Source organism: Capsicum annuum, chromosome 5 (genome assembly GCF_002878395.1).
Source record: "Capsicum annuum cultivar UCD-10X-F1 chromosome 5, UCD10Xv1.1, whole genome shotgun sequence".
NCBI classification, from domain to species: Eukaryota; Viridiplantae; Streptophyta; class Magnoliopsida; order Solanales; family Solanaceae; genus Capsicum; species Capsicum annuum.
Genome location: NC_061115.1, coordinates 97,889,131 through 97,961,219, shown reverse-complemented (window position 1 = coordinate 97,961,219; position 72,089 = coordinate 97,889,131). Strand labels below are relative to the sequence as shown.

The following is a 72,089-nucleotide window of genomic DNA, read 5'->3' as shown; positions in this document are numbered from 1 at the left end:
TATGACATATCGATCAGCTATTGCGGCAGCTAGATTATCTGTTAAATAAGTTGGCTGTGTTAACATCCATGTAACCCAACTGACTGTAAATTATTATTATATGATTTAAATGCCTCCTGTCTTTTTTTATAGGTTATGCATCCTTGGATCGTGCCTACCGTTGGTGAGTTGGGGATGACTTCTTTTCTTACTCTAGGTCTTGTTGATACAAAAGAAGATCTAACGGTGGAGTTAATAAAGAAAGAACTAGCTGGAGCAACATCCATAAGAAAAGAAGTTAGGCAAGGTCAGCCTAATGTTGAAGCTCTTCATGACCAACTTCAAACTGCAATATATCTGGGTGCTTCTTCTGGGAGTGTTGCTGGTGGAGTTGTTAATAATAGTAGCAGCCATCCTGATGCTGTTGCTGCCAGTTATGATTATGAGCATGTTGGTGCTCAGCAAAACATAAATACATTTGAAAACACCCCTTGCACAAGTCCCTATCACCCCTACACCGGTTTTTCCCACCCTTACAGTGGTCCCTCTCATCCCTTTTCACCCTCTTGTTCTCATTGCAAATGCAAAGTGTACAAGGACAAAGAGGATAAACTCCTTAAAAAGCTAGAGACTATTACTAAAGCTGCCGAGAAGTTGAAATCTAGGAGGGGTATCATACTATCCAAAAAGGTGAGGGAGTCATGCACTCCTACAGTGGCGGTTAGGAGGAAGAGAAGAAAAATTAGACAATTCTCTCCATTCTGAAAACAACAAAAATTGAAACTCCTCCCACTCAAAGAGTTGTTGAAGTTTAGGGGCAGCTGAAGAAGGTGGAAATATTCGCAGTACTTAGTAAGGAGAAGTAGAAGGAACTGGAAGAAATCATGAATGGCAAGATGAAGGTTCGAAAAGAATACACCATGCATTCATTTGCCACCAAAGACTTCACGAATATGACAAATATGTGTGAGTGGTACGTGGACAATGTAAGTTTACTTTTGCTAACCTAGTCTTCCAATCTACTCCATGAAGAAGAATCTACGCAGCAGATGTGTAATCTGTTGCAACAGCTTGGTATTCTATTGCAACATAATACATATCTATTGCATAAGTTGCGTTGGCTGGGTAATCTGTGAACTGATTCAGAAAACCCTCTGCAATATATTCTTTCCACTGTATTTTTATTCTTTATAATTTTTGACCTATTTAAAAATTATCTTCTTATACCATAGTATGTTGATGAAATTCTCTGCCTCATGAGGGGGCAGGCAATTAGCGTACCCGAATGCTTATGATGTTGTCGATAGGATAATTGACCTCAACTTCTATAATAATTTCAAGGATAGGTACGATGATCTTCATAAGCTAGTTAATTTTGGTGGCTCGAGATTTGATAAGTTAGTTTCTACGTTCCAATGCGATGAAGAAGTGATTAAATATGTCAGAGGGAAGAGGCCATATCCACACGGCAAGAGCTAGACCAAGGAAAAGAGAATCCTTACAGTCATGAATGTGGAAGTCAAATATTTTCTCGCTGTTGAGATACTACTCTACGAGGGAAAGATTATGGTTTATGACTGCAACTTACCTGTCTTCAGTGAGGACACATTTTTAGTCTACATGCAGCCACTCTTGAACTTGTTGCCCAAGTTGTTAACGCAGAGTAAGCTGATGGATCATTTGCCACCGAAAGTCTTAAGGAAGGAATTATGGATTTTGAAGGTCGAAATAAGAACATCCAGCTCCAAAGAAATAGAACCAGTGCAGCGTGTGTGCCGTACTCCCTTGCATATATCGAGTGTTTGCTGACCGGCACAGAAATGATTGGTATGTTCGACACCATTGTGGGAAAGATGCAATGGGTCTTGGCTTATGGGGTACTAACTAAATGGTTGGAGCCCGTGCATGAAAAAGAATATGTACAAAGATAGAAACGAACACGATAATAATTTTTTATTTCAAGCCACTTCACTTTACATGTAGTGGCAATAATTTTTCTGTCTGACCAAGTTGAACTTTTATAATACAACAGATTTTATATATGTTGTAACAGATATAATTCCTGTTGTGATAGATTGATTATCTATTGGAATAGGTTGGTCATCTGTTGCATTATGCAGATATTTCTCAGTCTGTCTATCGCAGCAGATATACAATTTATTGTAACATATAATCTATCTATTGCAACTGATAGGTATTCTGTTTTAACAAATCAAGAAAGTAGAAAGACCTGTTATATAATTTCTAGCAGATGACCTAACTAAATGGTTAGAGCCTGTGTATAAATAAAAATATGTACAAAGACGGAGACGAACATGATAATAATTTTTTTATTTTAAGCCACCTCACTTTACATATAGTGGCAATAATTTTTATGTCTATCGATAATTGAATTTTTACAATGCAACAGATAGTATATCTGTTGTAACAGATATAGTACCTGTTGTGATAGATTTACTATCTATTGAAATAGGTTGGTTATCTGTTGCATTAATAGATGTTTCCTAGTCTGTCTACCACAATAGATATCCAATCTTTTGCAATATATAATCTATCTGTTGCAACTGATAGGTAATCTCTTGGAAAAATTCAAGAAAGTAGGAAGACCTGTTATATAATTTCCAGCAGATGACCTACGTGCTATGTCTAAATCAATTTGATAAGATATGTCGTCTATTGCAGCAGATGTATTATCTTTTGTGATATTTGAATCTAGTATTCCATTTCAATTAACATGTTCAAAACTAAGGATTAAATTATATTCACAGATTGCATAAAATAAGTTGAAGCCTTCGAAAATTACATGAAATAACTCAACAAATAAATGAAATGTAAAAAAATTATTATGGATACAAATGATCTACTCTATAAATAAATCAACAAGTTAAACCAAGGAGGATAGGTTATTACATTGACAGACTTAAGCTATAAGGATCTACTCAATATGAACAAGTTGTTCTTGATCCGGTGCTGTGGAATTCGACTTTGGTCATCGTGGATCTTTAATGTCGCTTGCGTACGGCTTCTGAGCTCTTGCTTCCCCGTATTTTCATAATAGTAGCATATCTTTTGCGGAGTAATCTAGCATCAAGTCCATCATTTGGTACTTGTAATCCATCGCTCAAATACTCAGCGTATGCGGCAACAAAAAGACCGCAATCACTATGTTTTGAAAAAATAGATAATCCATATCTTGCAGTTCATGCAAACGGTGTGAAATTTGTAAAATAAAACTAAATCATAACACTTAAACTTACAGGATACCAATGGTTTGTTGAGCAATTTCCTCAACATATTGTAGATCAAATGGATTACCCATTTTATCGCGGTATGTTTCAATCATCGACCAACCAGTACGAACCTTTTGGTCCAAAAAGCCACTCATATTAAGATAAGTAGGCAATATTTTGGCCAGCTTTTATATCTCATACGATGGTCCAGAATGTCTTTTTCATGACATTGAGTCATAAACTCGAATGTGCCTCTATTTTAGAATGACGACAGCCAACACCCAATGGAATTCATCACCACAATTGATTGGGATGTACACTTCGTCGACCGATTGCCAAGGTAAGCCAGCTGGAATGCTAAAACCTTTGATGGTGTTGATTAAGCATTCCTTATTTCGGGAAACTTTCGGTTGTTGTTAACAATACCTATCGTAGGCATTATTGATGTAAACTTTATACAAATAATTGTCTGTCATGTATCTGTATTGTTCTTGTATTTGCAACTTGGACTTCTTTTGGAGGTAGTAAAAAATAACATCGATGTGCTGCATATATTATAAAATATTTCATCTTACATGATTAAAAGTTAATACGCAGATGCAATTAAATAAAGTATTAATTAATATTAATATGTATGGCATTTAAACCTCATTATTCTAGTAAGTTTGGGGTTGTGACATCAAATAAAACTAATTTTTTATTTTGAGATATGCAACAAAAACCAAGACTCGATTCGTTCACTTTGTAGTGTTCGTCATTTTATTTTCTACATGATGATTTATATGTGTTAATATCATGTTCTTACAACAAGAATTGTATAAACCAATATCTTTAAAAATTGATTTATGTACCTGTTAGTATTATGCTTTAACAGCCCATCAACAATCCATTCTGAATAGTCATTGATCAACTGTGTTAGTTTTTTTGGAGCCTCGTCTGAGATGTTGAACCCTTCAAACAGGTAATTCTTCCGTTCTTCTGAACTAACAGGCTCCACTTTTTATTCTTCTTTGGAAGCAGTTAATGGATTATCAATTTTGATATTATGCTCTTCAGCAGTAGCTTCTACTGTGATATCCACCTGGAAAGCCAAAAATTATCAATGCTAATTACAGATATACAACAAATTATCCATCAGGTGCAACAGATAAGTCTTATGTTGCAACAAATGGATCATCTGTTGGGATAAATTCGAACAGATAAATCAGAGTAGTACAATAATTTCAAATAGATGACCCATCTGTTGCAACATAAGACTCATCTATTGCAACAGATAATGATCTGATGTAACAAGTTAGACAACAGTTGCAATAGATGTATATATCTGTTTGATCATTTTCAACAGTGTATTATCTGTTGAAATAGATATGCACCTTTTTGTTTTTTGGAACAGGTGATGTACATTCATCTTCTTCAGCTTATGCTACTTTCCTATGGCCCTTGCATACTGAAAAATGATGCAAAATAAAGAAAGAGGTGTTGCAATTTTGTTTTTTTCGATGCTTGATGATGCCTTGGAAATATCTTTCCTTCTTCTCTTAGCCACCTTGATCTCTAGTGGAGTGTATGGATATAAAATCCTCTTTGATGGAATAACACCCCTATTAGATGTCATTTTCTTTACAGAAGTAGTTAGTGCATTAATAGAATTAATCATTCCATCGTGTTTTACCTTTCAGTCTTGACATTTGCATGAAGAACATTCGCTAGATGTGGCAAAATCTGAAGAAAAATTTGTATAACCAGTATGATCATAATCATAATGGCTTGTTGTTTAAAAAACTGTAAGAGGAGTATCATTAACCCAACAGCAGCACCACTACCACTACCATCATCAACAGCAACAAGCCCATCCTCCAAAATTATTTTTCTTCTAATGGTTGTTACTTCAAACAATTTCATTTTTATTCTATCAACAACCTTAGGATCCGATAAAGTTTTCACATATCGTAAAGTAAGAAAAATGGCATCTTCAACTCTTGGTTGGTCGGAATAAGCCACGGATGGACAATCTAAAATAAATCAGTACATATATTAGACTGATAATAAAATCATTTAAAATAATTATTAATTAAAATAAAAAATTTAATTAGAATTGGACTTACTGCTTCCTTCAGGGGATTTAAAAGATCAAGAAATTTTGTATTTTTATCAGTTTTGGCCGACAACCATCTCAGGATTCTTAGACAGAAAACTTCTTTCTGGTAGTTTACTTGTTGTCTCAAATAAGGAATGGCTTCAAATGCCCAAGCCTATAACATAACGCCAATAAATCAAAAGCATTATTGAATAAAAAATGATGAATCATATCATGATAAAAGAAATATTTACCATGAAGGCCCATGGAAAGCCATATAAGTTGGTTGTCTTTGGCATTAACAGAGTCAACAAATATTGGACAGTCATTTTGAAGCTTTTATAACCCCAAGGATAGCTGTTAAATGCCTTAAGATCCTTGGAGAGCTTTACTAAACCAACGTTTATGTTTTTGTTAACGTCTCTCGCCTAAAGAATATTATGTACAAACCAAACCAAGCACAATGATTGTTTGTGCTTCTTTGAGAGTCCTTTACCTTTCAACACTTCTATCAATTTTTTATTTTTGAAGCTTGGACCAACATCGACACCAGTTCATCACAATCACTGGACTTGCCTTTGCCTTTTTTAGGTGTGCAGGGTATTTTTTTGGGGGGTCAGAGTAGGTATAACTTGAGAAAGAGAAGGATGATAACATTTTAGTTCGGTAGCTATGGCCTTCTAAGCAAATTAAACAGGCATGCCACAGTAATTTATCCACACCTCATCCATCTTAATTTATGTTTTCATACATAAACCTACGCTTGAGAAAATCGTATATCATTTTCATCTGGAAACGAGCATTGTTGTCCTCCGACAAATCAAGATATTTTTCAAAGCAGCTTTCCCTGAAATAAGCATTCAATTTTTGTTCTCGAAGTATTTTTCTGAAGGCGTCGAAATATTTTCCCATGGTTGACTTAACCACAAAATCATCTGATAAATCTGTGGCACTATCGCACTACATTCTCACAGGATAACGATCAATGCTGAAGGTTTTGACCAACTCTTCGGCGGAAGGGCTATTAGTATTTGGATGACATTCCTCCTCCTCGTGTTTATTATCTTCTGCTCCTGATTGAGATAATGCTTGTAAAGGAAGCTCGTAGAGTGGTGGATGTAGCCGAGCTGATGCACTTGTTCTTTTACTTGGACTTGACGGTTTCTTTTCTTTTGGGAGCCATATTATCTTAAATTAACAGGAACATTAAATAGATTATAATTGATTAATGCATCATTAAAAAAGGATAACAGTAAATCTAACATTCACAACGGGAAAATAAATATTCCAACAGACCACACATCTGTTGTACTAGGTATGTTATCTATTGCAATATATAACCAACCTGTTGCAACGGATGAGTAAATTGTTGGAAATAATAAAAACAAATTTCTAATCTGTTGCACCAGGTATTTTATCTGATGCAACATATAACCAACCCAGATGTAATGAGTAAACCGTTGGAAACAATAAAAATAGATCTCTAATCTATTGCACCAAGTATTTTATCTGATGCAACATATAACCAACCCGGATGCAACGGATAAGTAAATCATTGAAAACCATAAAAACAGATCACTAATCTGTTGCACCAGGTAGTTTATCTGTTACAACATATAACTAACCTGTTGCAAGGATGAGTAATCCGTTGGAAACAGTAAAAACAGATTACTAATCTATTGCACCAGGTAGTTTATCTATTGCAACATATAACCAACCTGTTGTAACAGATGAGTAATCCATTGGAAAATATAAAAACAGATCACACATCTGTTGCACCAGGTATGTTATCTGTTGCAACATATAACCGACCTGTTGCAACGGTCAGTAAACCGTTAGAAACAATAAAAATAGATCACTAATCTATTGCACTAGGTATGTTATCTGTTGTAACATATAACCGACCTGTTGCAACGAATGAATAAACCGTTGGAAATAATAAAAATAGATCACTAATCTGTTGCACCAGGTATTTTATCTGATGCAATATATAACCAACCATTACAATAGATGAGTAAACTGTTGGAAATCATAAAAACAAATCACTAATTTGTTGCACTGGGTAGTTTATCTATTGCAATATATAACCAACATGTTGCAACAGATGAGTAACCCGTTGGAAACTATAAAAACAGATCATTAATATATTGCACCAGGTATGTTATATGTTGCAACATATAACTAACCTGTTGCAACGGATGTGTAAACCGTTGGAAACAATAAAAATAAATCACTGATCGGTTAAAACATATCACTCATCTGTTGCAAAATAATTTATCTGTTAGATCAATATTGTTTAGATTTTATCAAACAGAAGAGTCGTCTGTCGCAACAGATGGATGATCTGTTAGATTGTTTATCTGTTGCATCAGATTTTCATAGTTGCATCAGATTTTAATTTGTTGCATCAGATATTTTCATCTGTTGTATCAAATTTCTTCATCTATCGCATCAGATTTATTATGTGTTGTATCAAATATTTCATCTGTTGCAATACCATTTTTACCAAGACAAACAACAAATCAACCTAGCAACACCAACACATCACACACACACACTAAGAACATCAACTATGACCAAAATCACCAACAAATTCGAATCAACAGTACGACAACAAGAATAAGAAATGCCAAAAATTAGGGTTTTATTTAGTCCACATTTCTATACTAGAAGAGTAGTTGACTCAAGTTCCTCTGTTTCTTCATAATTTTTTACTTGTGAAAAGGGAAATGGAACAACGAAGAACTCGAAGTTGTTGTCGCTGGAGAAGTCTTCACGTTGATTGACGGTTGAAAGTTGAAAGGGAACTCGCCCGACTATTTTTCGCCGAAGGTTGAAGTCGTCGGGGATTGAAGGGAGAATTTTGCAGAACTGTTGGTTGGGAGAGAGTTCAGAGAAGCTGTCGAGAGAGAGAAAGGAGAGAAACTGGTTGATTTGGGTTGAAGAGGGGTGTGGGTTGATTTGTATTTTTAAAAAGATTAGGAAGTTTTTAAAATATTAATCAAGTCCATAATTAACTTAATCAAGTTTCCTAATGATGTTTGACCCTTTAAGTTGGTCAATGCCACCAATTCTTCATTCAATACTTAAAAGACACATTTCCTTCAATTTCTCATGTATGTATCCATCCGATAGGATAAATAATTATACCTTAGACTCATTTACTAAATGATCAAGCCATGAATTCTAATACGTTTATTCGAAGAAATAACTGTGAAATTTACCTAAATTTCTATTTTTTTTTTTATGACCTCCGTTCACTTGATTAAAGTTTATAGATATTAACAAATTTTCTCAATAATTCAGAAAAATTATAGTCAGTACATTTAAAAGTTAATAACGGATTACATGTCAGGAAATGATGGCAATTCTTTTCTAACTGTAGAAAAAAAATAAAAGAGAGAAATTTCATTATTTTTCCTAAGAACCATACGAAACTGATAGATATAAAATTATATTTCATTGAATTTAAAAGGAGTTTAAGAAAACAACTAAATTTATTTTAATTTTGATTTTATCACGAAATTGATGGAAATCGAACCTTAAAGCCTGTACTTGTAGTAATAATATTGATAAAAATTGATTAAAGAAAGGGAATCTTGTCCTCCACCGGCCAGAAAGAATAAAGTAAACAAGTTGCTCGTTGGATTCGATTCCCAATTTGGCCAATGAAATATATAAGCATAGAATATTTACAACCGTTTCCTTTGAGATCATACCTTTAATCAATATATCGTGCATGGTGCAACGCAAAATATCTATACAATCGTTGATATTGAAATTAATTAGCAGCTCAAGTCAGAAACTGAAAATTAATTAAACATATATGGCAAAACCGTCATTTTCTTCCCCTTAGCACAAAATACTAAAATAAGTGTCCCCTTATATATTTAGGAGTTGGAATAGAGAACACAAAAGTAAATGCAGGCTAAAACTATTTGTGACCTTTGGAATTTGCTTTATTTAGAGTATTCTTGTAAGCACAACAACCAATGAGATAAACCCAGATGAGAATCACTAAAGTTATGATGAGAATGAGAATAGATTTCCTCCACTCTTTTCTGACATTCCCTAGTAGGCCAGCTTTGCAAGAATCACAGCTGTAGCATAATTGACTTGGATCATTGCTCCAGATAGAGCAATCAGTATCTACTATTGCATGTGTTGGGTTAATCCACAGGGTTGGGTTCATATACTGATATTCACAAATAGTTGGAGGTTTACAACATCCTGACTGAAATATAGTTAATCGAAGAAAAAAGCAAGTGTTAGAAGACAATGGGAATATATATGACACGCAATTAATAAAAGCTGAAAAACCTTCTAGATTAACGTGTTTAGCTCAATTCGTTTTTAATTAGTTAATAGGTATTTCCTCAATTGAAATAAGGTAGGTTGATTTCTCGTAGAACCTCATGAAATATATAAAAGATGCTTACATTGTCGATTCTATATTTATCCTTCTTCTCTCTATATGTACATAATTAAATAAAAATATTTCCATTTATACAACTATACACTTAACATCCAAATAAATCTCCTTCATGTTTATTTATTTACTAGGTGGCTATGCCGTGCTACGAACGGACTAATGTTGATCCTTGAAAATTTTATTATATGTCAATTCTATCATTTAATTAAAACTTTCATTTGTTTGGCTGATAAATTTTTAGTTAGATATATATTATTATATTTAAAATAATGAAATTTGTATAAGAATATTTTAAGTTGTTAATATGACACCCATATAATTTTGAGAGACAATCAAATTTTTTTATATTTTTTAAAAAAATATTTAAAATTGTTAATTATTGTCGTTTATATTACTTTTTCACATAGTAATTATCACATATATAATAAAATATTTTAAATTAGTTAATTATTGTAATTTAGAATATCTTTTATGCAATTTTCAAATAATACATGTTACTTTTCTTGCCCAAATTTTTATGTCATTGATAGTCAATTATATTTAAAAAAGAATTTAAGTTTTTAATTATTGAGATTTATAATTCCATTTTTTCTATTTCAATTTAAGTGGCACTTATAGAATTTTGAGAGCCAACTTAATATTTTATATCTTTTAAATTTTTAAGTTGTTAATTATTATGATTAATATATTTTTATCTTTTGAAATCTATAATAGATTAATTATTTTTTAGATATTTTAAGTTATTAACTATTATAATTTATAATAGTTTTTATATAATTTTCAAATAATATATGTTACTCTCCTTGACCAAACTTTCATGGCATTAATAGTCAATTATATTTTTAAAATAATTTATTTTTTAATTATTGTGATTTATATTATAATTTTTTTGTCTTCCAATTTAAGTGACACAATGCTTAGATGGTCATAATAATTAATCAGAGGTGATATAATAAATTAATGATTGAAGCGGTGAAACAGACATATCTTAAATAACGTATAATAATTAATTAGAAGTAATATAGAAAAATTATTATAAAAGTACTTGTTAAAAATATTTAAGTGGGTCTTAATAAGACATCAAGTTAATATTGAATATTATTAATTTTTTAATATTTAGATGACTTATAATAATTAATTAGGAGTGATATAGTAAAATTATAATTGAAAGATCTGAAGCAGACATGTCATAAAAGTCTATTTTATTTTTTTATTAAATACTATTAATTTTTTAAATACATAAATAACATATAATAATTAATTAGGAGTGATATAGTAAAATTACAGAGAAATCAGCAAGCAAGCATGTCGACGGTCTCCTGCCTGCTCACTGTGACTTCTAATATTCTCTTATACAGATGTGACAGTGAGCAGGCAAGAGACCGTTGTCATGTTTGCTTGTCGTTATTTCACCTGCTTGCTCCGTGATTTTACTATATCACCCCTAATTAATTATTATATGTCATTTATGTATTAAAAAATTAATAATATTTAATTAAAAAATAAAAAAATATTTATGACATATTTGTTTTAGTTGTTTCAACTGTTTCAACCATAATTTTATTATATCCACTCCTGATTAATTATTATAAGTTATTTAAGCATTAAAAAATTAATAATATTTAATGTTAAATTAACTTGACATTTTATATGAGCCCACTTAATTTTTTTATACAAATACATTTATAGTAATTTTGCTATATAACTTCTAATTAATTATTATAAGTCATTTAAAATATGTCTTCTTTGTTGTTTCTAACCATCTAAGCATTGCGTCGCTTAAATTGGAATACATGAAAAAAAAATTATAAATCACAAAATTAAGAAAACTAAATTATTTTTAAAAATGTAATAGACTATCAATGCCACAAAAGTTTGGTCAAGGAGGGTAACTTATATTATTTGAAAATTATATAATGATTATTATAAATTATAATAGTTAACAATTTAAAATATCTATAAAAAAAATTAATAATCACAACAATTAACAACTTACAAAAATTAAAATATATAAAATATTTCGTTGACTCTCAAAATTATATCAGTGTCGCTTAAATTGAAATAGAAAAAGAAGAATTATAAATCACAATAATTAAAACTTAAATATTTTTAAAATATAATTTATTATCAGTACCTCAAAAATTTGGACCAGGATAGTGACATGTATTATTTTAAAATTACATAAAATATATTCTAAAATACAATAATGAACTAACTTAAAATATTTTATCATATATTTGATAATTACTATTTGAAAAGTATTATAAATCACAATAATTAACAACTGTAAATATTAAAAAAAAAAATTATTGTCTCTCAAAATTATATGAGTGTCATATTAACAACCTAAAATATTTTTATACATATTTCATTAATCTAAATAATATAATATATGCTTAACTAAGAATTTATCAACCAAACAAATAAAAAATTTAATTCAATGATAATATATATATATATATATATATATATATATATATATGTATGTATGTATGTATTATAACGAAGAGGACGAAGCACAAGAGGAAGCCACGTGGCAAGCTATTGTTAAGCCACGCTGCAATTCTAAGACAAAACTATTAAGTGTTGTAATAAAAATTTTGTAATAAAGAATATTAAAAATTTGAATTTGAAAATAAAAGAGGAAAAAAAAGGAGTCCTAACTAAGCTCTAAAATTGAATTTGAAATATGTTATTATTCTTTAAAAAAAATATTATCCTTCTTTTAAAAAAAAAATTATTATATTAAAAATAGAAATCATGCTTAAGGTGTTCTAAATGACTTTTACTATTTCAAACTTATCTCTTTTAAAATTTAAATTCTATAAATTATAAAAAGTATTTAAATATAATTTAATTACATATTAATAAAAGATAAAAATATTATTAAAATAATAATAATAATAATTAGTAGTATAGTAATATGAGCAGTTGGGTTAGTACGTAGTATGTAGAAGTAGGATAATAATAATAATAATAATAATAAGAATAATAATAATATTAATAATAATAATTTTTAAATTAAAGATGGACTCTAGGCCCTTTTATTTAAAAAGTCCAAAAACCCAAACCTATTACTAAATCGAGTCTAAGGTTACCAGTCCAAAAGATAAAAAGAAAATTAAACAATTAAATCAAATTGGAAAGTGGAAATAATAATAATAATAATAATAATAATAATTAAAACACTATTAAAAACACGTTAAAACACTATAGAAACACTATTAAGAATTTTTAAAGTGTCAGTTCCCTACCGCTTAGTGCGTTGACAGATGAACAAATGATTAGTCTCACGGCTGCCGGCTGTGGGGATACCTTGGGAAACCAAAAAAAAAAGAATTTTTAAAGTGTCTTTTTTTTGGTGTGTAAATCAATTAAATGAGTTTGAATTCCTAATAAAATGTTAATTATGTATTTTTCAAGTTTGAATGTAACTTCTCCAATGATTTTCTATTTTTAAAATTTTAAAATTCTAAATTTTAGATAATGATAAGTTAGAATCTTATCTTTTCTAACAAATTGATATGTGACATATTTAAATTTTGAATTTGACTGAAATTTTGGCTGACATAAATATCCATTTTTGTAACCTCCTATATATATCTCATTCAATACATATAGTATCATTTAAGCGTTCTTCCATTCTTCTTTTTTTTTTGTCAGATACAATTATTTTCATATTTAGATTGTATTTATCTCGAAAAAATTTATATGATCATTTTATTCACAAGAATATTTTCATTATTGTTATTGAAATTATCTTTGAATAACTATCAAAGTATGTTGATGTTTGATTTAGCTTTTAATTTTTTTTTATTGTTATTTATGATTAACATTATATTTAATTTTTGTCACAGATATATCTACCATAGCTAAAAAAAATTACAGGTAATGCTCATCATATTTGTTTTATTAATTATCAATGTATATTTTGAGTTATTTTATTATTATTATTATTATTATTTATGATTAATATTTTATTTTTTGAAACAAATGTACCTACCATGGATTAAAAAAAAAAAAAAGGTAATGCTCATTAGATTTCTCTGAATAGATTAGAAAGGTATGTTCTCATACTTGATTAAATTTTATAGTAACTTTACTGTTTTTGTGATTAACACTATATTTATTTTTTGCACAGATGTATCCAAGGAAGCTGAAATTTTCACAAATCTTATGCATATAAATCTGTCCAAAATGCAAAATGAATATTTGAGAAATCAGCAAGTACAATTAAGAGTTGAAATATACAAAAAAAAGTTATCAAACTATTTGTGTAAGGAATGAATGCAAATATTTTTATGTGTTCAAATATAATATATTTCTATATCAGATTTACATATCCACTCTATTTTAAGAAGGTTATAAAAAAAGATTTATATGCATTTAAATATTGCAATTGATTTATTCTTTCATCAGTTTACTTGAAAATCTATATTTATATATAAAAATATTTACTAATTTTATTTGTTGTTTATATTTTTTAAAATCACACAACTGAAATCTCGATAAACAACAAGTCACATGAGCATTATAATATAAAAATTAATTAACTTAAATTTAAATTCAATATTTTATATTTTGAAATATAAGATAAGAAGATTTAATTACTTATAAAGTGTAGCCTAAAAATAAGTGTATTAAAAAATATGCTAGAGTAGTGATAGTTTTAGTAGTAGCAGTTAGGGGTGTACATAGGTCAGGTTGTTTCGGTTTTTATTAAAAAAAAAATAAACCAATCATGTCGGTTTATTAAAACTATAAACCAAATCAAACCAACATAAAATTGGTTTTTTCGGTTTTGGTTTTAGTCGGTTTTTTCGGGATTTTCAGTTTTTTTTGGGTTTTTTTAAATAATATTTAGTTTTTACAATTATATTGTGATTAGATCAAATATGTTTTCACTCATGTGCTAATGAAAAATCATAATTATGAAAAAATGAGGAGCGGAAAACTCTCTTGAAACTAAAAAGTGAGATGAAGAATAAAAAGTTTAGGTTTTAAGTTTATATTGGGTTTTGGATCATTTAATTAGCAATTAATGGATAAATATTACAACTTAAAGGCCCAAATCTATATATATATCTACATCTACTTTCAAATTATTGGAAATTAATAAAACTAGTTGAAAAATTATTTAAAAAGTAGTTTATAATTAATATTTTATGTATAAAAAAGTTAGAATATTATATGTATACTATATTAAAAGTGTGAAGGGCCTTAAAAATGACGTTTGAACTTTTTGCCCTTCATTAGAAGCCTCTGCAATAGATAAAAATATCTTTTTACTATTTTTCTTAATTTATTATTTAATTAGATTAAAGACTCCTAAAAAATATGAAAAGGATTTAATAACTCCTAAAATATATAGAAAAAATCCTAATAAACTAAAAACTTCTAGTACTTCATGATTTAAAATTATAAAGAAGAATAAGTAGAATACTATGAATAAAATTGTAGGACAAGTCAAAGTTAAAAAAGGAAGAAATCATTGTGCACGTAAAAAAATAAAGGCGGAAAAACTTATATTTAATTATATGATTTATAAAAGGAAAACTTGATAAATAGAATAAATTTAATTTATTGTTCCTACGCATGAGTTTTAGGATTTAATAACATATATTTGTTGATTTTGATTATTTAATCTGGTAATATTTAGTACTTCTAAAAATAGAATTTTGCCTTATCTAAAAAATATTATTTATAATTCTATTTAAGTAATATTTTGGATCAAAATTTATACAAAACAAATTCTTATATTGTACTTTTGCTTTTTATTTTAGTTTTGATTCACGTGTTTTCTTACTATCATTATCATCATCCCTTTTACCTTTATTTTTTTCTTTTAAATCATACCTTTAATGATTATATATGAAGAATAATAATCAACAATTGACATTGATTCTCTTTTTTGATAATTTCTTGTGTTTCTCTTTTAGTTGAAAGTTTCTAATCGAAAAATTGGATAAGTATGTTGCCGTTGAATGAAGTTGTCAAAAATCAAAGGTTCATTGCTCTTTTTTCTTTAACTTTCTTTGCTCAATCGTGACATAATTTTGATTATCGTGACATAAAAAGGGCCCCAATCCTATTTTTTTAAAAAAAATATATCAGGGTCACGAATTAGGATAGGAGGTTAAATTCTTTTTTATTTATGAGTCATGTTTTTTATAATATCGTGATACGGGTCAAAGAGGCATCTTATCACTCGAGGACATGAAAACATGAAGGAAGACCCTAGCTTTTGGGTCTGCCTAACCAAGGAACAAGCTTTGAAGTTTAGAGAATAAGTCCCAATACTCCAAAAATGTCCAAAAAGCCAATCCCCTTTGTTTGGGCTCATTAAGGGCCTTTTGGTCATTTATGTAACAAGTGTTGCCCTATCCTATAAATAGAACAATTAGGTCATTTTATCATTTTGACTTTGATGATATGTTTTGAGAGCACCATAGAGTGTCTTGCAAGGTGGAATCCTTGTGGCAAGGTGAAATCCTTATGGGAAGGTGGAATCCTTGTGTTGGTATTGCTTAAAAACGTTAGTTGCTTGGGGATTCCAGTTCCCTTGAGGTCACGTAAGATATAGATTTATGTTGTGTGTGGTATTAAAGGTCCAAGAGTGAAATAAGTTCTTGGGTTGTTAATATTACATCTCCACTTGTCTATCTTTCTATCTTACTTTGTTCTAATCGTTAGTGTTCTTGTTCTAGTATTGTAACCCGTGATTTGTTGTCATTGTTATATCCTTGTTGTTGTTTATCTGGTTTTCATATTATTGTTGTTAATCTTACTTTGGGTTGGCTGTTTTGGTGTTAAAACACACCATTTATCTCGTCATTGTTGTTGTTATTATTAAATTCGAGTGTGGTCTATAAACGGTCCTTGAATCTTTGGATTTGTGGACTATTTTGAGTGTGTTTTCTTGTCTTCTTGATAATTTCGGTATCATTTGGTATCAAAGCCATCTTTGGTTTTGTTCCTACAACACCAATCTTGGCCCCCTTGGTTGAAAATTAAAAAAAAAGGTTGAAAATTGAAATTTCCAGAAAATTACAAAACTATCCATTTGGTGTTCTTGGCCGAAAATTGTGTTCTTGTTGTGTATTGGCCATGAATTTTTGTTTGTTTAGTTGTTTCTAAGTGTTGGCTTTCTTGTTCACTAACACTTTGAGTCTAAAATCTAAACTTGACTTGAACTTGTTAGAGTTGTTGTTGTGAACTTGAAGAGTGGACGAATGTTGTTGTTCATTGTGGTTTTAATCGTGACTTGTTGGCATTGTTGTTGTTATAGGTGGACTTTTGGATTGTTGAGTTCTTGGTGGTTGATGAAGATGTTCTTGATATTCTTACAACCTTCATAACTTGATGAATAAAGTGACTACTAGATCTTAAAAAGGTGAGGGAAAAAAGGTGAAAACTTGTTAGTCTTGTAAGACTTGCAATCATCTATCAACTAGTCAATCACTTCTCAACAACTTTTCTTGTTTTAAGGACCTTGTTTTAGAGAACTAGTGCAAAAAGTCAGGTCTTCTATTCTTTTGAATTTGAAGAGGATTTCAAGACTTGTTTCCCTCCAAAACAATTCCCACAATTTCCAAATCACCAATTGTTCAAGACTTCCAATTTTGGAAAATAAAAAATTGCAAGGCCACAACCAATATGTGACCGCCACATCACTGTTACTGTTCACACAACAAGTTTTGGCTCAAATTTGAATTTTCTTAGTTTCTTATTGTTGGTTCCTAGTTTCGTTTGTTGACTCTAATAACTAATCGACAAGCTAGTACTCCTCTACTAGATTGTAAATTAGTTTTTGAATATGCTTCTTCGTGTTAACGTTGTTTGTTTTGTGCTTTTCTCGTTTTTGAGTCGTAGTATCTTTTGGTTCAAGTTTGTACATTACTTGTTTGAGTCGTTTCAAACAAGAATCTACTCTAACCTCGAGCCACAATTGGGACCAAGTAACCTCATTGGAGTATAAACGAGTTATCAACGCTTGTGAGACCAATAGAGTGAAAATGTCAAAGTGTGAAAGTGAGGAATTGTGGACTGTTTTAAGTCGACTTTTGGACTGAATTTTGCTAACATTAACATGTTATTATTTTTATTATGTTTTAGTGTTCTTAATAGGTACTATTACATCGGGAAATGTGACTATGAGCGATTTAATGGCTGCCATAATGGGTATGAAACATGACCTTAGTAGTCGAATGGAGAGAATGGAACGAATAATGGACCGAGTGGAAGGAAAAATGAAAGGGATGGAAATCTCTCTTTGCAAGGAGTTAGATAACTTGATAGAGCAACCAAGCTTTCCTAATCAAGTTCCCGTGAGTGGACATGCTCCACATAAGCTACAAGGTAATTAAACTAACTCTTGTACTCTAGTGAATGAGGCTAGTATCCAACTAAGTGTGGATGATAGTTTGCCTTTAGGTGAGCTGAATGTGTCTCCATTTGGTGATGATAATGTACAACTTGATATTGTGGAAACACTAGTTGATCCATCTAGTGTTGAAGCCATTGTGGCAAGTGATAGTACATTGTCTTATGGAAGTCATGAAGACCAACTTGTGTGTGAAAATGGTGATCTTGAACATGTTGGCTGATTGACTAAAGATGAACCTCTAGTTGTTTTTGTTGTAGATCATGTTAGTATAGAGGGTGTCAATAAGTGTAATGGTGGTAGTCTTGGGGAAAGAAAGTATGTCCTCCACCCGTGTCCATGGACACTCTACCCCTTTAATCCCGGTGACCATTTGAAATATTATATTGATTCTTTTCAAACCATATTCGGGAATGACGTGTATGCATTGTGTGGGCATGGTTATGTTGATGCTAAGCATGTCTTGTATGTATTTCAGGTTTCCTGTGATTGGTGTGTCATTTTTGAGAACCCGAGGGATGTTTGGTTATATGTGAAATTTGAGCCACCTTGGCATGATGCTATGATTGATTACACTAATCCTAACCCTCACACCTTGAGGAACTTGTGTTTGCTTGTCCTTCCTATTATTTTGCAAGGTTCGAATTTGAGGACGAATCCTTTCTAAGGAAGGGAGGATGCTACGAGTCAACAAGGTATCTTAGCACTCGAAGACATGAAGACGTGAGGGAAGACCCGAGCTTGTGGGGCTGCCTAACCAAACAACAAGCTTTGAAGTTTAAAGAACAAGTCCCAACACTCCAAAGCTGTCCAAGAAGTCAATCCCCTTTGTTTGGGCTCATTAAGGGCCTTTTGGTCATTTATGTAACAAGTGTTGCCCTAGCCTATAAATAGAACAATTAGGTCATTTTGTCATTTAGATTTTGATGATATATTTTGAGAGCACCATATAGTGTCTTGCAAGGTGGAATCCTTGTGTTGGTAGCTTGCTTAGAAACGTTGGTTGCTTGGGGATTTCGGTTCCCTTGAGGTCACATAAGAGATAGGCTTATGTTGTGTGTGGTATTAAAGGTCCAAGAGTGGAATAAGCTCTTGGATTATTAATATTATATCTCCATTTATCTATCTTTTTATCTTTACTTTGTTCTAATTGTTGGTGTTCTTGTTCTAGTATTGTAACCCGTGACTTGTTGTCATTGTTATATCCTTATTGTTGTTTATCTGGTTTTCATATTGTTGTTGTTAATCTTACTTTGGGTTGGCTGTTTCGGTGTTAAAACACACCCTTTATCTCGTCATTGTTGTTGTTATTTTTGAATCCGAGTGTGGTCTCTAAACGGTCCTTGAATCTTCTGATTTGTGGACTGTTTTGAGTGTGTTTTTTTGTCTTCTTGATAATTTCGGTATCATATCATAACTTTTATGTACAATTCAACCACTATAGAAATCCATATTATTTGTAAGTGAGACATATTAATTGTTATTTATGTTAAAGAAAATCGTACTACTAATTTATGAGAATAACATAAAAAAGGCGGTTATGAAATTTCAAAGAACAAAACAAAATCGAAGAAAAAAAGTTGTTTGTAGTCTAGTCATTTTTACCAATATCACATTATGCATTGTACCTTTCTCTATCAAAGGTTGGATTTGATTGAGTTGGTTTTAGTTTATATGTGAATGTCTTGGTTGCTTGTAACCACATGTGGATATTTGATCTTCATAATCTAAATTTAAAGATTTGATGATATGCAACCACATACAAATGTAGATGTAGGAATTCAACTAAATCTAATTCAAATATTTACTTAAAAAATCTGACTATATAGATTTAAGATATGAACACGAAAATTCGACTGATATTTATGTAAGGAGGAGGATCTGAATGCTTATATATCAAAGGTTGTTATTCAACATTCTTCATCACAAATTTTTAAGGTATTATTCTCTCAATTATTTTTTCCTTCGACAACATTGCATTATTTTCTCTAGGAATATTTCTTTTATCATCTTTTGTGCATGCAATTGATAAGGTTTTAATTTTACTGTTGTGTCCAATTTTAGTCTTTTTTTGGCATAAGATTTGTAAGCAAGCAATGTTATTATAATTAGATATCTTTGTAAAAATTTATAATCCACTCTATTTGAGTATATTACTATTTAAATTTTTATAATAAAGTTATATATAAATATCTATATAAGCTTTCGCAATAGACAAAATTATCTAATTTTAAATAATCAAAGGTTACACGTGCAAGACACGTGCGGTATATATATATATTTTGTCAGTTTGATTCAGGTTCGGTTTGATTTTTTTTTTTGTCAACACCAAACCAAACCAAGAATGGTTGATTTTTTTTTCTAACGCCAAACCAATCAAACCAAACCATAGGTCATTTTTTTCTCGGTTTGGTTTGATTCGTCAGTTCAGTTTGACTTGACGGTTTAGTCTGTACATCCCTAGTAGCAGTGGTAGTAATATGAGTAGAAAAACAACAACAACTACTACTATTTTATTATTATTATTATCACTTATCTTAAATATTTATCTCAATACAATTATATAACTTATAATATAAATATACATATTTTAAAGAAAAATAGAATAAAGAGAATAAGAAAGTAATCTTCTTTTAATAATTTTGTGATAGCTTTTGAATTTAAAAGATTAGAAATATTTGAATTTAAATTTAAAAAATTTAAAAGAGAATAGAAAATACATGATTTTGATTTTTTCTTTTGGGTGGGTTTTCAACCAGGTTGGGTGGGTTTGGGGGGGGGGGGGGTGAATATGAGGAGAGGGGCGTAAATAGTTTTTGATTTTGTTTCATTATCAAATATGTAAATAAAATTTTGTATTATTAGTACTATTGTCAAAATTACTTATACAAAAAAATCATTCGAATTAAAATATTATTGTGATCACTTATTTTATCTTTCTAACATTTAATATATTTGAAAAATTCTATAAGTATATGTAAGTCCATAATATATATCAAAAGAGAAGAACATTATATAATATTAAAAATAATCAAAAAAAATATTGATAAGTAGAAAAATGTATTTAAAATATTCAATTGAGATGAGTAGGGGAGAAGAGAAAGTTGAGTATTCAAGTTAAAGAAAGTTATTTGGTTTAAAACAAGATTAAAGGTAAATTAAAAATATATGAAATTACATATTAATACTATTTCCAAAATTACTTATACAAAAAAATCATTCGAATTAAAATATTATTGTGATAACTTATTTTATCTTCCTAACATTTAATATGTTTGAAAAATTCTATAAGTATATATGTAAGTCCATAATATATATTAAAAGAGAAGAGCATTATATAATGTTAAAAATAATCAAAAAAATATATTGATAAGTAGAAAAAGGTATTCAAAATATTCAATTGAGATGAGTAGGGGAGGAAAAGAAGTCGAATATGCAAGTTAAAAAAGTTATTTGGTTTAAAACAAGATTAAAGGTAGATAAAAAATATATGAAATTACATATTAAAAGTAGTTAGCTATCATACTAAAGAGTTCTAATTGGATTCTTAATGTTATCTATTCGTTTTTTAAATTTGAATTGGAGATACAATATCTTCTCAAAGATAAACTTATATATTTTTTTTAAATTATAGATACATTTAATTATTAGCTGTATTAAAAAGTATATCTAAATGTAATTTATTAAAATATTAAATAAAATATAAGAATATACTGCTACTACTAATCATAAATTGTAGCAGTAGTTTTATTACATAGTATATATGTATATTAGAAGTAGTACTTGGTATCTGTAGTAGTAGTATAATACAATTCATATATTAAATGAGAAAGTATTTTTTAAATTATAACAAGTAAAATTTTAAATTTTGTATGTCATGTAAAGCATCAATAAACAAAGAATTAAATGAACATTAGAATATAAGAATTTAAGTTACCTAGATTTAAATTTAATATCTTATAATTTGAAATGTAAGAGAAAAAAGTTCAGCTACCTAATATGTAACAAAAAATAATAATTCAATGTATTCTGGAGAAAATAATTAAAATATAGTATTTTTCTTACAAATATTGAAGGTTGGGGTGAGGGATAAGAATTTTGAATTAACTTTGAGAATATAATGACTAAATTAAATAAAAGAATTTCAGTAAAGAAATTCATTGAAATTCACAAATTACTATCCGTACATTTTATATTAAAAAAAAAATATAAAGTACATGATTAAACAAAATAAATTTATAATTTTATACTAAAAATTACTTGATAATTACATTAAGCAATTTGATAATTTAATAAAAGTCAATATTAACAATCGAATAATATTTGATAGTGAACAATGTAATAAAGAAAACTGCTGATCATTTTTATTTTTGATAATTATATGATTCATTACTTTTTTTCTTTTGATATGATTTGATTATGAGATTGTTTGGAGGAGAGATTGAGAGGGTTGAAGACGAAGGGTGTGGCGCAACGGAGTGATGGCGGCGAAGGGAGAATACATAATTCAACTAAATTAATTGAACTATGTAATTTTATGAATTATTTATTATAAAATGTATTCAATATATTAATTTAAAATATATTAATGTGATAATAAAAAATAATTTATCATTTCAAACTAATAAGATAACATTTCTAATGATTTATTTTTTAAAAAATATTCCGCACATCACGCGAATATCTATACTATTTATGCATAATACTCCCTCCGTTTAAAAAAGAATGACCTACTTTTCTTTTTAGTCCGTTTAAAAAATATTGACCCCTTTTTCTCTTTTGGCAATTCTTTAATTTCAACTATCCACGTGACATGTTTAGGATCACAAAATTAAAGGACATTTTGGTACATTTGATACAATTTTAATTTAAAGCCACAAGATTCGAAAGTTTTTTTTTTATTTTTTTAAACTCTATGTCAAGTCAAAGTAGATAATTCTTTTTTAAACGAAAAAAATATAAAATTTTTAAGAATCAACATTGAGCCGTGCGTGGGACGGCGTAGCCAACTAACAGGAGAATAAGTGATGGTGCTGAGCGGGGGAAAGGATAAAGTTATAAGACATCTGTCTGCGTAACACTAGACACTAGTCAAAGGGTCAAACAAGCATCTTGGAATTAAAAAAAAGAAGAAAACAAATGTCGCCAGAGGCAAAAGCTACTTTGTTACTTTTGTTTTTGCCTGTAACTTAATGTACAATGTAACTATTCCAGCCTGGTTAAGTGCTAAAGTCTCGGCAACATTCTATTCAGAAATAAGCTGCTTACGTGAACTATCCAACATTTACGTCCTAAAATATACTCTTTTTATGTGGACATTGTAAAAGAATAATTACATCAGATTACCTAAAATATTATTCTGAATAAATTTTCATAATAAATGAAGCAAGAAATATGATAGACAACAAGGTTCTAATTCAACACCTGAGATCAAGACGCAAATTAATTGTTAGTAAAAATAAATGTCATCCTCGCTAATAGTTGCTAATTCATAGCCATATATTTTGTCTATTTCAAATTAAAAGTTCTTTTCCTTTTTTGACAACTCTATAATTTCAATTTTCTGTGTGACATGTTTAAAATCATAAGCTTAACTAACATTTTTAGTACATTTTGCATATATTTAGTTTAAGGTCATAAAATTCAAGAGTGTATTCTTTTCAAATCAAAACCAAACAAATAAATTGAAATTGGGGAGTATCTAAAACATTCCACAAACACCAGATCCACCTAGTTCATTCTCTTCTTTGTGTATCTTGTTTGAAACATGGAACATCAAAGTAAATGAAGAGTACAAAGAATAGGTATGAATTTAATTACCTGAAGAGGTGAGAGATCAGCAGCAAAGAATTGTTCTGCGGTTACATACTGATAGTTAAGCTTAAGGCAAATAGCAGAATCAGCTAAACACGCCCTAATATTCCCCCAATTATCAGGGCCAGTAATATGATCCCTCAACCAGTGAGAAAACCCTTCAAGCCTGTACTCACGGTAAGCCCTTCCAGGCACCATATAAGCGCCAGTTGTGCCTGTGACAACAAAGGCAAGTACGAGGAGGACAAGGAGAAGGACGATAAGAAGGGCCATGCACACCAAGTAGACACCTAGAAGGCCTTCCTTTTTCCAGTAAGCTCCAATAAAGCCAGTCAAGGAAACCAACATTATGGCAATTCCAATGAAAACGACAGGCCATCGGAGCAAGTGGATGCATTCGTTGTCCGGCTTTGAAGCCAGCCAGGTGCCTGATGCGATTATAGGGATGGAGCACATGAATGCCAAGAAGTTCATGAAAGCTGTTAAGTTATTGCTCAAAGGCATGCTGCCTGTGTATGCCTTGTCTTTCCAATTCACACAAGAGGGGTACACCTTTTCATTTGGAAACTTGGTGGTGTGGAGGATGCGTCTATTCTGGCGAAGGGTTATATTGTTGGAGAGAGTAGCTCTGTTTATTTATAGTTTTGACTGCAAATAGTACGAAACTGTTCGTCAGAATAAAGATACCCAACAACAAAAGAGAAAAAAAATACACAAAAGAATAGCCACATCGAACCTATGTAGTCATGTTTTAGAGTTTTTATCGCATAACCCGTTATTTTTTTTACAACAGGGTTTAAAAAAGCCAATATACTATATTATATACCCTTTTTATTAAAGCAATATTGTGGGTTTTATTGATGAATAGCAAACAGTACAAAACAATGGTCCCAACGCCATTATTTGGTCACATACAAAACAAAACAAGATAAAATTTTCTGGTTGCCCAACTCGGTGACCCGAGTCCAATACCCCTCTACACATACCCTTTGTAGGGTTTCCAAAACCATAGTCCACTTTCCTACACAAAACCCTCCCATTTGAAGACTACGTTGCCGCCGCATATCAACACCAAGTTCATCGCCATTATCTTTTGGAATATCAATCTTTCTGGCTGATTTCCTCCATTTCTTGCTTTATCAGCTTGCACGGGTAATTTTTCTTCCTCTTTTGCCTTCTCTTTACTTTCTTATTGATTTGACTAACTCCTCTTCTTTCCAAGCTGAGCTATCCGGTGGATGGTGTATTTTCGCTGGAACACAATATTGGATCTGGTCTCCTGTTAGCTTACTCATTCATCTGGTACGTTGTGATACTGTACCCGACTACTCTATGTTCCATACCCGTCCTCTTCAATGTGCAGGTGGAGCTGGAATTAAGTGCATGGGTAGCTTCAATCCATCACTCCAAATGTTGGAAGTTCGAGCTCCAGGTTCTCAAAGCTTGATCTGACCTAAGATCCTCTCATTTTGCTGGGTCCTTTTTGTTGGTTGAAGTATATAGGCTAGATAGCATTTCACTCTTTTTTATGCATGTGAGGCTTTTGTAATTATAATTTGCAAAGAACACTATGCTTAGCCTTCCCAGCCTCACAATCCCTTGCTTGGTGATACTTTTAAGTAAGGGCATTGTATCTAGTCACTATTAATAAGCCTTCTTTTCAAGACTGTTGAATGTTGAACAACTATAGTTCCCATTATCTATTGCTCTATTAGCTGAGAAATTCACTTGTTTATTTCCTTCTCTTAATATATGTTGAAATTTATATGCTTTCCTACTATCAGAGACTCTATTTCCTCAACCTTGTCTGCAATACTCCATGGATGTGTCCATTCTTTTTGCATGACTTTGTATATCAAAGTGAGTCCATTTGGATGATTGCTTGATTATAATTTGCTTTGTTGAAGTATTTGTTTGCTTGTAGCATAACTGTTATTTCTGTCTGTACGCTAGTCGTATCCTTAATCTGACTCTATTCTGCATATAAAAAATTACCTTTCTCATCCCTTAATCAAAAGGTAGAAGAATTAGGTCCAGGATTACCCTTCGAAGCTCCATCAGTGTTAAATTTGATCCAATTACTTGGGAAACTCCCATAGAATCTTTACCACCTTTAGAGAAGGTGTATATATCTCCAACTCCCTCAGAATCCCTTGCCAACTGTTTGGAAAATCCTCTTTGTCTTTCTCACTTTTAGTACCATTAGCATGTTCCTGGTAACATTTATACTGAGTTTTAATCCATTATGACTTAATTTCACCTATTATATAATCCTTTTCGTTAATCCTCACTCTTTATGGTAGTTTAGCAACTAAATCACCCTCCACCTTAACCTTAGCAAAACTTGGCTATGTTTGATTCCTAGTTGCTAAATCAACTATTGTGGTTTCCCTACTATAAATACAATAGAGAAAATTGCTTCCTTTGCAAAGATGTTTGGAGGAAGGCCCGGTAATGAAATCCATGCAACACCTATTGTAGTCTCTACATCTGGTTCAAACCATGGATCCCATTTAAGGGTTGTTATCTGCCAATACATCTCTCTTTCTGTCATATAATAAGTTGAAGCTGACAATAGTTGTACATATCTTCAAGACTAGTCAGCCTAATCAATTTTGAATTTCCTTATATCGGGCTTTCCATATATGAGAACTTTTTAACTATTGCATATTGTAGGTTTTCTTTTACTATCAATGCCTTAGCCTTAGAAGATTTCCACATAATATTTGGTTCTTCACGCAACATAATAACTATTTTTTGGGGTGTTGTTGGTGTGCTAAGGGTAGGTGTAGGTTTAAGTATATTTGAAAAATCCGGTATGCTTAGGGTTGGTGGTCTGGGTGATACAATGTTGGGGATGATCTTGGATGGTAATGCTGGGAATTCCCCCATTGGGATAGTCCCACCGGCGGTGGAAGTAGTCATTTGCCAATAGGGTTAGGGTTTTTCAGTTTTGCCCATGTTGCCCCCATTATATAACATACTAAAACATTCCAATTTCCTACAAATAATGTACAATATTATACACTCAGTATAAAATATTATGCAAACTATACGAGGTGGTTATACACTCCTCTGTACAATAAAGTTTTATTAAAGGTAAATCCCTATGAGATTTCAACTATGTTATGTTCAAATTATATTAATCCAATAAAGTATGTTGATTAATATATCTGGATTACTTGTTTAAGTTAAATAAATATATGAATTTAATAAAGTGCAATTTTTGTTGGTCTAGTCTATTGATTTGAGCTATAAATGGCCCCACTTTGCTAATCCCTACTTGTCATCTTATTTTAGAGGCCCAATTTGGTGTCACGTATCAAAAAATGTGACACTCCAAATCAAGCGGAGAATCCAATAGGATCATGCCAATATCAAAATTACATATCATGCCTAGAGAGATGAAAGACCAATAAAAATGTGTCACGTGTATGAGTGACATATTTTAACTAATCAAATATCACCTTGTCATTTAGATTTGATTGGCTAAGAGAAGTTTGTCCTCTTCACACTCCTCAATTCTACTATTCTAAATAAGGGTACCCATGATTCAGAAGATTCACCAATGTTCTAACAAGAAGCCAGAGAGAATTCATATATCAAACAATGTAGATCTCTCTACAAGCTACAAGTTCAAGTATTCAAATACCTGGTTCCACCAACTATACATACAAGTGTACATGGTCGTGCAAGTAATAAAGTAGTTCTTGCGAGATGAATATTGGTCCCTCATGGACTTGAAATTTAGCAAACAATCCAATTCAAGTGTTACTATTAAAGTTGAACGAGTGTGATTTGTAACCAACAAGAGTTTGAGTTATATAATTCTCAAAGTAACACTGAACATTAACAATGTTTAAAAGAATTGTAAATAATAATTGAGAAAGTTCTAGGGTTAAGGCATCTTGATATTCATACAAAACTATACAATTGCATTAGTTAAGTTAATGTTGAAACCCTCAGGGTTGCACCATACAGTAAGGGACAAGGTCCCTCAAAATTAATCACAAGCAAAAAAACACTAATCGTGCAGAAAAACTAAATGCAATGCAGTAAGAGTAAAAACACACAGATTTTTACGTGGAAACCTAGGAATGAAAAATCCATGGCTTTCCCTAACAAGTAACTCAACTTACACCATAATCAAACTCTTGATTACAACTTTCAATGAACCTAGCTCTAGGTTTCTTTCGCTTATAGAAACTTTACTACAAGCTCATCTTGGTAACTCTACCAAGGACCCTCTCTACTGATTAGCTGTAATCAGTCTTACAACCTTAGGTAACTCTACCTAAGTACCCACAAAAGAAAAAACTACTCTTATAGCATGAGTAGTTCGATTACAAATCAACACTCAATAAAACTCATAAACACTTACTCACTTTTTAAGCATATTACAAAGATAAGAACATAAGCAATGTTGAAATAGAGTTTTTGCTACATTACTTCACTCTTTAGATTTGTGCAAAAACTGATTTTATGAAGAGACGTCACTTCCTTTTTATAGCTGAATGATGATTAGGACTGAAAGATCATTGGATCAGCTATCCGAGTCAGTACATAATAACACCTGTAAGTTTGTCACACAAGAGGACAAAACTATGTAGATGATGCATGCCAGCTGTAGTGTACCTTGCACATCCTGGGACCTGGTCCCTTATAGTTCAGTTGCTCATTATCAAAACTACATATAGCAATTTTCCCCATTTTTGATGAAGATTAACCAAACCATACAATTCGAGCATTATTACATATTTATCACATTTAATCAGTATGATTACCACATGAAGATGAATGTTCCCCCAATCATCATGCTTTCTCCTTCACCATGTAACACAGGGACCTAGTCCCCTGTTATTATTTACAGCCAAAACACTTCTTCCCCATGTCAAGATGCACCTTCATTTAGTGTATTTGCATACTTTCCCCTGTCAACATAACTTTCTTCATTCATCTATTCAGCACTCAGCACCCCACTTTGCCCGACCAGTATGTAATTCAAATCTGCAACTCCATTCATCATAGGTATCTGTATCAGTTGCACCTAGTACCTGGTTCGTACTATATGAACTCAGTATTTACACCTTTTGGCATCATTGAAAAGGATTAGAAGTCAATTAAGAGTAAAAATAAGTACAAATTAGTTAACTCATGGTCACTAGGGCAACACTAAAAGGTAAAATAGTTTTTAAAAGAGGGAACAAGTCAAACACACAAATCAAAATTCATTCAATTTGAGAAATTAAGTACCAATACCATATACCAAAAAAATAATAACTAACTATCTTTTAAAGGCCACAAGAGAATCAAAGACCAGAAACTAAAGCTGTCGATTGACATAATCGGACTCAGGTAGAAGGGTGCTTAGATAATAGTGATTTTAGCAACATGTCTATTCTAGAAACCTCAGCAGCATGAGCTTTTAGCAATTATTTGGTGAGAGTTTTAACTTTAGCATTTAACCCTTGAACCTCTGCAGATATTCTACAACTTTTCTCTTTAGATTTTATCTTTGCATTTTCTACTGCCATTTTCTCAGTGGCACCGGGTCCTTCTGAGAACAACTTTTGATTTTGTAGTTTTAGATGCACTATTTCAATGTATTTTGCTGCCAACACAATCCTAAACTCATCTATTTCTTTGGTTAAGCTTTCTTGAGCATCCAATAGTTCAGACACTACTTGGCTCTTTTTTTTTAATTAGATTTTCTCTTTTTGGGACTAGGTCCCCCAGAGACTTTCTTTCTTTTCACATCTATGTGCTTCTTCTTTCTTACACCAGGACTGTCAGATTTTAAATCGTAGGACCTGGTTATTTTATCATCATGAACTTCTAGTTTTTTTTTCTTAGATGTGATAGCAATATCAGAATTATTTTCCTCATTTAAAGGTAATTAAAACTCCTTATTACTTTTCAACTCACCCCTTTCTCTTGCTATTTGCTCTTCCGTACTTCCAAAACTTTCCTTGGAATCATGTCCAAGTAAAAATAAATTTTCAGCTACCCAATTTATGTTACTGAATGGATCAAGCTTCTTTACAAGAATTTCTTCATCAACCAGTTGGGCAACTATAGGGTTTGACTATGATGGAATAAGAGAACTAAGTTCTTGTAAATTCTCAGAAATTTTAGTACCTTTAAATTTCTTAGAAGGAGCATCGATTTGAGGAGCATTAGAGGATTTTATTTTACATAGGAAGGGGGAATTTTCTGATTGAGAAGTTTCTTGTTCAATTTGTGTGTCAGATTCTTTATTTAAGCCACCATCCAAAGCTAAGTCAGCAAGAATTTTACTGGAGTCTAGAGGTTCAACTGGAATGGTTTCATTATGAATCTCAAGAATTTCACAAGAAAGACTAATGAGTAAGGTATTTTGTGCCTCTTTTCATTTAGCATGGATTGATAACTTCTGTTTTGATAGGAAAAAAATGTGAACTTTTTAAAAGAAATTTTATGAATTTTAGAGGCACATTATTTTGGTACTAACCTGAGAGATTGGATCAGGTTTCTCTCTTTCTTGAGTGAATTCTCAACTTGTGATTACTTTAATTATTTTCCCCTAAAGTTGTCCCCATGGGTGTAGACTTGCAAAGGCATGATACTACATTGTACAAAAATGCACCTACCTTATCATGGATATTTTTCTCCTAAGCATATCTAATTTTGAGTGGAAACACTGAATCATAAGATAAACCCGATTGATTAGATCAACTTGTTTTTGCCTTTTTCATGTGCACACCCTTCTTGTTGGTCTTCTGCTTAAGCTGAGATTAATGATTGGTAATTTGAATCATCATCATTCTTATCTCAATTCTTCAGCCTTTTGCCTCTTATCTCCAGCAACACCACCAATCTTTCTTCAATCGACAGGATTTTCTTTTTGTCATGGAGATTTTTAGCTATATTCTACTATGGATTAGGTGCTTTGAAGTTGAATAATTTACCTGAGATGCTTCCATCTTGAAATATATTGAGAGAGAGATTAAAGTTAGACCTTTCAATGTTGAGCCTTTTTATCATTCACTTTTAATTATCATTCCTGGATGCAATTCTCTTCTTCATTCTTGAGACCATGATCACTTGTCAAATTTGGAACCCACTTGAGTCTGAGTTACCAGTAGAAGGACAATGGAGTGATCAAATACATCTTTGTACATATAGGTAGAGAGTTCCTTTTCATAATTTTCTAAGGCTAGAAGCCCATAAAATGTGCATATCCTTGCAGAATATATCTAGAGCCATTCTTTCTAGCTCTAATCCAAATTTGAGAATTTTCTTTTGTGTGCCCATCTCTTCCACAATGAGTACATAGAGGCTTGTGAACCTTGTTCTTAGCATCATGATCAACTTTTCCTTGTGACCCACAAAGTTGTTTTCCTTCTTGATAACTAAGATCCTGCCTATTATTAGCACGTTGATTGGTTAAGTTAAAAAGGATCTGAGACTATATAGTCCATTGTAGGGATTTGTAAAGTTCTTCCTTCAGATGGACTAGGTCCCATATCCAACTCCACATTCTTATGGAGTGTAGACATAAGATGCTTTTAGGAATCCTCTAATTTTTCTTCAAGCTCAACCTAAAACTTTAATGCTTCTTTCTTCTCTTTAATCTAAGAAACATGTTCTTTCTCCAGTTGACTCACCCATATTAAATTCCAATTTGAGCTTAGAAATTTGTTGCTCAGTTTTAGATACCTGGAGAGTCAAAAGTATCAATTCCAGCTCCTAATTTTCTCTATTTCCTTCTAGAGAATTATTTTTCTCTTTATCACAGACACTATTTGCTTTCTCCAGTTGTTTACTAAGCTTAAATTTTCAGATTTCAGCTTTGTAACTAGTTCCTCAATTTCAGATACCTCATTTTCTTCTTCATCTCCAATGTTTGCCATAAAAACAAATAGGGAATCAAAGGTCACTTTCTCATCCTCTACTTCCAACATGGAAACATCTTCCTGCTTCTCATATTCCTCAGATTGACTAGAGGAGTCTCTCCATATTGCTAGAGCCTGCCTTACTGCGTAATCAGATGCTGTCTTTATGCTCAATTTTAGAGGGACTTGGTCTCTATTCTTTTCTTTGTCACTGATGATAGGCGAAATTACGCGCCTATATCAATATATTTTGCCCATATTTTAGCCTAGTTTCGAGAACTAATTATCTATTTCGTACACTTTTAGTCCTTTTTCCTGTAAATGAGCTAACAAATGTGATTAGGAAAGTTTCAGGTATAAATGATGCAAAATACAGCAATTTATGGCTTACTTGACGCAAAAGAAAGCTCACAAACGAGATGGAAAGGAGCTGGACGCATAAAGGACTAAATCTGCTGCATGGAAAATCTGTCCCGGGCTAAAACAGCATTTCTGAAGACTTTGGGACTTACAGACACAAAGCTGGATTTTTGCCATAATACATTAACCTAGTGCAATTAGGTTATGTGTTTCATCATTCTATTTGGATTATAATTTTGTAACCTTACCCTAGTACAATTGGGTCAAGGATTTCATTAGTATATTAGGATTTGGTTATTTATTTTATTAGTTTAGTAGGAGTAGGATAGGAGTATTATAAATACCCTATCATGTTAGAGATTTTAAAGAAAGGAGAAAAGGGGGGGAGACATTCTGACAATTCATTCATCTCCTTACAATTAAGACATCTTCCTACAACCCATTCTCAATTCTTCATTCTTCTACTCTTAAATTCCACAACAAGAGAATCGTTACTTGCTACGGAATCACTAAAACCACACGCCAAACACCTACTATTCACGCCATCCACCATGCAAAGCGTGATATCCTTCGCATTCATGGGTAACTAAATCTCTTAGTTGGGGTTATGGAAGCCGAATGAGTTACTATCTATAGCTATGAGTTTGTGAGTTCAAGACAAGTATATTGCTTATATCATTATTCTCTTCATCTTAAATCTACATTCTTTGCGGTTCAAACACAAGAACACGCCATTCTAACATCTAACCTGTTCGAGAGAAAGGTTATTTGTCTAGAAAAGAAGACGCATAGACCAACGCCAGTCTAACATCTGACTTGTTCGAGAGAAAAGTTATTTGTCTGGAAAAGAGATAATGTCAAGGTAGTAGGACACCCTTTCCTATTAAAAAGCTAGTGCCGTACCTGGACTAACTTCTTGGAGAATTCGTACCGTTAGTCACGCTTTAAGCTCGAGAGAGTTAAAGTGAAATAGTCCTTGTTTAGGTCGAGAGACGCTTGGATTTACCATCGACTACAATTCTCTATAAGCAATTACATGTCAAGACTCTACACACTCATAGCCAATAGAGACGTATACCTCAGAAGGTGGACATAACCCCAACGCCTCAATTCTCATTGTTTACAACACACGTGACAATCTCTCTTTATTTTGCTATTTTCAGTTCTTACATTCTTGTTTTGGTTACATACTACAATCCCCCCTCTCCTACGAGACTTGCACTAAAAGTCTAGTAATTTCTCTTGCTTGTTGGCCAAGCTATTCTCTGTGGGATCGATACCCAACCCAGGTTGGGTTCTATATTTGCTAACGACCGCTTTACACTCCCACGAGAGCTGTAGATTGAGCGTTATCAGTCACCACCAGTCTTGAGATATTCCTGATAGTCTAATTTGTGCATTGGAAAATCTTTAATGACGTGCTCAGGACTTCCACATTTGTGACAAACCTCCACAGTTCCTCTCTTTTTGTTGTCACTTCCATTGCTTTGAAACTAGCTATTTTTCTTCATATCTCTCACAATATTTTTTTCCAAATAGGCAACATAAGCGTCTTCTTCATAAGTGTATGATTTTAGTGCCCTCAGTTCTAGAGATTCTTCCCTCTTTCTTTCCTTCCTTCTTCTCTTGTTCTTACTACTTCTTGAGTTCCTGACTCTTTAAATTTCCAATAAGCTTATCCATAGAGAGAGTTTTCAGGTACCTTGACTCAAGAATAGCATCTACTTTGCTTTCCCAAGATTTTGGCAGGACACTAAGAATCTTTCTCACTTTCTTGTACAATGGAATCACCCCTCCTAAGCAGTGAAGCTCATTTATGATGGAGGTGAATCTCATGTGCATTTCTTATATTGTCTCTCCTTATTTTATTGTGAAGGTTTCATAATGGGTAGTCATCATGTCAACTTTGGATTCCTTCACATTAGTTGTTCCTTCATGAGCTGTCTATAAGCAGTCCTAGATTTCATTAGCTGTTTTATAAGTAAAAATCCTCTTGTATTCATATGGTCCTATGCCACAGACAAGTAGTTTCTTTGCTTTGTAGTTTTTCTCAATTATTTTTCTGTCTTCATCATTGAACTCCTTTCTACTTTTGATAACCATTTTTGTAATATCTCCTTCTATGACTTCTTTAATAGGAACATGAGAACCACCAAGAATTATGTCCATCAGCTCACTATCTTCAACCATAATAAAGTCAAACATCGTTGTTTTCCACCACCCATAGTACTGCCCATTGAATCTAGGTGGTCTAGTGGTAGGTTGCCCTTCTTCTAGATTAGGTGGAGCAACTATGCTAGCTAATACACTCAAGGTGTGAACCTTTTAGAGTGACCTCACTATGATACCAACTATTGAAACCCTTGGGGTTGCACCACATAGTGAGGGACCAGGTTCCTTGGAATCAATCACAGGCAAACAAATACTAATCGTGCAAGAAATCAAAAGATAGTGCAGGAAGAGTAAAAATTAGGCAACACAACATAAAAAAACCCATAAAAGTACACTAGAACAAGCATAGTGTAAGATAGTCTAACTAGTTTTCTCGTCTAAACTCTCTTTGATTCTTTTGACTCTTGAGTTATTTATAATACACCTTAAATGCTATAAACACATAAATTAGGACCCAAATACACACTTTATACTTCATTAATCATACAAAGACACAAACACACGCTTTATACTTCATTAAGCACACCAAGTTAGTCTCAAAACTTAGCTAAAAACGCATAAATAATGACATTTAACTGAATAAATATGCCTAAGATCAGCATTCAACATCAAATAATATTCATGATCAAAAGGAAGATTTAACGATATGATCAAAAGCCATTGAATTCACATAGAAGTCAAGATCAAGTTCATCAAGATTAAAAATCAAGCTCAAAAACCCTTAAATTTATATTCAAGAAGAAGAATTAAAGGATTTATAGAGTACCTAAAAATAATATATCAAAATTAAATGCTAAGATTGATGTGATATACTATCTTGATTATTACTTTATGTTATGTTATGTTTCTTTTACAATTATGGTATGCGTGGTGGGATAATTTCTACCTCTTATTTCATTATTTCAATCATAAAATTTGAAGACATTGAAATGAATTTCATTAAGACCAATTTCAAATCAACTTTTACTGAGTATGTTGAGTCTGATATCTCTTTTGAAGAGGAAAGCAAAGTTGAGGATGTTGAGTCTAATATCTCTTTTGAAGTGGAAAGCATCCCTAGTGTTACCTTTAGATGTGTTGGCCCAGTTACAAGAAGTACGACGAGCAGTCTCAGAAAAAAATACTCTAAGTGCAGTCCACATCATCTTTTATTTTCGAATCCCAAAAAGAAGAAAGGATATTTAAAAATTCTTAAGAGTAAGAAAGCAATGTGCCTGAAGAATTAAGATGAATTTTGCTCTACGTTAGGTATCTGGGTCCAACAACTCTACCACGAAGGAAGATGATTATTCAATAAATGGATCCTTTCCACTATTATGGCCTTAAAAGAACAAAGGGAGGGGGTGAATTATATGTCTATTAAAGTTTATCTAATCGACTGCTGTCTAGACACAGTTAACTGATAAAGATACAACTTGCTAATAAATATTAGTACTTTAAATAAACATTAAAGATGAATAATATAATACGAGAGAATAAAATAAATGACACCAGGATTCTTTTATTGCTTTTGAACCAATTTGGTATCTTACTCCAATTATCTTTGATTGCAAGGAAATTCTCTTTAAGCTTTTTATAAGTTGAGTTGAGTACCGTCTTAGTGAATTTTTGATTTTACCACCAACTTTTACAAGGTTTGTTTTTATTCGCTCACCAACAGCGAACAAGGGTAGATTTTACTCGCTTACCAACAATGACTCTTTTGTTTTTACTCACTCAACAAAGAAATAATAAGGACACAACCTTTCAATACAATGCCTCATCAAACAATATATTTTCTCTCTTCACTCTTTTGACTACAAGTAAATCGATAATGAATTAAAATAATTATGAAGAGTAGAACAAAGGAACATGAGAGTGGTTGAGATGAAAGTAAGTGTGGTTGTGTATTTCTTTGCTAATAAATTCTTGTATTCATAGTACTTGTAATGCTACCTTCAATCTTTAAATAATCTGTGCATATTTTCTTCTTGATCTTGTACAATAAAAAAGATTTTGCTTCATAATAAATATTGATTGATTCTTTTTCTCTTTTTTATAATGCAAATTGTGAAATTTTCACCTCTTATTCTTGATTTTTTTTACTTTATGATTTTTACAAATTTGATAATTTTCCTTAAAGTTATTATAATAAATGATCTCTTGGTACTTTGAACAACATCAAACATGGTCTTCCCTTGTATAAGACCCATACGATTGATCTTCTTTCCATAGCTCCTCATTATATCTTTTATGAAATATTTTATTAAATAATCTTAGACAATCTTTCTTTATTGTCTTAATAATTTTAGCCATTTATGTGAGATCCCTCATATCATATAATAAATATTTTCATTCTTGGACTAATGAAATTTTATTTGAAAAAATTCATTTTATCTCTTTTCAAAAAGTATTCAATAATATTTTTGAATATTTTCTTTATATTTGTGCACCCAAAAAATATCTTTCAGCATCTCAATCTTCATTACTTTGTAGTGCAAATCTTACAGCATCCTTTTATAGGTAAAAATATCAAATTTAAGTATCTCTATAGAAGATTTTCTTTTCAATGAAATAAATATTCTTCCTAATAATTTCTTTATAATCTTTTTTTGGCTAGTACAAATATGAGTTCTTATTTTGCAACCCATGATAATTTCAAGATGCTCTTCATTTCATGTTCCATTCTAATTTAAATGTAAACACATTCATCTTCTTGATTTTCAATAGTGATCACTATGAATGTTGACATTTTTGCAAACTTGATTATTGGACCTTCTTTAAGTAACAAATTGGTCTTGACTTTTTTCTTAAGTGGAATAAGTCCTTCCATGAAATTGTAGTAAATATTCTTTTCAAAATTCTTGTATATTGATTCGAGCAAGTCATTTTATTCCATATCTTCTTGTCAATATTGTTTTTCATATTTGCTGTAATCTTTGACAAATTGTTTTCATCAAATAAACCTTGATCTGGACAAATCTTTTTCTTCCATATATTCTCTCATAATCTATAATGGCGCTTCAGGTTATTTTTCATGTTTTCACTTATTCCTACCGTTAGAGATTTTCCATAAATGTCCCAAGTCATTTATGACTTATTTGAAAAGACAATTCAGTTAGTTCGCTTGGTTTTTACAGCCAATTTCTTGTTTTGAAGTCTTTGTTAGTTCTAATTGGCTATGGGGAAAAAACTTCAATTAAATGATCTCTTATGCGACTTATGATTGTTCCAATAGATCTAAAATATAAGTTTTAGTCTAGGAGGACTTTGGTTCGAGTCCTGAGGCACCCGTGCTTATTATGACATATTGGTAAAAAAAAAAAAGAAAATGAAGTATTATTATGGGACCCACTTTTTATTGAAATGACCTCAGGTGAAAATTTTGACTACGCTATTGAGTCAAGAATGTCAAATTTTATATGGTTGCATATACAAGATTCTCGATGAATTTTGAGGGGTTTCCGGAGAGTTGGAAAATTCCAAGTTTCAGTTGTATCTGGTGCACTCGTTAATAGCGATCCAGAAGTAGCGATTGTGATACCCTTGATAGGCCAACATATGTTGCTATTGCGGGTACATGTCATGAACTGACTCACGTGATAGTCCCCACAAATGGCGATCGTGATTTGCCAGAACATGATAGCGTACACAAACACCTAGGAAAGGTATAAAAAAACCCCCTTTAGCCAGTTTTTTTCCATGCTTCTCCATTCCAACAGATGTAAAACCCTAAAAAGTGTGATAGCTTGGGGTTTAATCTTATGGGTTATTTGGGGTGCTTGATTAATGCTTATATCTTGATTCTACTTCGATTTGAGGTAAGATTCCCTAATTTCATGGTTAATTATCCCTTTTCTTGACCAAAATCCCTAAATTTTAGGGGCTTGATTTTAGCCCTAATGAAGCTAAGATTTCACCCATTTTGAGGCTAGTTATTTATTGAGCATGAGAAATGTTGGGTTGACCTCAAAAATGCAATTTCTATAAATAGGACCCGCATGGGGTTTTAGTATTATTTTTGGATCTGAAGTACAATGGTGCAATATGGGTATCACTATTCTTGTAATGATGAGTAGAATGTGATATTGATAGCGTAGTATTATATGAAAGCTTATCGGAAGGGAAAAATAGGTGATTTAGTGGATCTTTTGAGCTTTCTTCGACGTCCAGGTAGTCTAGGCTAACCCTCCTTATAGACTGAGCTAGTACATAGTATATTTATTATATTGTGTTGGATTTGGGATTTTTTTTTATTTTGGTGTGATGAATCGCAAGACCTTGGTTAGTTGGGATGTTTGGGCTACCTTAAAACCATAGACTTGCAGTTCTTAGCTTATTTACTTGTGCCTTAGGCGAATTGGGCTTTATGGCTCATTTTTAGAGTGAGCTTACCCTATTTACTAAATAGTCATTCATATCTAGGGAGAAATTGGCCTTAGATTACTAAGATAAGAAAGATTTCCCTAGTTACAAGTATGTTAGTGGGAATTGACTTAGTTGTTCGTGTTTGGGAAGGATTACTATCTAAGGGCTAATAATGTCTTATAGAACATCTATAAATGGATTATATACCTTAGCCTAGTCTGTGATAAAATTTGTCTTAGATTGTATTTCGGGGATTAAAAGTGGGCTCTTTGACACACCTTAGGCTAGGACATGTGTTAATTCTCAAAAACCTTTATACACTTACTATACACCTTAGAAATGCTTATTGAGGAATATTGAGAAAAATTGGCACTTGTGACCCGACCTGACCCTGGGCCTTGTCATAATGGGCATTCCAAGTCTAAGCAGGACCGGGGACCGCCCCCTATTACCCAACCCAACCACCTACATCCAACTTTAGATGGGCTGAATTTTGAACATATAACAAGATAACATAAATGTTCTTATTAAGACTCTGGGATAGGGTCACAACCGTGACCGACCCAACTAAGTATAACCGTATCACACCAATCGCCCGACCATACCAAACCAAACCATAGGCCATAAACCAGGGCATAAATAAAGAAAATGCCAAAACATAATATGATTAATCCCAAAATGTAATAGGAAGAAACAAAAAATAATATCTTCCAAAGGTGTAAGCCCCAACACCAATACCGATGCCAAGGCAGACACCAATACCAATCCCACTCATACCAACCCCTAGAAGTATCACAAAGCCTCTATCCAAAAGAGTGAAAAAACCAATATCCAAAATAAAAGAAAAATGTCTAAAGAAATCCATAACATAAAATGATACCTTCCCAAAGGATGGAAGCTCACCACTTCAGTCAAAATGCTGATACCAAATCTGCGTGCTAAACAAGAGGAGTAGAATGGCTGGTTCCTGTATAGCGTGGGTATATATCCATCAGTAGATGGGGTTAGCGAGTGACCGCTAGCATCAATCTTAGGACAAGGATAAAATAATACCATTTATAAAACCAAGTAAAACCATCCATAATGCATATAACCATACTTATATATAAGTGCCGCGAAAAGGAATCGGGTTAAGCATGCATTGAAAACCTTTACCTGGGCTGTGTAGCTTGGCCGTCCTAAACCACCCATAGGCGATACGAGTTTAGCTCCCTGTGCTGAAAGGCCCCAGTGCGTGTAGCCGCATGACTTGGGAATTATCCCATGGGATGACTAGTACATTCCCCAATAGTGTGACATCATGCACACGGTCCACTAAGACCAATCCATATATTGACAAATATGAGTTTCTAGTTTTGGTCCCCACGGGATCTCTATCTTCCACTGCTTCTCTACACACCCCTCCATTAATGCCCAATTAAAACCATTTCCAAATAACCAACCAACCCATTTACCATTTTATTAATCAAGTCCAATAGTAGTGGTATCGTCGTACCACCCCTTACTTGCAAGCAATATCCATAGCCAAACTATATAGGTTTAAGCGGCTTTCAAGTGCCCTTTCCTATACCATATTAAACTACTTAGGAGACTTTTATGTTCTCCACAAGCATAACCATTTATCCTTTAGCCTTTTTAAAATAATTTAAACCATGTATAATTCCTTTACTAAGTTTAAAACATGCAAGAGTTCCATTAAAAGAAGTTAATACAATGAACATATCTTTATAAGCATTTTATCAAACACCTTGGGAGCATAATATAACAAAAACCAATTCCAAAGACCATTAAACCATTACCATACAATTCATTTGTCCAAAACCACTATCAATGTATATAAAAGCATAATTAAAACCATAGGAAACCATAACCATGCATTTAATATCAAAACCCCCCAAATAATAGTCGAAAGCCATAATCATGAAATAGTTAAACCATGATATCAATCATATAAACCATGCCCTTAGTTGAAATTACAGTGATGGAAGAGAATCTTGACTTATACCGAAGAATTAATAGAAAGAAATTGCCAAGACAAGCCCCAAAGCAATCCTCATGATGAAACCCTAGCCTTCTTGCTCCAAAAGCTCTTGAGAGAATTATAGAGTGTTTTGAAATAGTTTCTAAGTTTTAATGAATATAATAATAGGGTAAATAACCTCCTAAGTGGATTAAAATTCGTAGGTCCTAATTAGGGTAAGTAGGGAAAAGTCCAGAATACCTCCACGTAAGTCCCTTAAAAATCCTATCACTGGGATACGACTGACCCATACGAATCATACCCTCCTATATATTTGGTACCCACCACTTATATCCAACCCTAAATAATTGGATCAAACATTATCCAATATACAACTCATCCAACCAGGTCGTAACAGCATATGATCCGTACACATGACCCGTATCCATTGTAGAATAAATACTAGGAGGATTAAACACTGCCCACCATATGAGTTCTTGATTCGACTCGTACCAAGACCTATGACTCATACCCCTAAGTCATACCCATTTCAGTTATAAAAACCATCCCACTAACTAAAGCTGGTCAGCATACGACCGGGCAATACCACTCGTACCCCAACATACGGCTCGTACCCTTGAGTTGTATTGGGTCCGGAGAATAGAATTCCAGGAAATTTTCTTAGGGTCAAAACCCAAGATGTTTTAGTATCACCCACTAGGAACATTTGTCCCCAAATGACGAACAAGGTAGGGGTAACCACACATAAAGTCATTTGCATTATCAAATATCCTTTTAGCAAAGTTGAAAATAAAGAGGCAAAAATGTTAATATTTCCTTTAACAAACTCAGAAAATAATGATGTATTGAAGACATATACCTTCCATACGAATCCCATGAGCAGAAAACAAATGTGGATACTTGGACTTCATGTCCTTTTTTGCTTCCCAAGTATCTTCTTCCACCTTATGGTTCTGCCATAGAGCCTTAATCAAAGCCACATCCTTGGTCCACAACCGATGAACTTACCTATCTAATATCTCAATCGGGACCTCTTCATATGGTAGAGAATCTGAAATATCCAATCCTTCCAAAGGAACAACCGAAGAAGGGTCACCAAGACACTTTCTCAACATAGAAACATGAAAGACCAGATAAACCAAACTCAAGCTCGATGGCAACTTTAACTCATAAGCAACATTGCCAACTCTTTGCAAAATCATATAAGGACCAATAAACCAAGGATTAAGTTTCCCCATTTTTTCAAACCGAAACACTCCCTTCAGGGGATTTACCTTGAGGAATACCCTATCCCTAATCTCAAACTCCAAGTCTCTATGCCTAACATCGGTATAGGACTTTTGGCGACTTTGGGCATCCTTAAGCCTATCTCAAATCACCTTGACATTCGTTATCACTTGATAAGCCAAATCCAGGACAAACATGTCTGCCTCACCATGATCAAACTAACCAATAGGTCATCTACACCTCCTATCATACAATGCCTCAAAAGGGTCCATACGAATACTAAAATGGTAGCTATTATTGTAAGCAAATTCCACCAAAGATAGATGCTCAACCCAATTACCACCATAGTCAATCACACAATATCAAAGCATATCCTTCAATGTCTGAATAGTTCTCTTCACTTGCCTATTCGATTGTGTATGCAAAATAATACTCAGACTAACCTCAGTCCCCAACCCTTTCTGAAAAGACTGCCAAAAATGAGAAATAAACTATGTACCATGATCAAGAATAATCAAAACAGGCACCTCATGTAGCATCACAATCTCCTGAAGATACAACTTCGCATAATCCTCCACTAAAAAGGTAGTCCCCACTAGTAAGAAATGTACAAACTTAGTCATCCTATCCATGATGACCCAAATTAAATCAAGTTGGTTTTGAGATTGAGGAAGACCAGTAACAAAATCTATATTGATCATTTGCCACTTTAATTCGGCCAACTCTATTTCTTGATACATCCCACAAGGCCTTGTGTGCTCAACCTTAACCTATTGTCACACTATGCACTTAGCTATGAAATCAACCATATTCCTCTTTATACCATTCCAATAATAGATCTTCTTGAGATCATGATACATCTTCATCGAGCCGGGATGAACAATATAGTACGAATCATACGCCTCATCCGAAACCAGTTGTCTTAAATCATTGACATCAGGAACACACAACCTCCCTTGGTACCATAAATTACCATCACCACTGGTCTCAAACACCACTACCTTTTGCCCACCCACAACACTCTTGATTTTTATCAAAACAAGATCCAACACTTGTTTCTCTTTAATCTCTACATCGAGAGACAATTAAACCACTTCTTGCACCATCACACTACCATCCTTGGAGTCTAAGTGATGAACTCCAAAATTAATCAAGCGGAGAATCTCCATACCAATTCCCACTCCCCTTTCTCCACATAAGCCAAACTACCCATGGATACCCTGCTAAGAGCATCAGTAACCACATTAGCCTTACTTGGGTAATAGTGAAGACTCATACCATAATCTATGAGAAGCTCAAGCCATCTTCTTTGCTTGAGATTACGCTCTTTTTGAGTCAAAACGTACTGAAGACTCTTGTGATCAGATAAAATATCCATATGAACACCATACAAATAATTCCACTATATATTCAAAGCAAACACAACTGCTAATAACTTCAAATCATGAGTAGGATAATTCCTCTCATGTACCTTCAACTGCCTGGAAGCATAGGCAATAACCTTCCTATGCTGCATCAACACATAACTAAGACCTACCCAAGATACATCGCAATAAACCACGAATCCATCATTGCCTTCCGACAAAGTCAGGATTGGAGCCAAAGTCAACTTACCCTTCAACTTCTCAAAACTCCCTTCACAAGAATTTGACGAAGAAAACTTAACCTTTTTCTGAGTCAACTTATCTAAAGGAGCAACTATCAAAGAAAATCTTTTCATAAACCGCCTATAATACCCAGCTAAACCAAAGAAACTCCTAATATTGGATGGAGTCGTGGTCCTAGGCCATCCTTTCACTAGAAATTATATGACCCAAGAAAGTCACATCATTCAACCAAAACACACACTTAAAGATCTTGGTATACAATTGCTGTTCTTTAAAGGTCTGCAACACCACATGAAAGTAATTAGCATAATTCTCCACGCTCTTTGGATACACCAGAATGTCATTAATAAACACAATGCTGAATAGATACAAATACTGCCTGAATACTCTGTTCATCAAGTCCATAAATGCTGTCAGAGTATTAGTCAACACAAATGACATCACTAAGAACTCAAAATGCCTATATCGAGTACGAAAAGCCATCTTAGGGATATCCACCTCTCTAATCTTAAGATGATGGTACCTAGATTGAAGATCTATCTTAGAGAATAACTTGGAACCTTGCAACTGGTCAAACAAGTTATCTATCAGAGAAAGAGGATACTTGTTCTTGACTGTCACCTTATTCAGCTGCCGTTAGTCAATGCACATCCAAAGGGAACTATCCTTCTTGCACACAAACAACATCGGTTCACCCCATGGAGAAACATTAGGATGAATAAACCCCTTGTCTAGAAGATCCTTAAGTTGCTCCTTGAGTTCTCTCAACTCAGCCGGAGCCATTCTATGCGAAGGAATAAAAATTAAATGAGTGTCTGGAAGAAAATCAATACCAAACTCTATTTCCTTATTCGCAGGAACATCGAGAATATCACTTGGAAAGACCTCTGAAAACTCATTAACCATAGGGACTGAAGAAAAAGGACCTTATGAGTTAGAATCTTTAACCCAGGCCAAGTGATAAAGACAACCCTTAGAGATTAACCTTCGAGATTTAATATAAGAAATAAACCTCCCCCTAGGAGCTAAGGAACTACCTTCCCATTCATTAACCGGTTTACCAGGGAACTTAAAGATTACATTACGGATTTGGCAATCCAAAGATGTGTAACAAGAATGCAACCAATCTATACCAAGAATTACATCAAAATCTACCATATCCAACTCAAACAGATCCTCTTAGCAAGGTCTGCTTGCTACCAAAAGATACCACACACCCTTATAGACTCTCTTAGCAATAATTGAGTCACTTGCTATGGTAAAATTAGAAAATAATCTTAAATGACTTTTGGATTAAAACCAAAAGATACAGCCACATATGGAGTCACATACGAAAGAGTAGACCCCAGATCAAACAAATAATAAAATCAAGTAATGCCTTAGATTCCTATAAGGATGCCAAATCATACAACCTGTTTCGACCAATACTAGAACTAGGAGCAGTAACAGAAGCAAATGCCATACCACTAGGTGTAGGAGTAAAATATGAAGCCACAGGAATCTTATTCACCCCCATAGAAATTTTGTTAATCGAACAATCCCTAAATCGATGGACTACCTGGACACACATAAGTATTTATCCCTTCCTTTATCGCAATAACCTCGATAAGGATGACTACTAAATCGATAAGTAGGACACAAAAAAATTAACTAACCTCTGCTCGCCTGAGATTGGGTAACCTATGCCCGAGAGTTGTCACCACCTTGATGATGCCTATCTCCCTACTAATAAAGAGCACTAGTAGAAAAGGAATCAGAACTCCCCCACTTTTTTTTTTGCCACTTTCCACCATCTCTACCACCCTGAGACTAAGTACCTCCCTAATTGGAAAACCTGTTCCTTTTTCTATGTCTATCCCCAAACTCTGCCTTCCTTTATTTCTTTTTCTTAATATGCTGCATATGAACAGTCAACCTTAAGATGACCATATCTTTAATCAGCAAAGCAGTCTTTCTCTCCAAAATCAAATCTTTATTCAACCTAGAACTAAACTTCCTTATTCTAGACCTCATATCATCCACCAAGTCAGGAGAATACTTTGATAGCTGATAGAACTTCAAAGAATATTTCTTTACTAACATCCTCCCTTGCCTAAGGTTCACAAACTCCTCCATCTTAGCTTCCTTTAACTCTTAAGAAAATAATCGATCTAAGAAGGTATTATAAATAGCTTCCTACAACCCTTCCTCTTCTATATCACCTCTATCCCTACCTCACTCCTCATACCACTGATAAATAATATGCTTGAGCTGATAAGCTGCAAGGTTAACCCCCTCTACATTAGTAGCCTGCATCACCTAAAAGATTTTTTCTATATCATCCAAGAAATCTTACGGATCCTCCCCCACCTTTACTCCAGTAAAAGTCAGAGGACCCATCTTCATATATTGACCAACCCTTGTAGACTCAGTAGAAAAACCATTAGTCATACCCTGCTTAGCCTGGGTAACAACCAATTGGACAATAACATGAATAAACTGATGAAATTCTATATTTGTCACGTGCCCTGAGGGACCTGAAGAGAACTAGTTGGGATAGGAGGAACTCCAGCACCATTAGAAATAAGACTATGAGATAGAAGATGTACTACAGGCGTAGGACATACCACTTTGGCATATCCCCAGATGAGATAGAAAATTTCCTTATGTTCTAGATCTAGAAGGCATGATCTATAAGACAAACGAACAAGCATTAGAGAAGTTTCATATATTGGGAACTCAAGCTTGAAAATAAAATACCAAGAAAGAGAAACATTCCTAAATGCCTTGTAGTCTCTCTCTTATGAGTGTGGTACACTTCAGATCCCTAAAAGAGACTCTATTTGACATGACTTTGTGGACTCCCAAGTGACCATGAAACTAGGCTCTGATACAAACTTGACATGACCCAATTATGATATTTTTCATAATGAGCAACCCATGTCCAACCAGGACTGAGGATTTCCTTTTGTTACCCAACCCAACCATCTATATCCAGCCATAAATATGCTAAAGTTTACAAGATAACATAAATATTCTCATTAAGACTCTAGGATAGGGTCACAGTCGTGATCAACCCAACTAAGTCTAACCGTATCACACCAACCGCCCGACCATACCAAACCAAACCATATGCCATAACCAAAGAGAATACCAAAACATAATATGATTAATCCCAAAATATAATAGGGTGGAACAACTAACAAGATCGTCCAAGGGTGTAAGCCCCAACACTAATACAGATGCCAAGAAAGAAATCGATATCGATCCCATCCATACTAACACTAATAAGTACTATAAAGCCTCTATCCAAAAGAGTAAACAAATTTGGTTAGGACATGCCCCCAACCATGACCAAAACCAATATCTAAATTAAAAGAAAAATATCTAAAGAAATCCATAACATGAAATAATGACTTCCAAAAGGATGAAAGATCACCACTCCAGTCCAAATGCTGATATCAAATTCGTATGCTAAACTGGATGAGTAGAATGGCTGGTTCCTGCATAGCATGGGTATACAACCACTATTAGATGGGATTAGTGAGTGACTTCTAGCATGAATCTCAGGATAAGGATAAAATAATGCCATTTATAAAACCAAGTAAAAATATCTATAATGCATACAACCATACATATATATACGTGTTGAGAAAGAAAAACTAGTTTAGCATGCATTGAAAATCTTTACCTAGGCTGTGCAGCTTGACCGTCCTAAACCAATCATAGGCAATATGGGCTTAACTCCCCCTGCTGAAAGGGCCCTAGTTTATATAGCAACACGATCAGGAAATTATCCTATGGGATGACTAGTACATCCCTCAATAGTGTGATATTATGCACACGTTCTACTAAGACCAATCCTTATATCAACAAATATGAGTTTCTAATTTGGTCCCCTTGGGACCTTCACCTTCTATGGCTTTGCTATACACCCCGCCATTAATGCCTAATTAAAACCATTTCAAATAACCAACCAATCCATTTATCATTTTATTAACCAAGGCCAATAGTAGTGGTATTGTCATACCGCCTCTTACTTATAAGTAATATCCATAGCCAAACTATTTAGGTTAAGGGGACTTTCAAGTGCCTTTCCCTATACCATATTAAACCACTTAGGAGAATTCTACGTTCTCCATAAGAATAACCATTTATCCTTTAGCCTTTTTAAACCATTTAAACCATTTATAATTCCTTTACCAAGTTTAAAACATGCAAGAGTTCCATCAAAAGAAATCAATGCAATAAACATATCTTAAGTATTTTATTAAACACCTTAGGAACATAATATAACCAAAACCAATTCTAAAGACCATTAAACTATTACCATGCAATCCAATTATCCAAAATCACCATTAATGTATATAAAAGCATAATAAAACCATATAAAACCATACAAAACCATAACCAATCATTTAATATCAAAACCTCCAAAATAATAGTTGAAAGCTATAATCATAACATAATAAAACCATGAAATCAATCATGTAAACCATGCCTTTAGTTGAAATTATAATGAGGGAAAAGAATCATGCCTTATACTGGAGAATTAATGGAAAGAAATCACAAAGACAAGCCCTAAACCAATCCTCAAGATGAAATCCTAGCCTTCTTGCCCCAAAAGCTCTTGAGAGAATTATAGTGTTTTGAAATAGTTTCTAAGTGTTAATGAATAGAATAATAGGGTAAACAACCTCCTAAGTATATTAGAAGTTTTGGAGTCCTAATAAGGGTAAGTAGCAAAATATCCAGAATACCCCTACTTAAGTCTCTTAAAAATCCCATCACAGAGATACGACTTACCCATACGAGTCGTACCCTCCTATATGATTGGTACCCACAAATATTCAAGACTTAACCTTAGGATAAAATACTATCCAGTATTCAAATTTTCCTACCAAGTCGTAACCACAACATATGATTCATACCTATGACCCGTATCACTGGCAGAATGCAAACCAGGAGGATCAAACACTGCCCACCATACTAGTCCCAAATACAAGTCGTACCAAGCCCTACGACTCATACCCCTTAGTCATACCTATTCCAGTGACCAAAAATATCCCACCAACTAATGCTGATCAGCAAATAATCAGGCCATACCACTCGTACCCCAATATACGGCTCATACCCATGAATTATATTGGGTCTAGAGAATGAAATTCTAGGAAATTTTCTAAGGGTTAAAACCCAGGATATTTCAACTTGATAGTGACGATGGTTGATATTAAGAGTTCATTCCTTATGATTATACTAATCATCATGCTTATTTATCATGCTACTGATCATACTAGTGATTATGCAATTGATCATGCTAGTGATTTTTCTATTGATTATGTTAGTGATTATGCTATTATTTATCCTAAAAATTATGATTAGTGATTGTGTGTATTGATTATGATAGTTGCTATGCTATTAGTTATTCTCTAGTGATCATATCTATTACCTATGCTAGTGATCATACTTATTTATTATGCTAAGTAATTCATGCTATCAATTATGCTAGTAATTACACTCTTGATAAAGCTATGAACTTTATAATTATCGATTTAAGTATAGATATTGATGATCAGTTTTATGATACATATATATACCCAATTTATGTTCAAAGGGTGATTATGATGATGAATATGTATACCTAGCTCAAGATGGGAGGATGGTTATTAGGTTGATTTTATATATATTTATATATTTATCGGTTCATGTCTGGTTATTCCCTATGAAATAATTATATATATGATTACTGGATCAACTCTGAATATTTAGGTGTGATTTTGATAATAGGGACACCGGTTTAAGCTCGAAAGTGGAAAATAATTATAGTGTGGCATGACATGGATATATTCTAGTGGTACCATGATAGTGGTAAATGATGTTTAGTGATAAGAGATAACTAGTTGATAAATGATGGTTAAATGATAAATAGTGATTAGTGGATAAATGATGGCAGCTTGATGAATAATGGTAAATGGTGATGATGGTTAGTTGGTAATCAAAGGATGGTTGGGTTATTCTATCTTTGCTTGTACTCTCCTGGTTTATGGGGGCCTGCATTGAGTTATTTACCTTTCCGCACTAATTGTCTTATGCAGGCTAAATTTTTAGTTACGATTGCATGTGTTGATTCTTTATGTTATGTTATTACTCCAATGTATTTACTTATTTATGTACAACGACATTAGAGTTATCTCAGGCTCATTTTTGTACCTTGACATAGTTATGCTATCTTGAATTATATCATATTTATATCATGATTTGGCTTAGTCGGTCAATGCTGCCTACTAAGTACCCATGGTTTTAGTACTCATACTAGACTTCTATACCTTTTTGGTACAGATTCAAGTACTAGTTATCATCGTTCATCCAACATTTGTGCTGTGTGAATTTTCAAAGATAGGGTGATCTGTGAGAGTTAGAGTCACCTATTTTCTTCTATATTTTATGGCCAGTCATTAGTTTAAAGATAGGATTATGTTGACTATTTTAAGAATTGAGTTGTATTTATTGTCGCTTTTATAGTGGCTCTACCAGTTTTTGGGATGAATTTCTAGATTGTTGGATTACTCTATATTTAATTCCTTGCCTTGCTTATTTACAAGTTACATATGTTAATTTCTGCCTTATGTTGCACATTTTACCAAGTTATTCTATTGTATTTACCTCTGGGTTATGGATTGGCTTACCTACTGGAAAGGTTTAGTTGGTGCCATTATGACTCGTAAATTAGGTTGGCAAATTGGTTTTAGAGCCTAGCCCACACCGATTGAATTACCTTAAACTTTGGACTTTGAAAAATTTCTTAAGTTTTGGATATTTCAGACAAGGTACGATTTATGGGTACTTGTCGTATACTAAGATATGATTTAGTACTCCTCAATCGTATGTTTGACAATGTTTACGGGTTGGTTCCTGCCTTAGGTATGACAAGGAATTATACCAATCGTATGATAGTGTACCAGAGGTATGTTTCCAAGTCATATGATGGCTTAAGTATGGTCTTGATGATTCTGACCAAGGTACGACTCAAAGGGTACCATTCATATGCTATGATATGACTTGGCCTTGTATGGTCATATATTAACCAGTATACTAGTCCAAGGGGAGGTTTTGGGTATGATTAAGGGTACTGCTCGTACCTTAGTGTACAATTTAAGAGGGTTGAGTCATACCCTCCTACGTGTGTTTTTCAACTTTTAAGCTGAGGGTAGTCTAGAGATTTACCACCCCAAAATCCCTATGTCCCCACATTATACATCATGTTGTGTCCTTTTATAGCTCTCATTGGAAGATAAAAAAACATTCCAAATACTCCCTCTAAACACTCTTGAAGATTGAAGGCTAGGGTTTTAAAAAGGTGTCACTACTAGAAATTAGGCCTATGGCAATGAACTTTTTGGCGTCGGTTGAAAATGCGTTGCTATAGACTAGCTATGGAAATGATTCCAACCGTTGCAAAAAATAATTATTCTATTAGCACTATAACTGTTGCTATTGAGAATAAACCATTGCAATAGGTATATGTATAGCAACGCTTTTTAAAACCGTTGCCATAGAATATCTATGTCAACGCTTAATTAGGAAAAATTATCTATGGCAACACTTCTTAATTTCCCTCCATAATATTTTACTTAGCCAAAAATATATTTATCAATAGAAATAATAAAAAAACCCTCTTTCTTTCTCATAAAAAACGTAAACCTACTTCTTTCTCATAAATAAAAATTGATTGAAAATCCATTTCTCATTGAGTAAAGGAGACGGAAGATACAGTAGTGTGATTTTCTAGAAAACCCATTTCTCAATCAATCAAAAATCCATTATTCCTCAACTGAAAATTCAGATAAATTAAATTTCGAGGTGATTTTGTAGCTCCAATTCCTCGGGGAGTTGCTATTTCCTGGAAATGGAGTAAAGAATATGGATCAAAAACCCATTTCTCAAGTCTCCAATTAGTATTAGTATTAGTATTCTCTTCTTCACTTTTTTTGTATTTCCTGTTGTTTTTGTTACCTTTTGCTAAGGTTGTCATGTTAGTATTTGTTATGCTTCTTTGTGGCTATGTTCCTTTTTATGGCTTTTTCATATGTTTTTTTTATTATATTCGGCTCGAATGGATACCTGCGATAGATTTGGTTATATTCAGTGTTTAGGTAAATGTTTAAAGATAAGAGCCTTTAATGAGATGGTAATTTGGGTTTCACATGGATGGTTATATTCAGTGTTTAGTGTTTGTGCTACTAGGATTTTCTTTATAAATAGGACTATCTTAGTCAGTTACATAGTCTTGATGGATGCAATCGAGAAAATGCATTACCATGATGTTTCTGCCTTCTCCACTTGCAACCTGAAGACAAAGATACTTTAGTGTTCGAGCGTTATTTTCGTATATTCCTTTGTGTCTTGCATTTGTTCCATTGGCTATTTTGAAATCTTTTCTTTATGGTTTCTTCTTTCCAACCAAATTGGACTTGTGATGCCCTAAGTAAATTGTAACATCCTGCTAACACTACATATGTGATGGTCTTATATTTTTTGTTAGTTGTGTTAGGCGTGGAGCTATACGTGTGACCATGTATAACTTTGGATCTCTAAGAGTTGGAAACAAAAAGTTTGCTGAAGTTTATAATGAGGTATAATTTATTCTCTATAGATGTGAAGTGCTTATGTTAAGGCTTGACATTATTCTATATTGCCATTATGGTCTTCCATTCGTTTATGAAAATCTCTTGCAGTTATAAATTAAATGGTTCTAACTTTTGGGTACAATTGCGAGGTCAGAAACTAAGGAATTCATGGAAGCTCTCACAGCTGGTGCTGATGTTAGCATGATTGGGCAATTTGGTATTGGTTTCTACTCTACTTACTTGGTAGCTTAAAAAGGTTAAAGAAGTTTCCAATGAGTGGTCGCTAGTGAACAAGAAGAAGCCCATTTGGATGAGGAAGCCTGAAGAGATCACAAAGGAAGAGTATGCTACTTTCTACAAGAGTTTGACTAATGACTGGGAGGAGCATTTATCTATGAAGCACTTCTCTGTTGAGGGCCAGTTGGAGTTCAAGGCTATCTTTTTTGTTCCAAAAAGCACTCCTTTTTACCTCTTTGATACAAGGAAGAGGCCCAACAATATCAAGCTCTATGTTTTTCGTGTGTTTATTATGGACAACTGTGAGGAGTTGATGCCTGAATATTTGAGCTTTGTGAAGCGAATTATGGATTCTGAGGACCTTCCTCTTAGTATCTTTAGAGAGATGTTGCAGAAGAACAAGATCCTGAAGGTTATTCACAAGAACTTGGTGAAGAAGTGTGTTGAGCTGTTCTTTGAAATTGGTAAGAACAAAAAGGATTATAATAAGTTTTATGAGGCCTTCTTTAAGAACCTCAAGCTTGGAATTCATGAGGATTCTCAGAACAGGTCTAAGTTTGCTAAACTGCTGCGGTACCACTCCACCAAGAGTGGTGATGAGATGACCATCTTGAAGGACTATGTAACCAGAATGAAGGAGGCCCAACATGATATTTACTACATTACTGGTGAGAGCAAGAAGGCTGTTGAGAACTCCCCCTTCCTTGAGAAACTGAAAAAGAAGGGGTATGAAGTGATTTACATGGTTGATGCCATTGATGAGTATTCAATTGGTCATTTGAAGGAATTTGAGGGCAAAAATCTTGTTACTGCTACCATTTAATTATCAATGCAACTCATTCTGACTCATGCAAATTCAGCTCAATCTGCTTATTTTGTAGCGAAAATGTTTAGCATAAGTAGCAAAATATTTATGTTTTCATAATTAATACAATTCCTCATAGTAATGGATTTGATGCTTATTATGTGGTTGAACAACATGAGATGGTACTAGCTGAAATTGAGAATTTACAGAAAAGGGGAATTGCTTAAAACTTGTTACTATCTATGTTGCTCGGACTCTTCAAAAGTGTTGCCGCACCTGTGTGGGATTCTCCAACATTGCATTATTTTTGGAGTATCCGACACAGACCTTATTAGACATTTTTGAAGAGTTTAAGTAACATAAGTTATACCGTATACCCCTATTCTAATTGTTTTGGTCTGGAACAGATATCACTATGAATGTTTGACATTATAAAAATCTTCAACCTACTGTTCAGTCTGAAAGCCTTTAGGACTACTTATTTTTAGTGAAAGTGATAGTGTAAGTCGAAAGGGAATTGGAGAAGTTGTGATTATGGAGGTTGCGGTGAAGATGAAAAGAGAACGGAAGGTTTTAGAGTTGGTTAAGACGAGGAAGAGGAAGAAGAGCGATACTGATTTGGAGATGTTACCAACTACTGTAGCTCGTGTTAGAAGTCATAGTTCTGGAGTCTTAGTTGCACCGACGAGTTTAGAATTATTCACTTCCCAGGGAAATACTATTGCTTCGTGTAAACTGGGTGTGAATTCTAACTTTGCAGATAATGAATCAAACGATGTGACAAAAAAGCCCAAAATTTATAGATCTTGATGTATATGAATTAAAATTTTTGAATTTTACTTGTTTTTACGGTTTTATTTTCTTCTTCCTTTAATATGTATGGTACTATGCTCCGGTATGATAAATGGAGTGAATTGTCTTTTCATTCAATAATTTCAGTTGAATTCATATTTTTTTCATTTTTGTGAAATTGTATTGATGGCGGACTGATATTTGAATTTTAAATTTTCCAGGAGGATGATAGTGTGGAAATTACAACTAGTAATTCAATGTTGAGAGAAAGGTAAATATGCATTCCATGTCTTTCATGGCATTTCAATTATCTCTCAGATCCGCCACTTCAGTGCCACCATTTTTTTTCTTCACTGTTTTTTATTGAAAACAAAGCCCCATTTTTCTGTAGCGATGCAATACTATCCAATGATTTCAAATTTGAGCTTCACAAACTAGAGCTAACACCAAAACCACAACTTGCTAAATGTCGTTGCCGTCGATCTAATGCAGAAGCAAAGATGCCCTCAGAGGTTGAGCTTGATGAGTTCTTTGTTGTAGCCGAGAAAGATCTCCATAAATAATTTTTAGAAAAGTACAATTCTCTGCATTTATCTTCTTTTTCTATTGTTTATTTAGCTCCATAAAGAGTATTCATGATTTATGAATGTGTGTGTTGTAAAAGATACAACTTTGACTTTGCAAACGATAAGCCATTAGAAGGTCGTTACAAGTGGGTTCGATAGTAAGACAATGAATATAAATCCACCAGACCAACACAATATTCTGAGGCTAAGTCCATAACATTAGCAGCAGATGCTTCTTAATCTAATTTTTTTGGTAGTCCAAGGATTCTAGCACTAGTAGTATTTTCAAGTATATTTTGCTGTTATGGCTTATTAAGTAGTTCTCTCTTTTTCATTTTCTTAAGGCTTTATAATTTTGGTTTCCTTAGGGGGGCGAGCGTGGAGTTAGGATATGTACAGCCCAGGAAGACGAGGTATCTCCGTGTTAATTTAAATTAGTTGCATATATAAGTTATTCACTAAGAATGCTTTGGAGAAACCAATTGTCTTCATAAGAGCTCATCTTCTTCTTCGAGTTTGATATCCACTTCATCTCTACATCTTTCATCTATAATGATGTATATGTACGTAATGAATTAGACCGGTATTATTTTGAATTTGTGTTTGTGCAATGTAGTTGTACTCTTCTGGGTATTTAATTTCCATTTTTGTCCGAGTTATATTAGTATGGGCTGGAGGCAGAAATTAAAAGTGGAAATGCGTAGGCCGTTGCTACAGTGCTTTTGTAAGTAAGACAATGAAATTTTAGTGTATGATTTGGTGATTATATTCGAATGTGTCATGTGGAAATGTACAGCTTCTTCTAGTAAGATTGGGACTAGACCGGTGATGTCTGAAGAGGAGTAGTACTAGAATATTTTCCGAAAGCATTGCAGGACTGAGTCGACTATCTATGTTGCTCGGACTCTTTGAAAGTATTGCCGCACCTATGTGGGATTCTCCAAAATTGCACTATTTTTGGAGTATCCGTGTCACGACCCAAACCAGGGCCTAGCTGTGATGAGCATTTTGAACCATGAAGGCCCGAAACACCCCTATCTGTTTGGTAATCATGCACTTAATTCATATGATCAAAGTAATGCAGAAGAAATGCAATAATTCAGAAACATGGTCATAAATATGAAAAAAAACAATAACGTGGAAATAAGGTTCCCCCAACATCAATCAACCTCTAAACAACTGTCTGCGAAAATCTCTAACAAATGACTGAGTCAAGTAACTATATATAAACTGGGACAAGGCCCCCAGTAGACCCCAAAACTGAATATAAGATAAAAGGACTGCAGGACATAAGACCTACCGAAACATAGAAGGCTCACTACTTGTCTCTGCAACTCTGTCTGAATGATCTACTGATTCTCTTGACCCCTAGACTGGGCCTCTAAACCTGAGAGGTTGGAGAGGGAAGGGGGTCAGCACAAAAGTACTAGCACACAGAGATATCAAAATAAAACATAATATTTTTACAAAATATAGTTGAGAGCCATTATAAAGCAATTTCATATTAAATCATTTGAAAACACATGAGCGCAATGCAATAGTTTCTCAACAACAATGAAATGCAACTTAGCTAGGTGGAATACCCTACATAATTTACACCAACATTCTAACCTCGGTTGCCGCCGAGATTAAAGTATAAGTGTGGGAGAGACACACAAGACCACGAAGCATGGTGTCTCAACCTGCTGGTAGTGCCCAAGATCACTTAGCCCGGGCTCCTACCTATAGTCCCAATTTGGGAATGACATAAAGTCAAGTACACAAGATCACTTAGCCTGGTACCAAAATTCCGTGTCGGTAAACACGTTTTCTAGCGATGAGCCCTTACACTCAAACGCCTTCTTCGAGCATCCACCTTTCTCATGTAAAATCAATGCATTCAAATTTCCTCTGATTCAATCACATATCATGTTCTGTACGGTATCGTCATACCCGACTTGCAAATCATCAATATCACTTCCACATATGCATTATCATGTAAAACCCAAGGTGCTCCATCATTTACAAGTGGTGAACAATATTTATTTCAAATTCATGCTCTCCTTTGTTGGTCACAATATGATATGGGGTATCAAGACATTATCATGGGAATTTGAAAGCAATTTATCATTCATATTTATCAACTTCCATGGTAAATCTCAAATCACATATGCATGGTTTCAACCATTGAAGTATATAGGCAAACAATTCCCATGACATAAAGTAAATGACTTAGAAATCATATTGAAAGCAAGATATTAGCATTTGATTGAAAACCTCCATTTAAAAGCATGCATATTCATAAAAACTACACCCATGAGATTTTTGGATAACCCCACGCACCTCTATTTCCAAAGATATTAGATGTTTCTTGAAGCTTGCGGATTGGTGATTCCAAATATGTAATTATCTTCAAAAACCTACGGTCGAATCTTGAACTATTTGGGTTTTTATTTTGAAACCCTAAGGAGAATCTTTGAGCACTTTTGATGAATGATGGTGTATTTTGGGGTCCTTGGAACTGAATTTCGTGTTTTAGGGCTAAGGGTGGAAAAGGACCATTTTGTCCCCAAAACAGAGTGTTTAAGTCACTTGAATTCTTTACATAGGCGCCGCCCATCCCATTACCTATGTTTAAATAGGTGCCACCTAGGCTATCACCTATGTTTACATAGGCACCGCCTAGGGTATTGCCTATGCTTTCCAGTGGCCATGGGCGATTGGTAAGGCGACATATATCACTTTGAAAGGCCATAACTTCTTGCTCGGGTGTCAGATTTTAGCAAAATTGGTATCGTTGGAAAGCTAACTCGAATACCTATCATTTGACACATAGCATGATCCCTAATTCAACATATACAGTAAGTTATGGTCTATGGAATCTAACACACTTTAAAACGTCCACTAAAACTTAGTCGATCGAAATAGTTTCAACTCGTCCTTGAGTTAAAGGACCTCTATGGTCTAAATTCAAGCTTGAATGGATTCAAATGCTACACAAATAATTAACATGCAGTTCTGGCATAGGATTTTATGGCTTTGGGGTTTGTCAACACATCAGAATCATGGTCTATATTGTAGCCCAAAATGCGGGGCGTTACCATATCCCCTCCTTAGGATCATTTGTCCCTGAATGATGATGTAGGACACAGACAGACACGATTTCAAGAATAATAAAGGACTAGGAAAGATAAAAAGGAATAGAACTTTCTGTCTTATCCTCCATCGAAGCAAACAAATTGGGATAGCTAATTCTCATGTCATCTTCTGACTCCCAAGTTGCTTCTTCGACTTTCTGATTCCTCTACAGTACCTTTACTGAGGCTATCTCTTTGCTCCTCAACTTTTGAAATTGGCGATCTAAAATTTCAACGGGCTCTTCTTCGTACGACAAGGAGTTTTTCACTTTGATACCCTCTACTGGAAATACCAGAGAATGATCTCCAATGCATTTCTTCAACATGGATACATGGAATACCGGATGAATGGAACCCAAACTTGTAGGAAATTTTAGCTCATAAGCAACTGTACCAATCTTTCTCAGAATCTGATATAGCCCTACATAGCGAGGACTCAATTTACCCTTTTGTCCAAATCGCATAACTTTGAATGGTACGCTCAGCTTACCCATCCGTCTGAGGGTGGAAAACTGTGCTCAAATTCACTTGGACACAAAATCAGCTACATCACGTTTCATGTTATTCCACCAATAGAAGGTTTTCAGATCATGGTACATCTTAGTCGAGCCTGGGTGCACGACATACCTCGAAGTGTGCGCCTCATTAAGGATTCTTTGCCATAGTCCATCAACATTCGAAATGCACAACCTACCCTGAAATCTTAGAATACCATCACCACCAATTTCAAATGGCATAACCTTTTATTGACCCACATCTTTATTGATTTGCATCAAGATGGGATCTTCAACCTTCTTCTACTTAACTTCAGCACAAAGGGATGACTTAGCTAACTCATGAACAATCACCACTCTATTTTTGGAATCTAAGAGTTGCACTCCCAGATTTGCAAGGCGGTGAATATCCTTCACCATCTCTTTCTTTCCTTATTCTACATGAGAAAGGCTGCCCATAGACAACTTGCTGAGGGCATCGACTACAATATATGCCTTGCCTGGATGGTAATACAGAATCATATCATAGTCTTTCAGAAGCTCCATCCAGCGCCTCTGCCTGAGGTTCAATTCTTTCTGTGAGAAAACATACTGCAAACTCTTATGGTCAGTATAAATATCAACATGCACTCCATGGAGATAGTGCCTCCAGATTCTAAGTGCAAACACCACGGCTGCTAACTCCAAGTCATGAGTGGGGTAATTGCGCTCATGCACCTTTAACTTCCTAGATGCATAAGCTATCACCTTACCATGCTGCATCAATACACAACCAATTCCCACATAGGACGCATCACAATAAACCATAAAATTATCTACACCCTTGGGAAGGGTCAAAATAGGAGCAGTAGTCAGCTTGTCCTTCAACTTCTCAAAACTGTTTTCACACAAGTCAGACCACACAAACTTCATTTTTTTCTGAGTCAGTTTAGTAAGCGGAGCAGCTATGGAAGAAAAACTCTCTATCAACTTTTTGTAATACCCTACCAAACCCAAGAAGCTCCAAATATCGGTTGGAGTCGTGGGTCTGGGCCATTTTCTCACTGCTTCAACTTTCTGGGGATCCACTCTTATCTCGTCACTGGACACAATATGCCTCAGGAAGGAAATAGCGTCTAACCAAAATTCACACTTAGAAAATTTAGCATACAGCTAATGATCCTTAAGGGTCTGAAGATTAATTCGGAGGTGATTGGCATGATCCTCTTTACTCTTAGAATAGATCAGAATATCATCAATAAATACAATGATGAACAAGTCAAGAAACTGATGGAACACTCTATTCATAAAATCCATGAAGGCTGCAGGGGCGTTAATCAACCCAAAGGACATAACTAAAAATTCGTAATGACCATATCGAGTTCGGAAGGCTATCTTTGGTATGTCTGACTCCCTAACTTTCAACTGATGATAACTCGAAGGAAGGTCTATTTTTGAAAAATACTTAGCACCCTGAAGCTGGTAAAAAAGGTCGTCAATCCTAGGAAGAGGATATTTATTTTTAATCATAACCTTATTCAACCGGCGGTATTCTATGCATATACAAAGGGACCCATCCTTCTTTCACACGAAGAGCATAGGTGCACCTCATGGGGAAACACTAGGATGAATAAAACCTTTGTCTAGGAGGTCTGCAAGCTATTCTTTTAACTCCTTTAGTTCTGTGGGAGCCATTCTATATGGCGGAATAGAAATAGGACGAGTGTCTAGCAACACATCAATGCCAAAATCTATCTCTCTATCAGGGGGTATCCTTGGAAGATCTTCGAGAAAGACTTTTAGGAATTCATTCACTACAGGGATTGATTGCAGAGGAAGATTTTTAACTTTTGAATTTTTTACTCGAATTAGATAGTACATACAACCTTTGGAGATAAGCTTTTGGGACCTAATATAAGAGATAAAGTGACCTCTAGGTTCCATGGAACTCCCTGCCCATACAATTGGTGTCTTATTCGGAAAAGAAAAAGTGACCTTTCGGGTTCTGCAATCAAGGGTGGTATAACACGAATGGAGCCAGTCCATCCCAAGGATGTCATCAAAATCTATCATATCAAGTTCTATAAGGTCTTCCACAGTTTCCCTACTATGAATAGACACAACACAATTTCTATACACCCTTCTGGCAACAACAGAATCACCTACAAGAGTAGAAACAGAGAAGGGTTCTACAATAACATAGGTCTCAAACCCGAAACCAACAGCCACATAAGGGGTCACATAAGATAAAGTAGACCCGGGATCAAGAAATACATAAACATCACGAGAGAAGATTCGTAACATATCGGTGAGAACATCTAGTGAAGATTTCACCTCCTGGCAGTTACTTAAAGAATATAACCGGTTGCTACCGCTCCCGGCAGCTGAAGGGAAACCCTTAGGAAGGGGAGCTGTGGAGGTGGCTTGGGACTTAGCTTCCCCCCGCATTTCCTTCAGCAGAAGGACAATCTCTCTGAAGGTGACCCATTTTTCCACAAGTATAGCAGTTTTTCCCCTCAAACTAACACTTTCCTAGATGATTCCTTTCGTAAACCTCACACCGTAGATATGTACGATGCTACTGGGCCACACTGCCCTAAGACTGTGTACCTAGAGCTTTGGATCCATGAAAAGTCTAAAAACTCTGAGTTTGTCTGTCTGTCAGTGGTCTGGGTGCTGGGACGCTGGCTGCTGACTTTGCATTATTCCAAAACTTCTTCTTCTTCAACCACGCTGACTGTACATTATTCCAAAACTTCTTCTTTTTCAACCACTTATTACCCCAATTACCACTTTGCAGCTGACTCTGGTGCTGGTCCGCAGATCTAGCTCTCTTAGCCTGTCTGTATTCTCTCTAGATTCAGCAATCTTTTTCTTCTTATCTTCTACCTGCTGCATATGAACGGTCAGTTGAGCAAAGTCTAACTCCTTATTTAATATAGCCCCCTGGCACTTAAGTACCAGGTTATCAGCAAGGCCAGCTGCAAATTTCCTTATTCGGGCTCTCATATTACTAGTCAACTCTGGTGCATAGTGGGCTAGTTTATTAAACTTCAAAGTGTAATCCTTGACATTCATACTGACCTGCTTCAAATTCATAAACTCTTCCACTTTGGTCTCCCTTAACTCCAGGGGAAATAATCAATCAAGGAAAGCTTCCACAAATTTGCCCCAAATTGTGGGCTCAGCACTCTCACCTTTTATATCTTCCCAGTCGGCATACCACTGATTCACAACATCCTTGAGCTGATAGGTTGCTAGTTCCACCCCTTTAACCTTATCCACATGTATCACCTTAAAGATCTTTTCTATCTTATCCACGAACACCTGTGGATCTTCCTCCACCTTAGTGCTAGTGAACTTAGGTGGGTTCATCTTTATAAAATGTCCGACTCTAGTAGCCTCAGACGTAACAGATGCAGACCCAACATCTTTCGATCATTGAGCCTAGTTAGCTACCAATTGTGTCAGCATTTGAATTGACCATCTGAATTCTATATTTTAAATATCTCCCTGAGCAGTTGGGGGACGGTTGACATTAGTCCACAGAGCCCGAGGTAGACTGGTCGGGACTCCTGGAGTAGGGATAAATTCTAGACTGTGAGCTCTGTTATGGGTCCACATCCCATTTTCCTGAGCAATCTGATTGATGATACAACATGGAGGCTTAACTGTGTTTCTGAAACACAAGTGATCATTGATTAGGGGACAATTCAGACTCTGAAGCACGAACTAAATCATAAAGAAGGGAAATATTTCCTAAACGCCTAGCAACCTCCTGCTTATAAGTGTGGCACGCTACACATCCATAAATAAGACTCTACTTGACTCAATTTAGCAGACACCCTGGGACCATGAAACGTGCTTTGATACCAAGTTTGTCAAACCCAAACTAGGGCCAAGCCATGATGAGCATTTCAAACCATGAAGGCCCGAAATACCCCTATCTGTCTGGTAATCATGCACCTAATTCATATGATCAAAGTAATACAGAAGAAATGCAATAATTTGGAAACATGGTCATAAATGTGAAAAGAAACAATTACGGGGAAATAAGGTTCCCCCAATATTAATCAACCTCTAAACAACTATCTGCAAAAATCTCTAACAAATGACTGAGTCAAGTAACTGTATATAAACTGGGATAAGGCGCCCAATAGACCCCAAAACTGAATATAAGATAAAAGGACTGCAGGACATAAGACCTTCCGAAACATAGAAGGCTCACCACTAGTCTCTGTAACTTTGTCTAAATGATCTATTGATTCTCTTGACCCCTAGACTGGGCCTCTGAATCTGAGAGGTTGGTGAGGGGATAGGGTCAGTACAAAAGTACTGGCACGCAGAGATATCAAAACAAAACATAATATTTTTACAAAATATAGTTGAGAGCCATTATAAAGCAATTTCATATCAAATCATTTGAAAACATATGGGCATAATGTAATAGTTTCTCAACAACAATGAAATGCAACTGAGCTAGGTGGAATACCCTATATAATTTACACTGACTATCTAACCTCAGTTGCCACCGCGATTAGAGTATAAGTGAGGGAGAGACACACAAGACCACGAAGCATGGTGTCTCGACCCACTGGTAGTGCCCAAAATCACTTAGCCCGGGCTCCTACCTATAGTCCCAATTTGGGAATGACATAAAGTCAAGTACACAAGATCACTTAGCCTGGTACCAAAATTCCATATTGGTAAGCACGTTTTCCAGCGATGAGCCCTTCACTCAAACGCCTTCTTCGGGCATCCACCTTTCTCATATAAAATCAATATATTCAAATTTCCTCTGATTCAATCACATATCATGTTCTATAGGGTATCGTCATACCCGACTTGCAAGTCATTAATATCACTTCCACATATGCATTATCATATAAAACTAAGGTGCTTCATCATTTACAAGTGGTGAATAATATTTATTTTAAATTCATGCTCTCTTTTGTTGGTCACAATATGATATGGGGTATCAAGACATTATCATGGGAATTTGAAAGAAATTTATCATTCATATTTATCAACTTCCATGGAAAATCTCAAATCACATATGCATGGTTTCAACCATTGAAGTATATAGGCAAACAATTCCCATGACATAAAGTAAATGACTTAGAAATCATATTGAAAGCAAGATATTAGCATTTGATTGAAAACCCCCATTTAAAAGCATGCATGTTCATAAAAAGTACATCCATGAGATTTTTGGATAACCCCACATACCTCTATTTCCAAAGATAATAGATGTTTTTTGAAGCTTGGGGATTGGTGATTCCAAATAAGTAATTATCTTTGAAAACCTACGGTCGAATCTTGAACTATTTAGGTTTTTATTTTGAAACCCTAAGGAGAATATTTGAGTACTTTTGATGAATAAAGGTGTATTTTGGGGTCCTTGGAACTGAATTTCATGTTTTAGGGCTAAGTAAGGGTGGAAAAGTACCATTTTGTCCCCAAAACAGAGTGTTTAAGTCACTTGAATTCTTTACATAGGCGCCGCCATCCTATTGCTTATGTTTACATAGGATCCGCCTAGGCTGTCGCCTATGTTTACATAGGCTCTGCCTAGGCTATCGCCTATGTTTACATAGGCGCCGCCTAGGCTATTGCCTATGCTTTCCAGTGGCCACGGGCGATTGTTTAGGCGATGCATATCACTTTGAAAGGCCATAACTTCTTGCTCGGGTGTCAGATTTTAGAAAAATTGGTATCGTTGGAAAGCTAACTCGAATACCTATCATTTGAAACATATTAGGCTACCTAATTCAACATATGCAGAGTGTTATGGTTGATGGAAGCTGACACACTTTAAAACATCCACTAAAACTTAGTCGATCGAAATAGTTTCAACTTGTCCTTGAGTTGAAGGACCTCTATGGTCTAAATTCAAGCTTGAATGGATTCACATGCTACATAAATAATTATCATTCTGTATTGGCATAGGAATTTATGAATTCGGGGTTTATCAACACATCAGAATCATGGTTTATATTGTAGCCCAAAATGCGGGGCGTTACAATCAGACCCAGACTTTATTAGATATTTTTGAAGAGTTTGAGCAACATAGGTTATACCACATACCCCTATTATAATTTTTTTGGTTTGGAACAGATATCACTATGACTATTTGACATTATAAACATCTTCAACCTACTCTTTAATTTTATAATTAGAAAATTCAACTGGAGCAGGAAAATACATTTCTAAGATCAAAGGTACTTTTTAATTAACTTCTATAGCTTTAATTTGTCCCTTTAACATCTGTTAAACTAGCTGGGGAAACATAAATATAGGGTAAGGCTATGGACAATAAACTCCAATGGTTCTGCCCTTCCCCTTTAATGCACCGGATTGATTTTTAGCATGTGTTAAGCAACCCAAGCTATTTATTTATGTCACTTTAAATTAACATGAATTTGTTTTAGATAGCAGAAAATAAGAGGCTTTAGGAACTAAGCATAATGCTAGTAGGAGAGGGGCAAGAGTACAGTGCAATACGACATTATTTAGCGGGAAACATGGTTCAACTTAACATGATGGGAGGCCAATCTGGTGTCTGTATTTCCTATGATCCATTGTTCCTCATCATCATGACAAGAAGTCCCTTCACCTTCACTAGGGTATGTAATATTCAAACTCCAACTTCTATATCTATTTATTACTATTTATATTTTTCCCAAAAATAACTAAACTCACTTGTATATGTTTGAAATTATGATAGATCTTGAATAATCAATCCGTCACAAAAGTATGTGTTGGTCACAATATAGCTAGCTTTTGTACCGATCATTGTCCATCAGAAATTTATGTTTGAAGCATGGCGTCTATCAGTCTTTTATTAATAATATATTTAACATCTCAACTTTTGAAAGGATTTGATGGTTACAAGTGATGAATTTATCTTGGAGTGTGCAAGTTTCTTTGCAATCTTTGTCTTCAGTGTCCTTAATTATACAATCTCTAGCAGATTTCATTCTTATATGTTAGGAGTAGTTTAGTACTTCCCCAACTAAAAATTTTTAGGACCTAGATTTTATTGAGAATGTTACTAAATCAATTTTTAGTAGTATTAGAAAAATAATTCGTATTTTTATAACACAATACTTATTAGATACCAACTTTAATTTTGGGGTGGAAATGATAGTACAAACCCCAACTGTAATATCACACCGAATATGCTACTGTTGTCATATCATAACTTGTCAATGAGATTGTATTGGATAACTAGACTACACTAAGCAATGACAGCATCCTACGTGAAATGACTAAAAGTGAAGAAAAAAATTGCCTCTTAATTTCTACACTGATGATTAATTCAAGTTTATTCGACGTAGGCAAATCAAATAAAGCACTTAGAGGAGAGGACATATGTTCTCGGAAGGTCCAAAATTATCTCTAATCGATGCTTACGCTTAAGTTAGTATCTCATCAAATTTGATACCTTTAATTAAGTTTGTCTCGCTGCTCAGAAGAGTGTTAATGTCATCACAAATATTTTAAGTGAGTGCGCTTCAATCGAATGCTTTATTTTTTCTCCTATCTTATTCATGTAAACCAAGAATTATAGTTTTTAAGATGCTAATTTACTTGTGATTGATTCTGACTCTTTTCTTCTGCAAAACCTTGAAATATGACTCCTTCTTTGAACATCGACACTGCTGAAAGAGATGCTATTGAATTGGAAACCAAAAGAAAATCTTTCGCAAGGTATTGCTACTATGACTGCTTGCTGCCTTCTTGGATATTAATTTATTATATAAGTACCATAATGCTACCTAACAAATTTCTATTACTTTTCATCAATAATTAAACTAATAAGCTTTTCCATATTATTCACGTTAATAAAGTTGTAGGTTTAATGTTTATTTTTGAATCCGTGCTTCTTTGCTAGAATAAAGTATGACTTTTAGCTGATGATGTTGTGTTTTTACTGTTAAAGAGAGCTAAAAATGCCAATGGTGAACAAAATAGAGGTTCAACAACATTTTCAAAAGATTATAAAGATGACTAAGTCGTGGATCTTCAAAGGACTTGTAGAGTAATAGTCTGGAAAAGCTCCTTTGAAGCATCAGTTGTTTTAGGTTGACCACATCTGTTGTTCAGATTGTGTTAAAGCAGTAGGTATGAAGTTTACTTCATTGCGCTTATGAGTAGTGCTCTTTGTTGTCCATAAGGAGTGTTTGGACCCCAAACATTATTTTGTACACATATAGTATTATATTTATGTATACTTTCTAATGTGTACATATTGTGTTATAATTTATTATGCATATTAATAAAAATTTACATTAATACGAGTGACTATTTATATAATTGTTGCAATAGATCAATAAACCATTGCAATAGGTAGTCAAAAACCGTTGCAACAGAATAACAAAAGCATCGCAATAGATGCTATTACAACAGTTTAATGTCGTTGCAATAGAATTTATTATGATGGTTAGTAACCATTGCAATAGATGAAAAGAGGCATTGCAACAGAATAACAAAAACGTCTCAATAGATGTTGTTGCAATGGTTTAATATTGTTGTAATAACTTCTATTGCAATGGTTAGCTACCATTTGAATAGATGAAAATAAGCGTCTCAATAAGTCAAAAATAACTGTCGCCATAGGTCAAGCTATGGAAATGGTTGTTTGAAACCGTCGCTATAGCTGGACCTATGGTAATGGTTCAGACAGCCTTCGCATAAACCGTTTCCATAGACCTATCACAACACCCACCTATGGGACACTTGCTGAACTGTTGTGGTAGAGCTATGGCAACGGGTTTTCTGTCTATTACAACAGTTTTGCAATTGTCACCATAGGGGTAATTTCTAGTAGTGATGTTCATCTAGAGGCTTAAAGTGTCAAGTTCGTTTTATGAATCATCTTGTATAAGGCATGTACTCCTCCCTCATTGTTAGTTCTCACTGAAGGCATGTTTTAATATGTTTTAAACATTGATTATGAACCATAAATGCTTGTTTTTAAAACCATTGTTGAGGTTTTTGGATCATATTGTTTAGTATTATTTACACTTGGTTTAAATTATGTTTTTATATGGTTTTGGTGGTGGTTTGCATATGTGGGTAATTGTTGGTTGCCATTTAACAAATGGGTCATGGGTAACCCTAACTTGATGGTTTATGCTTTGGTTTGGTCTTAGTAAAGGTATGCCCTTAACGTGTTTGATAAAATGCCTATGAGAATGTTTTTGTTACATTATTGGAATTTTATTGAAGCTTTGCATAGTTTACTATGGTAATGGAACCTAAGTTGGTTTGCATTAGTTTAAATAGTTTTAATGGTTTGAAATGGTTTTGAATGGTATGAATGGTTTAAATAGTTTGAAATGGTTAAATGGTATGGCCATGGTGGAAATGAAATTGTTTTGAATGAAAACCTTGTGGGGTACATAGGAATCCCCCAAGTGAATGAAATAATGATATTAGAATTAATGATGAAGTCTTGTGGGGTACATGGTAATCCCCCAAGCATAACTTGATAATGAAAACCTTGTGGGGTACAAGGGAATCCCCCAAGTAAGCCTAATAATACTGTAGATTTTGGGGAATATGGGAATCCCCCAAGTAAACTAAATAATGTAACCTATGAGGTATATGGGAATCCCCTAAGGTTGGCTAAAGGCATTACTTGAAAGCTATAGTTGGTATGACGATACCACTAATGATAGACTTGGTTAATAATAAATGGAATTGGTAGTTTGGTTATGTGGTAATAGTTTTAATTGGTCAATAATGGTGGTGTGTGATAGCTAATCGTGAGGGTGTGAGTCCAATGAAAGGACATTGGAAAAACATATTTGCCAACATGAGGATTGGTATTGGCGATCATATGGCTAAGGGGTACACAGGAATCCCATAACACTTGTATATATGTATCGTGGAAAGCAAAGGGTACACGGGAGTCCCCTACTCCTATGGTATCTCTAGTTCGTGTGGCTACACGTATCGGGGTCCATCCAGGGGGTAAAACTGGACCCATATAGTCCATGTGTGGATAATGACGGTTAAGCTACACATACCTAGGTTAATGATTTTAAAGACATTCCAAATCTGATCCTCTTTTCTGGCATGGATTATAAATGTTTTGCTATGTATGCATATGGTTATTTACATGGTTTTAAAGGTTGTCATTATTTTACTCGTACTCAGATTCAAGTTATTTTAGTAAGTCTCAGATAAAGTGAATGAAAAAATCAAACCAAATGACCTATATCCAACCATATGACCCATAATGGACTTGGTTATTCTATCCATAATGGCCCAAATAAAATCACATTGATTCCGAGACCGGGGAAGACTGGTGATGAAATTCATATTAATCACTTCCTACTTCCATTCGAGAAACTCTATCTCTTGGAACTACCCACCAGGTCTCAAGTCTCAACTTTCACTTGTTGACATACAATACATTTAGCCAAATAGCTAGCGATATCCCACTTTATATTATTCCACCAATAAAACTACCTAAGATCATGATACATCTTCATAGAAACGGGATGAATAGCATACCGAGATCTATGACCCTCAGCCATAATTCTTTCGCTCAATCCATCAATATCAGGAACATATAACCTACCTTGGTACTTCAAGATACCATCATCACTAATCTCAATATTGATAACCTTTTGTTGACCCACATTACTCTTAATCTTCATCAAATTAGGATCCAACATTTACTTTTCCTTTATCTCAACAACAATAGATGACTGCGATACCAGATGCACAAATACACCATCATCCTCAGAGTCCATGAGAAAAACTCCAAGATTAGCAAAACAATGGATGTCTTACACCAATTACCGCTTACCCTCATCCATATGAGCTAAATTCCCCATGGATAACCTACTAAGAGCATCAACTGCAATGTTAGATTTACCTGGATGGTAATGGAGACTCATATCATAATCCTTTAGCAGCTCAAGCCATCTCCTTCGCTTGAGACTTGACTCCTGAGTAAACACATACTGTAGGCTCTTATGATCTAAAAATATGTAAACATAAATCCCCACTGAGATAATGACGCCAAATCTTCAATGCAAATACCACGACCAATAAATCAAAATCATAGTAGGATAGTTCTTCTCATGAACTTTCAATTGCCTAAAATTATAGGCTACCACCCTACCATGCTGTATCAATACACAACCAAGCCCAACACGAGAAGTATCACAATATTCTACAAAACCATTATTGCCCTGTAGAGAAGGACCTTCCGAGGTAAAATCTTTAACATGGACCAAATGATGCAAACACCCGTAGAGATCAACTTTTGGGACCTAATATATAGATGAACCTCCCCTTAGGAACTAAAGAACCCCCTTCCCATATAATGACTGGCTTATTAGGGAATTTAAGTATGACCTTCTGAGTATGACAATATGAGGAAGAATAGCATGAATGCAACCAATCCATCCCTATAAAACATCAAAATTAACCATGTCTAACTCTATTAAGTCTACCAGAGTTTCTTTACTACCAAAAGATACCATACACACCCTATAGACTCTTTTAACAACCACAGAGTCTCCTACCGAGGAAGAAATAGATAGACACTCAGGACTAAAAGTAAAATGCATAGCCACAAATGGGGTGATATGAGAGAGTGTAGACCCCAGATAAATCAAAAAATACACGTCATGGGAGAAAAGTTTAAACATACTCGTCACAACATTCGGAGGTGCCTCAGAATCTTGGTGAGTAACAAATGCATATAAGCAATTTTGACCAGTGCTAGACCAGAAACAAAAGTAGAAGTAAAAGAAGAACCCTTTGATACAGGAGTAGATAAAGTAAAAATAGGGGTGCTGTTGGCCCAAGAAGCCACTAGAGAGGGGCACTCTTGCTGCATGTGCCCAATCCTAAGATATCTAAAACATCTGTTCCTCTCTTTCTCATATTGGCCACAATGATGCTGACTAAAGAATCTACAAAGAGGGTAGGATTGAGATGACTGAGCCCTACTAGCCAGAGATGAGGCACCTTGTACCCAAAACCCACCACCAAACTAAGACTGATTATCACCCAATGACCTTGGGTAAGTAGCACTAGTCGTAGAATAGGAATTGGGATTCACCCAATTCTTTCACTTGGACCTCTTACCACTAAACTATTGATCTCCAATTTGGTCAGAGAATCGATACCTCTTGCTATGCCACTCATAAATCTCAACTTATTTTTTTCTCCTCTTCCACTTTTTGCATATATACAACCAATCTAGAAATATCTGTATCATTGATCAACAAGTCCACCTAGCTCTCAAGGACCAGCTCATGATACAATATCGAGGCAAACTACCTTATCTGAGCCCTTATAGCTGACACATCTTCAGAGAATACATAGACAACTGGTGAATCTTCATGGCATACTACTTCACAGATATTTTTCCTTATTTTAGATTAACAAACTTCTTTTCCTTTGCTTCCCTGAACTCTAGAGAAAAGAAATGATCCATAAAAGCATTAGTGAAGTCCTCCCACAAAGATGACTCATCAATATCACCCTTTGTCCATTCCCACTCCTCGTACCATTGGTATAAGGTATCCTTCGACTGATAGGATGCAAACTCCACCCCTTCCATACTAGTGGCATTCATAATTACGAAAATCATTTCCACCTCATCCAGAAAACCTTGGGGATCTTTCTTTTCCTTAACACTAGTATAGAGAAATTAACCTCGTAAACTTTCCAACACTTATGGCCTAAGAAGATGGAGTAAAATATGCACCATGCTAAACCTGAGAAGATACAAACTGAGCAGTCATATGAATCGACTAACAAAACTTAACATTTAATAAATCAGCCTAAGGAACTGGAGGAGGGCTAGAGAGAACTAGTGGAACCCCAAACCATCAAGTACTGGACCCCTATACTGAGTATGGACTTCATAAGTAGAGTGAGTCCCATCAACATCATCGCAAGTTTGGATAAAAAGGTTTACAAAAACTTCAGATCTTCTTAGAGGCATGATCTAAAAGGTAAGCAAACAAAAATTAGTTGAATCTAATACCTTAAACTCTATAGCTCGAGATAGAACCCAAAGAAAGGGAAAAATTCTTAAATGTCTCATAGCCCCTCTCTTTTAAGTGTGGCACGCTACACAGCAGTACAAGATACTTTACTTGACATGGCTTTGTGGACACCTAATTGACCATGAACCTTGATCGGATACCAACTTGACACGACAAAAAACTGGGCCTTGTTATATGATCTCAAACCCAACAAAGACCAAAGATTGCCCCGTTAACCCAATCTAACCATCACATCATACCACAGGCATCAGAGAACTCAAAACATATAATAAGTTAACGAAAACAAAACTAACAATCATAACTTATGAATGTCTAATCATTCTATTCATGCAAAACATTCAACATCCCAACTACCTAAGTTCATAGTCATCCAGAAGCCTCTACCAATCTGATGTCTATAATATATTGGGACATGCCCCCGACAATAGCCAAAAACTAAGTATAACGCAAATCTATGACATAAGATAGAAAGACTATGAAATATATTCCTTTCAAAGTATGGAAGCTCACCACTTCAAAGTTAACACACGGTCGGCTAAAACAACTAGTCACTACACAGGAAGAGAAGAAGAAACTATGGCCCCTATGTCGCCTAGGGACATAGTGTCTAGAGATAGTTAATGGTTTCAGCATTAGCATGTAACTCAAGGATAAGTATAAAATAATGTCATCATTTAATACAAAGTCAAAGCATCATAATCCATCATGTTAATTCACATAGACATGTAGATATATGGAAATACATCGTGTTATGAGATAACAAGTCCATAACATATATTTCAAAGCACCCAATCATGAACCATGAAGTTGAGGACTCTAAATTTCTATTCGCTGAGGTTATATCAAATAAAAGGAATCTAACCCCAAGCTATATTATTATGCAAGTGGACTCTAACCACAAGCCTTTTGCTAGACAAGTCAACTCTAACCACAAGCCTTTTTGTTAGACAAGTGGACTCTAACCA

At 34.1% G+C, this 72,089-nt stretch overlaps 2 protein-coding genes, 1 long non-coding RNA gene and 1 pseudogene across 3 annotated transcripts; 3 read left to right on the top strand and 1 right to left on the bottom strand.

Annotated features, from left to right (window-relative positions):
* Positions 1-9,087: 9,087 nt before the first annotated feature.
* On the bottom strand, positions 9,088-24,701 carry LOC107870877 (tetraspanin-2). The gene is made up of 3 exons (XM_016717565.2): positions 24,652-24,701; positions 23,922-24,563; positions 9,088-9,520 (listed from the first exon to the last, which is right to left on the bottom strand). Exons 2-3 carry the CDS (start codon positions 24,417-24,419, stop codon positions 9,221-9,223), a joined length of 798 nt encoding a protein of 265 aa, XP_016573051.1. The 5' UTR covers positions 24,420-24,563; positions 24,652-24,701; the 3' UTR covers positions 9,088-9,220.
* Positions 24,559-25,577, top strand: LOC124898908. The gene is made up of 2 exons (XR_007055812.1): positions 24,559-25,067; positions 25,138-25,577. It is a non-coding gene; the product is annotated as an uncharacterized LOC124898908 (long non-coding RNA).
* A 26,458-nt stretch (positions 25,578-52,035) lies between these two features.
* Positions 52,036-53,149, top strand: LOC107871913 (heat shock cognate protein 80-like). The gene is made up of 2 exons (XM_016718763.2): positions 52,036-52,095; positions 52,337-53,149. Exons 1-2 carry the CDS (start codon positions 52,036-52,038, stop codon positions 53,147-53,149), a joined length of 873 nt encoding a protein of 290 aa, XP_016574249.2.
* A 123-nt stretch (positions 53,150-53,272) lies between these two features.
* Positions 53,273-54,648, top strand: LOC107871914 (annotated as a pseudogene).
* Positions 54,649-72,089: the final 17,441 nt, after the last annotated feature.

Excerpts from the sequence above, each read along its gene's own strand:
- LOC107870877 (XM_016717565.2), bottom strand. The coding sequence starts at position 24,419 with ATGCCTTTGAGCAATAACTTAACAGCTTTCATGAACTTCTTGGCATTC. Across the intron at positions 9,521-23,921 it reads CTGATCTCTCACCTCTTCAG|TCAGGATGTTGTAAACCTCC; the intron begins GTAATTAAATTC and ends ACTATATTTCAG.
- LOC107871913 (XM_016718763.2), top strand. The coding sequence starts at position 52,036 with ATGTATAACTTTGGATCTCTAAGAGTTGGAAACAAAAAGTTTGCTGAA. Across the intron at positions 52,096-52,336 it reads TTGCTGAAGTTTATAATGAG|CTTAAAAAGGTTAAAGAAGT; the intron begins GTATAATTTATT and ends CTTACTTGGTAG.